Source organism: Monodelphis domestica, chromosome 6 (genome assembly GCF_027887165.1).
Source record: "Monodelphis domestica isolate mMonDom1 chromosome 6, mMonDom1.pri, whole genome shotgun sequence".
Taxonomy (NCBI): domain Eukaryota; kingdom Metazoa; phylum Chordata; class Mammalia; order Didelphimorphia; family Didelphidae; genus Monodelphis; species Monodelphis domestica.
Genome location: NC_077232.1, coordinates 302,140,361 through 302,212,449, shown reverse-complemented (window position 1 = coordinate 302,212,449; position 72,089 = coordinate 302,140,361). Strand labels below are relative to the sequence as shown.

The following is a 72,089-nucleotide window of genomic DNA, read 5'->3' as shown; positions in this document are numbered from 1 at the left end:
GGAAACATTTCCTTGCAATCAGTCAAAGTCTGACTCTAGTTTTGACCTATTGCTCCCCATTCCAAGATCAATGTTGGAGTTTGACTCTATTGTTTCACTGATAATACAGAAAGCTACCCACTACTTTATTTTTTTTTTGATTGGGCAATATAAAAAAGTTCAGAGCTAACCTAATCCAATTCCTGGTTTTGCAGAGGTACAAATGGCAGTTCTCTTTCTATTGATTTACTGACTTCATTAAAAGCAGCAAGATGTAATGCAGAAGGCACTGACGGAAGACCCAGATGGCATGACAGAAGAAATAGAACCCTACCCATGGATTCAGGAAGACTCCATGAATTAAAATCCTATCTGAGATACTAGCTTGTTTGACCTTTAGCAAGTCACTTAAATTCCATGATCCTCAGTTTCCCCATCTGTAAAATGAAGAATTTGGCTGTTATGGTTTCTAAGATCATTTCCATCACTAGAACTAGGTGCCTATGAAATTCAGGCCCTGTTGTTTTGCAGTTACATAACCCCAAGAAGATCCTTAGCTTTTTTGTGCCCAATTTTCCTCATCAGTATAAGGCTTACACCAGCCTGTGTTCAATACATCATTTCTCTTGTACCCCATGACACTGTCCCTCTAATACTCTGCAGTTCATTTGCTTCAAGTTCCTTTAGTTTGATGTGAAAATTGGCTTCATTTCCTTTCACCAAATGATACCCTCTGACTTTACAACCATCCCTACTGTGAACTTGAAAATTATCCCAGCCTACTTAGTCATACTTTAGGGGAAGATAAAGTTGTAATCTCCTAATTCAACAATGAAGGTACTTAGTTCTCACCTGATAGTGAAACTAGAACTTTAAGCTAAGTCTATTTTTAGGTCTAATACAAAAAGATGGTTAAGTACCTATAAAGGTTAAATTAATCACAAAAAATCAAGTAACTAACAAAAGGTGAACTTAACAAAGAAGTGTGAAGTAGAGAAGGTGAGAACTAAAGAGTGGACAGTCCTGGAGAAAATCTAACCAAAGAAGGTGAGAACTAAAGAATGGGCAGTCCTAGAGAAAAGCATCTGCTGTGATTGGTAGATATCAAAATTTAGAGGAGACACAAGAGTTAAAGGTCTATAAAAGGGGATGAAAAGTTCAGTTTGGGACATTAGGACATTCAGAGATATGGGCAGTTCGATCCTGGAACTCAGCCTGGAGGAGCTCACTCAGACAGATTCCTTGAGACAGTCTCTTTGTGAGTGATAAGACTGATTCCTTTTCCCTTAGGCTCAGGGAGGCCCCTTTGGCCAAGACCTTTAACTACTGCCAGGCTCGGCCTGAGCCAGAGCAGTTTAAATTAACTCTTTCCTCTCTCTCTCTCTTCTCCTTAATTCCTTCTCTCTATATTAATTAAAATCACCATAATTTCCAGCCGACTTGGCTATTTTATTATTTGGGATTTTCCCTGGTGACCAATTAATTTAGATTTTTAAGTCACAATGCTAAAATTATCCTTTACACTACCTCACCTTGCCAAGGCCATGATATTGAACTAATTCTTGAAACTCTCCCAAAAAAACAAAGGCTTAATCACCTGGTTCACTGGGGATATGATTGGGGATGTAGCCTCTAAATAACTACCCTATTGCAAATACTAATAATATGGAAATAGATCTTGATCAATGACACTTGTTAATCCCAGTGGAATTGCTCGTTGACTATGGGAGCAGGGTGGGAGGAAGGGAGGGAAAGAACACAAATCATGGAAAAAATATTCTAAATCATTAGTTAAATAAAATTTTTCAAATAAAAAAATGAATAACTAAAAAAAAAGAAACTCTCCCAAACTAATCAGAAGAGAATATCACTACTACTTCCTGATTAAATCCAATTATTAGTTTATACACAGTTTATGACATTAAAATCTCCTTGAAAGCAAGCATTGTGTTATTTTTCATCTTTGTATTCTCAGTGTCTAGCATAGCATCTTGAACATGCTGTTCAGTTGTTCTGTGTGCCCCACTCTTCATTACCCCATAGAGCATAGCAACCTAGGCCCTTCTATCCTCCACTATCTCTTTGAATCTGTCAGAGTTCATGTTCAATGCTACCATGACATTATCTATCCATCTCATCCTCTGTCATTCCCTTCTCCTTTTGCCTTCCATCTTTCCCAACTTCAGAGTCTTTTCTGGTGAGTCTTGTCTTCTCATTATGTGGCCAAAGTATTTAAACTTTAGCTTTGGTATTTATTCTTCCAGTAAATAATCTGAACTAATTTCTGAGAGGGAAAGATTAAAACATTGACATCTTGAGTGTCAGAGAACTTAAATGGATGGGAGTGGATGGATTTAATACAAGTAATTACTAGATATACCACTGTGAGCAAGAATCCTAAATATAATAGTTTAATAAAGATTTATAGCATTGACTTGATGAGCTCCTTTGCTTACACATGTAACATAAGTACCTCTTCTGTGCTGCTCAACAGACAAGGAGCAGCCTCAGAGGCAAGAAAAATTGTATTTTAATCATATATGTTGGTTGTCAAATCACCTTTTGGGTTGTAAGACCCTGCGCAAGTCACTTAATTTCTAGGCAGCTCTCTATGATTTTAAGTTGCAGGGAAGGTGCTGACCTATACTGGTAGATAGAGTTTCTTCATCTGTGGATTTTCTATGTCAATGAAATCAAAGGTCCAGTTCCTATTCCCATTAATATATATGAGAAGCAGTATGGTTTTCTGGATACAAAGGTTTTAAAAGACCTGAATTCAAATCCCTTCTCTAACATATACTAGCTATGGGACTGGGCAAATCATTTCAATTTTCAGTGCTCTAATCACTCTCTATGAGACTATAAAGGCCAGTGAAGACTGAATTTCATTGTTAGGGAAAGCTTCTTACCATGAGCTTACTGTGTCAATTAAATTGCATTTGGTTTTTAAAAATTAGACATATATGTGTATATCTAGTAGGAAATGGTAAAACAGTCCTAGTCTAAACAGTTCAAGTCAACAAATATTCAGCTCCTATAATGTATTACTTAGTGGTGGGTACTCAAGGATGAAAGATAGCACTTCCCTTGATCCCCCGGTGTTTACAGTTTGTTCTGGTACCTTATTTTGTCTAGTTGTGCTCCTGTCACTTGTATCATTTATCCCTCACTCTTTGCCCTTCTTCCACCCCACCTCCCATCTCTGCTCTCCTGGTCAAGTAAATTCCTTGAAAGTTGGCCCCAAGCCTTCTTCTCTTTTTAAGAAGTCATATTAACCAATTGTTCATTTATTTTGTTGTTTTTTCATGAATCAACTCTTAATTTTATTTATTAACTCAATGGATTTCTTACATTCAGTTTTGTTCATCTCATCTTTGATTTTTAGGATTTTCAACATGGTATTTAACTTGAGATTTGTTCTTTTTTCCCCTTTCTAACTGCTTACCCAAATCACCTCTGCCTTCGCTTCCTTGTCCTCCTCTTGCATCTCCTTTTTTCTGCCTCTCCATGATTCCCAGATCCTGGCATTAACCATCGTCTCTCCTCACCTTTTCTCCCTATATCCTGGGCCCGGAATCCTTGATCCGCCATATACCCTTCTTGTGGTCTTCACTCCTTCCTTTTTCCTCCCTCCTATTCACCCCAGAACCTAGTTCCCTCTTCAAACTCCTCCAGCACCTCTCTGTCTACCCCCTAGCTTCTCGCTTCTGCACAAGACTGGCTGATCTCCGCCGTTGCTCTTTCACAGTGACCAAAGTGGTGGCGGTGGGAGGGGGTGTGCGTGTTATCCTGAATTCAGATAACCCTGTTTGTTTTCTCTGCTTTTTGCCAATGGAGAATGTAATCAGCTGAAAAGGCTAGACGACATGGATGGACAGAGATTTTTTTGATCGCTAGATGGCACTCTGGCCTCCTATGAGGAGTCTCTTCCATGACTCCTCACTAGTTTTGCACTCTCCAGAGCCTTCTAGTGACTAAATATTTGGCCCTTCGTTCTGTGGAGTTCTAATGGCATGAATGAATGAATGAATGAATGAATGAATGAATGAATGAATGAATGAATGAATGAATGAATAAGCGGAAGAAAGAAACATTTGTGATCACTTACTATATGCAAAACAGTGTGCTAAGCGCTAGCTATACAAATGAAAAGCCAGTCAGTGGCTGCTCTCAAGGAGCTCCCTTTCTGCAGGAGGGGACTGCATTCTTGGAAGATTTTGGCTGCGAATCACAAGTAAGGTTCCTATCTCCTAAGACACATGGTAAGGCCGCTGCTTTAATGTTATTGAAATGGATCAAATCACACCAGCTTCCAGTGTTGTGACTGCGCCAAGTGCTTTGGTAGAAGAACATTTCTTTCTGAGTGTGACTGTAACATCTGTAGGAAGAATTGCTAGGCTGGTCTCTAGAGGCTGCTTCCCAGGATGCTAGTTGAGGGCTTGGAGTTTAAAATGTGACATATGATATGATATAGAATATGATTCCATGTTATGATATGCACACGATATATGGTATGCTGTGATATAGTAGATATGCTATATATCAGATGGTCTAGTGTATTTTATATGATAATATGATTTGGAATATATCCAAACCAAATATTCAACCTGTTGAGACTTGATTGCCAATGGGCTAGATTCACTCTCTCAGGCATGACATTCCCCCCCCCCCAACCTCAGGATCCAATCATTTACTAGTAAAGGCTATATGATTTATGAAGAAGAATCAGCCTAAGAAACTCAAGCCAAAAGTAAAAGAAGGCTTTCAAATAGTGAGTTTCCAGAACTGAGCATCTTGGGAGTAGTTGCTCTTTTCTTTCACCCCTCTTCTCACTTAGGCTGGGAGCTGGATATAATGGAGAAGGATTAGATTGTAAACTCTACAGGGGGCTTCCTCCACAAGCTCTAAGGAAACAGGGGAGAAAGAAAGTCTAATCAAGGCAACATGCATTTATCAAATGCTTACTATGTGCCAGGCACTGTACTAAGTGCTAGGAATACAAACGCAAGCAAAAAGAACAGCCCTTTCCTATAAGGAGCTTATACCCTAATGGGAGGGGAACAATGGATTAAAGGGAGCTAAAAAGCTGGGGAGGAATGGGCAGAGAAAGAGTAGGGATGGCTGGTCTAGTCACTTGTTCAAATTGGTGGTCCCAGGAGGAATTCAGCAATGGTAGATGCCAAAAGAGCAAAGAAAACTTACTGGGTGAGAAGGCAGCTAAAGGAATGGTGGCAAAGTCCAAAGAATCAGTGGCCAAGTCAGGAAAGGAGGGCCTGAATTCCATTTGCTCCCAGAGTGAGGGGAGTTGCTCAATTTACTATGATCTAATCTGTACCTCATGGGCAGTTAGATGGCCCAGTGGATAGAGTGGGAGCCCTGGAGTTGAGAGGATCTGAGTTCAAATATGACCTCAGATGCTTTACTAGCTGTAAGAACTAGACAAGTAACTTACCCTTTTTGCCTCAGCTTCCCCATCTGTAAAAAAGGGAGCTCTAGAAAAAAAAGGCAAATAACTAGTATCTTTGACAAGAAATCCCCAAATACGATCATGAAGAGTCAGATACAACTGAAACTACTAAACAATGAAATCTGGACCTTCTCTCCAGGCTCTTTCTATTTCTGTTTCCTCTATTCTGCTTTGAGTCCATGTATATCTTTTTATTGTGATTTTACTCCTTGATGACTTTCTTCATCTGAGGGAAGGATAGTGACACACAGGACCTTCTCCCTGCTTCCAGCCTATTGGCACGAAGAAATCCAAAAGTAAATTCAGACATTACACTTTTCTATCAGTCTTCTTTGTCCATGTCTGTGAAGAAAAGCCTAGCCAGAGGTAATTCCAAAAGAAAAGGAAATAAAGACCTATCATTTCTGGAAAATAGATGCCTGTACAGATGAAGAACCCCTTACTATTTGTTCCTAGCTTACTCCCTTTACGCAGTTATTTCCAATAGGTTGTAGGCAGCTGGATTGTTACATCACATATCCATCACATCTTGTCCCTTGTGTTTTCTACCCTTCATCCTAATTAAACTGCATCCTCCTTGAGGAACTCCTTGGTATCTTCAAAGCAGCTAGCAGAGCAGTTGTTTTCTAAAACAAACAAAATGATCAATTCTGAATCCCTGAAGATATAACTAAGTCCATCAAGACTTTTTCAGCAGAAAAAAAGTTATATGTACAAAAGTAGCAGCTACAACACAGAGTGAGCAGTGGTTAAGAATCAGTTCCTTAGCAATAACAGAGCTTTTTATTATACTTATTTCTAGGCATAAATTTTGATGACAGCCTTTTTTCATTTCTTTATTCAGTTTGGAGGCCAGATGTCATTAGAATCATTTAATCTTTTATATATGGTAGACAACCACTTAATAATTGATGCTTAATGGGGATACTTCTTCCCTTCCCCCTTTACAGCTCCCTTTTATAGGTTGTCTGTCCCCATTAGAATGTAAGCTCCTTCAGGGCAGGGAATACTTTGGCATAATAATGACTTCATAAATGCTTGCTGGTCAGTTGACTCTCTAAGGAAATGCCAACTATCTCTAAGTATTCGATGGGCTGTCACTTGGGGGATAAATAGATTTTTCCATTTGGCCCTGAGGGAAGAATTAAAAATAGTGCATAAAAATTGCAGGAGGAAGATTCAAACTTAATATAAGGAACAGCTAATTTCCTAGGCATTAGTGCTATCCAGAAATAAGATAGACTAATTCCTAATATAGTAAGCTCCTCATTACTGAAAGTCATCAAGCCAAGACTGGCTAGCTGTTTATTTTATTTATTTTTTAAACCCTTAACTTCTGTGTTGGGACAATGCTGTGTATTGGTTCCACCGAAGAAGAGTGGTAAGGGCCAGGCAATGGGGGTTAAGTGACTTGCCCAGGGTCACACAGCTAGGAAGTGTCTGAGATTAGATTTGAACCTAGGACCTCCCATCTCTAGTCCTGACTCTCAATCCACTGAGCCACCCAGTTGCCCCCTGGCTAGCTGTTTATACAGGATATTATAAGGACATTCCTTTTCAGGTAAAGGTTGACCTTGATAGCCTCTGGGTCTCCTTACAGCCCCAAGATTCCATTATTCTGTGATTGATTAACTCTTATCATATTTCCTTCTTATTCAAATACTCTACACTGTTTCTCTAGTAGTCCCTTGAGCAATGATTTTTCTTTCTGTCTCTGATCCTTCCCTACTCCCTTCTCATATGAAGGTTTGGGCTAGTGTTCAATGTGTGTTCATGTATGCATAGTATATCTAGCTACACATTTTATTTCTCAGAGATAAAATATGTAATTGTTTTGAATTCATAGTAGGTATTTATTTAATGTTTCATCTTTTGGATGCCCATCCTCAATATTGTCTAGTTTGGTTTCTTAAATTATATATTCCAAGATTGCATAATGGAGCCATTGAATTGATTTGATCTTCAGGAATTGAATTCCTGAAGAAGAATGTGCAAATAAAAACATAATTAATGCACATTTTTGGTGGAAGTGATGAAGAAAGCAGGTCATTTTTTTTGCTTTTGACTAGAGGTCTTTTTTTAAGGGACAGGAGTGCTCCTAGTTTCTGCTTAGTTTAGCTCATAGGGTTCTAAAATAGGTTTTAGAACTAGAAGGGACCTTAACTGGAATTTAGTTCAGACTTCTTGTTTTACCGTTAGGGGAAATGACATCTAAGACAAAGACGTGACTTGCCATATATAGTCAGAAGAATAAACCCATGAAATAATAGCTATATTCAGTTGAACCCTCCTTGAGAAGTAGAGAGTTCTCCTATCACTGAACACCTTCAAGCAGAGGCTGGATTACCTCTTGTCGGGAATTTTTTAGAAGAGATTTCTTTTCAGGAGTATGTGGGGTTAGATCACCTCGAATGCCCTTTCCACTTAGATTCTTCAGGGTTCCTTTATATGCATGACCTGGACCAAGCAAGATGTTAGTCAACAACATTATATCTTTCTACATTTTCTTCTGAATTTTCATGGTTTTTTTTTCAGGGTTTCCTTATATATCTGACCTTGAGTGAGGAAGCCTTTGGTCAGACATCACATATTGTTTACAAATAATGAGCACTGAACACAGTGATTTGCATATAGTACGTACTCCATTATTCCTATGAATGAATGAATTAATTAATAGCTAATATTACAGAATCACTGCCAGGCCCAGGAAGATAGGACACAGTCCACTTTTTCCTAAAGAGACCTTCTGCTCTGCACATATACATTCAGTGTTGACAATTTAATCCAAGAAGAAACTAGCTTCTAAGGCAGGAGCTAAGCTTCCTTTTCTTACATTTTTTGGCTTGTCACATCTCTTATCTCAACAGTCCATGGATAAATTATTTAAACCTCTTGTTTTGGCATTTTTATAGGGTTTCTCCAAAGTGGGAGATTTTTTTAAAAAAACATTTAGTACATAATATGAAACCAGGTAATGGACAGATATGTATTTCTTACACACAAAAGAAATACTAAAAGATAAAAAAGTAACAACTGTCAGAATATTGAAAAAGTGACTTAAAATAACCTTTAACTAGTATAAAATTCTCTAGCATGTGAATACTGAAACCATATCCATATAAGAAATAGTTGGTAGGATTGCCAATTGGTCACTTTATATTTCATACGGAATCTGCATTGTCTTTTACAATATCAATGTATTCTTGGCATTCCAGGCCATTACACTGGGCTCCTTTTGGTGGTGGTTATCTTAATCCTTTTGAGAAATTTCCATTTCTACCTGTTAATTCTCCCCCATGGACCCAGTACGCTTTCAGATCTCTCAAATTTGCAAGGTTACCTCCAACACTTGGCATATTCATCTTAAGGCTGATGATCAACCATCTACAAAGGAAAGGAAGCACAAAATGGAAAAGGTAGTCATAGCTTAGCCCAGGCTCACCTACTGGGGGGACACATTTATATGTAGAGTAGAGAAAGAAAGTGGTCTCTCTCCCTTCATAAGAAGTTCAGGGACAGAGAGCACTGTTGGACAATTAGAAGAATATAAGCAACAGAGTGAACGGTATTTCTCTCCTTTAATGGTCCAGCAATTCATCAGTTCCATTGACTTAATACCCAAAGAGGATCACCTCATCTTAAGGTGCCCATGTCCTTCAGTATTGAGTCAAGTGAATGGTCATTCAAGTGTTGAGCCAGCCCCCAGCAGAAAGAGCAACTCTGATAATGGGACGGACCTCATAAAGGAGTGGAATTTTCTGTTCTTATTAAGGTCTTTTAAATGATCTCTTCCTTATTCCATGTGAACTGGAACGACTTTCAGGAACTGATGCAGAGTGAATGGAGCAAAACCAAGAGAATATTATACACAGAGACAGATACACTGTGGCACAATCAAATGTAATGGACTTCTCTACTAGCAGCAATGCAATGATCCAGGACAATTCTGAGGGACTTATGAGAAAGGATGATATCCACATTCAGAGGAAGAACTTCGGGAGTGGAAACACAGAAGAAAAACAACTGCTTGATCACATGGATTGATGGGGATATGATTGGGGATGTAGACTCTAAACGATCACCCTAATGCAAATATAAATAATAGGGAAATAAATCTTGATCAATGGTACATGTAAAACCCAGTGGAATTGTGTATCGGCTATGGGGGTGGGAGGGCTGGGGGAGAAGGAGAGGGAAAGAACGTGAATCATGTAACCATGGAAAAATATTCTAAATTAATTACTTAAATAACATTTTTCAATTAAATGATCTCCTCCTTCAAAATTAGAATGAATTTTTCAGGTGCTGACAGATGTACAAAGGTGATTTTTGTACGGGTGGAATAGGGGAGGGTACAGTGACTATTTATTGGTCCCTTAGTTACATGGTATATCTATCTATCTATCTATCTATCTATCTATCTATCTATCTATCTATCTGTCTGTCTGTCTGTCTGTCTGTCTATCTTTAACAAGACACCAGTATTTTTTCATATCCACTGTGTCTTTTTCATATTCTAAACTGAGAAATAAAAATTTCAAATTTGTAGTCATGTGCACCTAGAATTCCTATAGATTTTAATAGGGATGGCAAAGTAGAAAGTGTCTGGATAGCAGATAGTCATTGTATCGAATCATAAAGGGCCATAGATTTAGAGCCACGAGGCAATCTAGAAGTCACCTCTTATTTTATGGCACAGAGAGTATAAGTGATTTGTCTGGCATCTCACAACTGGTTAAGTATCTTAGACAAGATTTGATCCTAGGTCTACATGCTTCCAAATCCAGCACTCTATCCACTGTACTCTCAATAATAACATTAGAAACTATATATAGGTTAAGAATAAATGTAAAGAGTTACTAATAAAGAAATTAGGAAGGTAAAAGGAAAGAAAATAAGAGTACCCTTGACATCTTTTGGGGGGACTTCCATTATAGGTAGAAAAAAATCTTAAACCAAGAATTAGCAAGAAAAAATAAACCTCAACTTGTGTTCATTTAAAAACTAATCCTTCATAATCTCAAAAAATTTTCAGTGACCCACTATGGCCAGTAGGATCAAATGTCAAATCCTCATTGTGGTGTTTGAGTACTTCTACAAACCTACAGACCTTTCCAATCTTAATTCACCTCATTCTTCATGCACATTCCTTCCAACTGAACTAGCTGGGAATAGAATCTGTCACTCCATCTTCCAGTTCTATGAAATCACCGGAGCTGACTTCTATAATTAAGAAACAGTCTTTCCTCATATTTACTTTTCTTCACAATTCACCTCAGGTGCCATTTGCTTCATGACACATTCCCAATGTTCTCCAAATCCTAATGCTTTCTTCCTCTCCAAATATATTACATTTGCTCATATAAGTTATTTCCTATTCCTATAGTAGAAAGGGATATTAGCTTTGGAGAACAAGGACTGCTGATTTTGTTTGTTTCTTCTGCATCCAAGAATTCAAGATGCCAAGAACGCATCAATTTACAAGGTTGAGGGAGTTCCCTCTACTAATCTCAGGTCTAACACATTCTGTTACACACAGTAAGTGCTTAATAAATGTTTGCCAAAGAAGAGAGGAAAAATATAGAAACAAATCCTTTCACCTTTAATGCATTAAGCAGTCACCCACTCAGGGGAGACTCTATTTCATTGGGCTCTAATTCTCCAAAATCATTTCAGTGTTTCCATCATAATTTATTATCCAGAAAATGGTTTAACCTTTTTAAATGACCCAAAATAATGTGATTCTTCTTTTCTCCACAGACATAATGAGAGCTGAGCCGTTGTGCTTGGAAAGCAGAAAGGCCCCTGTTTCTCATTACCCTACACATGCAGATTTGGGATTTTACAGTAAAGCAATTTGTCTTTGATCTGCTTTTATGATATAATCAGGGTTGTCACATTGGAGTAAATACTAACACATTGTCTTTTCCTCCACCCTTCCAAAACAATGTTTAAAAGCAAAGATATGACTCAGTCACATCAACCCAATCCAATTTAGTGCATTATTACAATGGTTGGGACTTGATAACACCACTGGCAGAGTTGCTAGCTGAAAATATACAATCTATCAAAAGAAGACTTTTCTCAATTATATTTCATGGGGAAATACTTCAGATAGAAGACTGGTAAAAAAGATTAAATGGATGGGAAATTCAATAAGGATTTATTGAGATCACACTATGTACCAAGCATAGGTTTGTTGGGTCTGGAGATAGAAAGAACAATGTCAAATCATTCCTGGAGGAGCTTCCATTCAATCAGGGGCAGGGAGGAAAGGTATGTACAATTAATTCAATATGGCTCATTGGTATTATTTGCATGATTTTGAAGAAAAATCAACACCTGGGGGTAAAAATACAGATATATTAAATAGTTCTTGTCTTCAGGGAAGAAGTTCTTGAAACATCATCTTATTTGGTCCCTTTTCTCTGGGAAAGATGGCACTAGAAAGATGACATCTCAGGAAAATCCGTTAGCACTATTTCTTAAGAATCTATAGAACTGTGGGAACAGAAACACAGAAGAAAAACAACTGCTTGATCACATGGGTTGATGAGAATATAACTGGGGATATTGACTCTAAATGATCATCCAAGTACAAGCATAACAATATGGAAATAGGTTTTGATCAAGGACACCTGTAAAACCCAGTGGAATTGCGTATGGGCTATGGGAGGGGTTGGAGGGAGGAGAGGGAAAACCAAGGGAAAATATTCTAAATTGACTAAATAGAATTTTTTTTAATTAAAAAAAAGAATCTAGAGAGGACTAAAATAAATAATTAATTGATTGATTACATTTTAAAAATAATCTATAGAGGAGGGGACCACTAGTTGACTTAGTGGACAGAGTCCCATTCCTAGAAATGGGAGGTCTTGGATTCAAATGTGATCTCAGACATTTCCAAGCAGTGTGACCTTGGGCAAGTTACTCAACCCCTAGCCCTAACCATTCTTTTGTCTTACAACCAATACACATTATTGATACTGAGACAGAAGGAAAAAGTTTAAAATTTTTAAAAAGAATCTATGGAAGATAAGCCTTAGATAATCATTTCCACAATTGTTCCTTTTCTTAAGCCAGTAGCTAGTAAAGAAAATGGAAATAGTTTCTATCCAAAATATGGGTATTAATTCCTTTATTTTCCCCCCAACTTTTATGTTCAGGAAAGGATCATCACAGCTTAGGGTTTTATAGCTTACCTAAATCATTGCTCTCTACAAGACATGTTCTGGGCTTATTGGTTAACAGGGGGTTATGATTGCTTGTGTCAACATGTTTGAAATGAAAAAAAAAATCATGAAACTAGAACCAGTAGCACAATAAGCTTTGAACTCTTTTTCCAACACTAAGTTTCTAAAAACTTCTTCAATATAATGCCTTTTTCCAGGTCTTGATATATTAACAAAAGTGTAACAACTGAGCTGACTTTTTTTTTTCTTTTGGAAACCAGAACCTTTAAAAATCATTCAAATGTTAAACAATTGACTAAATCCATTGACTCCACTGCCACTAAAAATGGTGGATTCAGGCTTGTAAAAGCTATTTTTCCTCCTCTCCCTGGTTTCTAATATCCCTGGCTAGTGGCTAGTCCTGATTAATTCGTTGTAAGTCAACAAATATTAAGACCCTACTGAAATTGGATAGCTAGATGCAAAATCAAATTAAAAAAAAGCCTCTGCCCTTGAGAAGCTACATGCCACCTGAGGGTTTGCTTATTTGGAAAAAAAGACTTAGCCTAAGCAGTGGATATGCACATAACTTAAATATAATCTTAGGCTGCCATTATAGAAAGTTAACAAAGAATATATTTTGGTTAAAAACTTTTCTGTCTTGAAGGAAAGAAGGAAGGAAGGAAGGAAGGAAGGAAGGAAAGAAGGAGGGAGGGAAAAGAGGTGTGAAAAAACATACTGCAGCATGTAGTATAAATATTTACTTAGATGTACCTACTGAGCTTATAAGCCTGACTAATAACTTTATCTTTGAGGATAAGTGTAAACAGATAGACATCCAAAATTATTGGAAACAGGGCTCTAATTTGCAAGGTGGAGAGGTTATTTAATTTGCAAAAGGATTCATCTCAAGGTTTCCTTTGTGGCTGTTGTTCAGTCATTCAGTCATGTCTGAATTTGTAAGCCTGTAGCTGCCCATGGAGTTTCCTCAGCAAAGATACTGAAGTGGTTCGTCATTTCCTTCTCCAGTGGATCCTTTTGTCAGACTATCAGAGGTGAAGTGATTGCCCAAGGTCTCACAGCTAGAAAGTTCCTGAGACTGGATCTGGACTCAGGTCTTCCTGACTGCACAATGCTCTTAACTTCTTAGCCAAAACTGAGGTTTCCTTTAGAACCTTGCAAATGGGTCTAGTGAAGGCAGTAGATAGAGAGCTGGAGAGGAAAGGTCTTATGTTCCAATATGGCCTCAGATACTTCCCAGCTGTGTGACCCTGGGCAAGTCACTTAACCCCCATTGCCTAGTCCTTACCACTCTTCTTCCGTGGAACCAATACATAATACTGATTTTAAGACAGGAGGTAAAAGAGAATTGCAGAAACTCCTCTGTACGTGTGAACATTTGGAATGAACTTACCTGACTATAAGCAGAGAAAAAAAAATTAAGACAGGAGGTAAGAGTTTGGAAAGCAACAACAAGAAATGAGTCTAATTCTGGATCTGATTTAAAAAAAAAATCTCTGTGTTGGTTTGTATTTACTCCTAGACTTGGGAGTCAGAAGACCTGGGTTTGAATTGCTTCAGATCTGCTGGTGTGACTTTCTGAGCCTCAGCCTTTCTCACCCATCAAACAGAGGGAAGATGTTCACTTCATCACTGAGCCCAACGTGATCAAAGGAATCAAAAGAAGTACAGGAAGGACTTTCTAGATTGGGAAGTTAAATCATAAACTCATAGATTCAAAGACTTTTAAAGGTCCATTAGGCCAATGTCCTCTTCACAGAGGAGGCAATACTATTTTCAAGGTCATACCCAGGGGAGAAAGTTGGGAATGGATCCTATGTTCTCATTCTCAATCCACTGCTCCTTTGAATGTACCAAAACATATTTTGATGGTTATTTTCACCCCTAGAAATTCTGGGACCCTTACAGATATCCTACAAATTCAAACACAGTGATAATATAAAGCCCGGAGACCCCACAATGGAATTCCTCCCTTAACAAGGCTTGAGGTCAGGAAAGGCTTGCTGATGATGTAGTGGAGATAAATTAAAAGTCTTTATCTCCTTTACTTTCAACATTTCACTTCCAAGGTTGAAAAGCTTCATGTTAACAAATGTGTACTAGCATGGAAGGGAATTTCCCGACCCAGTCCAGCATGCTTCTGTCTCCTGCCTAAAGAGAGACTGAGACAGAGGGGGAGAGACTGAGGCAACTAGGTATATATTGAGTAGAGTGCTAGGCCTAGGGTCAGGAAGACTTGAGTCCAAATCTGAGCTCAGACAGGTACTAGCTGTATGGCCCTGGGCAAATCACTTAACCTCTGTCTCTATTTCCTCATCTATAAAATCAGGATAATAACAGCACATTCCTTAAAGGATCTTGTAAGACATTTAAAACAATGCCTGTAGTAGGTATTATATAAATGCTACCCCCACCCCAATAAAAATACTAGGCACTTTTTACTACTGCTCTGACCTTGAACATTTACATAACTTCCAAAAGAGGATGTAGGGGGTGGAAAGTGAACTAATCAGCTTTTAGAACCCTCTCATACTCTGTTGCTTGACTAGTTTGGTCCAAGGTACTGCTTTCTCATTCCTAGAATAGCTATTGGTGGAGTTCTCCCTCCTTTCTCTGTCTCTTGTGGCTCTTTCTGTTTTCCTCTTTCTGACTGGGACTCTATTATTCTAGTTGTCCTCCTCTGTATTTCTGGGTCTTTCTGTTAACCTCTCCACTTCTCTTCCCCTGACTGTTTCTTTTTTCTCTTTTTCTGTCGGTCTCTCATTCTGAACTTTGAGATGAATGGCAATTCTCTTAGGTTATTAACCTATTCTACTCACTCCCGACTCAAGTTAAAACATAATTATCTTTCTCTCCTGTCCACACCCTTAGTTGTCTGTCTCTCATTCACTTTTAGTTGTCTTAAGGAGAGATCTGGGAGCTAAAGAAGGTATTAGCTCGAGCTTCTCCTGGGTATGCTAAAAAACAACCTCAGAAAATCAATGAGAGACAGAAAGAGAAGAGAGAGAGAGAGAGAGAGAGAGAGAGAGAGAGAGAGAGAGAGAGAGAGAGAGAGAGAGAGAGAGAGAGAGAGAGAGAGAGAGAGAGACGAGAGAGAGACGAGAGAGAGAGAGAGAGAGAGAGAGAGAGAAGTGTGCGCGCGCGCTCTCGGCCAACAGGAGGGACAGCTTTGGGGGGTGGGAGGTGGGGAGGAGGCAGTCAAGGCAGAGGAGGGGGAGGGAGGGCGCCTCTGAGCTTCACTGGTGAGTGACACTTGGAGCGCACACACTAGCGCTCGGCACCAAGACGCCCAGGGGAAGAGGAGAGGGAGCACGGAGTCCCTCAGCTGCTGGTGCTGCAGGGCATCAGAGTGGCAAGTGGCTTGTGTTCGGCTGGGCCAGCGGCAGTCTGTTTGTGAGTGTGCGGTAAGCTTCCGAGCATCTGTCCGGAGGCGCGGGAGCCCAAGCTGCAGACGCCGTCGCTGCCTCTGCCTCTCCTGCCGCGGCCGCGGCCGCCTCCCCTCGGCTGCCCCGGACTCCTCGCCGCCTGCCTCCTCCCCTGGGGCTCCACAGCCCCATTCTCCGGCTCACTAGCTCGCTCGCTCCGTGCTCCCTGGAGTCCTGGGTAGCCCGTGGCGAAGAGCAGCCCACAGCCGATACCGCTGCCGCTGCCTCTGCAGCTCCAGCCCCATCCAGTCCAAAGGCTTAGACTCGACGCTCCGCGGGGGCTCGGAACGGCCCAGGAGTGGCTCCAAGACATGTAAAGGGCCCCGCAACTGCCCGGGGAACTTGCTCTGGGAAGCCAGCAGCCTCCGCCGCGGCTGCAGGAGTGGTGTCCTCCTTCCTGGGGCCAGCCGGGAGCCCCGGCCCAGACGCGGTGGAAGTTTGCAGCGAGCGTCCTCAGCAAAGTTGGGACACTGCTTCTAGGCTGCTGCTCCTGCTGCTGTTGCCACTGCCACAGCCCAGCCCAGCCCAGCCCCTTTGGCAGGCACCCTAGGGGTCTTCCTGGACACAGGAGTCTGTCATCTGTGCCGCACCGGGGGAACCTTCACTATTTCCCAAAGAAGCACCTTACTTGGAGAGAAATTTGTTTCCTGTTGTCTCAGGGCAAAAAAGCCTAGATATTGGGAGGTAAGTAAGACTCCGAGGGAAGCCCGCCGCGTCCGTGCCCAAGCCCGTAAAACGCCGCTAACGGACAGAGCAGACCAGACGCACAGACTCTTTGCTTCTTCCCTCCGGAGTTTGCAACTGCAAAGGGGTTCTTCGGAGCGGCTGGGGTCAGTCCCGTAGGTGGTGGGGTCAGCTAAGTGATTTACTAGAGTGGGGTCGGTGTGCTTGGGGCCCATAGTTCTCCCCCCTGGCTGGGCCCAAAGAGAGGCTGAGGAAAGGAAGAGCACTTGGGCACTCAAGGTGCGGTAAAAGGCACAAGGGAGCCCCTGGGTGACTGAGGGACACGGCGCTCTTAACCGAGTTGTGGGCTGGATTTGTTCGCCGGGAGGCGCAATCCCTGCCTACGAAACCTGGGAAGATTAGCTTTGTGAACCTCAGAGTTCGGAGAGAAGAACGCTCCTCCTGGGATTCTGCGGAGAGAGGGGGTGCTGGTACCTGCTGCAAAGGGCACAGGCTGGGCGGTTCGGGAAGGTGAAAGGCCACTTTTCTCCTCTTGTTTAAAGGGTACTGCGGAGATGGAGCAGAGCGCAGTTTGGGGGCCGGAAAGACACAAACCAGACCTTGTCTTTTCTTCAGGAGCTCCCACCCTTCTTTCCTCCAAAGTTGTGGAGAAGTTGGCGGGCAGGGATCAAATCTACCTTGAAGTTAGGGAAGAAAAAGTCATAGATTTAGAGCTGCAAAGGACTCTAGCTGTTAATGGGTCCAAATTCCTCATTTTTAAGAGGAGGAAACTGAAGCTTAGAGATAGTTTAGTGCCGTTCTCTGGGCCAGACAACTAGTAGGTGTCTGCGGTAGGAGATGGGGGCTTGTCGCTATTGGTGAGCCTCCGGAGGATAGGCGTATGCTACCTAGAGAGTCTTTTCTAAGGTGCCCGAGGCACATGGGTGATCCCGGAAGAGAGTACCTTTGAAGGTATTCCCTTTTCCTGCTCACGATCCTTTTTTCCCTTCTGATGCCAGCTTATTCAGGGCAGGGACGCTGGCAGGAACTGCCAGAGGACAGGATCCAAAGAAGGTAGGGGAAAGTGTGGACTCCTCCTTTGCATATTGCCGGAGCAGGGCAGGGCAGCAGGGAGGGCAGAGCCAGGCCAAGGACCTTGCCACCATAATCCGGGACCCTACTGGAAAGGAGCTCCCAAAGTAGGGTGTTTTGCTAGTCAGACTCTGGTCCTGCCCCTTCCTTTGCCTCCCAGCTCTGGCTTTCGCTGCCCTTTATGGTTTCAAGTCCCCAGGCATCCCGGCCATCCGCTATTTAGCGCTCACAGACCCCAGCTGAGCTCCAAAGGGACGCCCTGGGCCGAAGGCTGCTATAGCCTATTCTCCTGAAGCTGGATTTGAAAGTGTGCCCCGCGGTGGTTCCCGCCCCCCACCAGGATGAAGAGGAGGAGGAGGAGAGGGCGGCGGCAGCGGCTAGAGAGGGGACCAGGAATCAGACAGCCTCCTGCCTCCTCCCTCTCCCCCTTCCGTCCCCCAACCCCGCAACTGCCCTGACTTCCTCCTCCTCCTCCTCCCAGCCTGGGCGACCGGAGGGCGCTCAGTCACCATCCCTGCCGTGTATGAATCGCTGGGGGGCATCTTGCCTAGTTTACATTTCTTTTCTCGGTACTCTGGCAACTTCGTGGGGCTCCTGGATGGCGTTACTTTTTCCTCTTCAGTTTGCTGGAGGTCACTGGGAAGGAGCTCTTTTCCCTCTCACCTCTCCGGAGACTTTCCTGCAAGTCCCTCTTTGGAGTTGTCTTCCTCGCCTTTCTCTTCTTTTCCTCTCCCCACCCCCCTCCTCTCCCATCCAGCGTCTCAGAGAAAGCCTGAGAGGTTTCAGTGAAAAGACTTCTTGATTCCTCCCCCCACACCCTCCCGAATCTGGTAAAGACGCTGTTGAAGCGCTGATCCCAGGTGCACTTAGTGAGGATGGAATTTAAGAGAGGGAGGGAGGAAGGAGGGTGACTGAGAGAGACAGACACACAGAGGGACAGGAAGAGAGGAAGAAACCGAAGCTGAGAGAATCTGTATTCGGGGACTCCCAGCATTTATTATTGATTATTAAAAGTGATCATCGGACCTGTAAGGGGACTACAGATTCTATATACTCAGTTGGTCGGTCTGTCGCAGTTTTCCAAGCGTGATTTCTGCGAAAATACCAGGAAGATATTCCTTTCTGACATCCATCCTTCATATGGGATTCATCAGTTTCTAGGGAAAATATTATCTTTTTTGCCAAAGTCAAAATTCACATGATTTTGAATTCCAAGTTAGGTTTGCACTTGTATAAACTGCCCTAATTTGCCTCAGTACTCCTCCTTTTAAAATTTTAAAATTGGGAAACTAATTAATTAGGGTCCCAATTCCCCTTTTTAATCTAAATATGTTTGGAATTAACTTAAAACGTCCCTTGACTTAACCTTCAGTCGTGTTTTTCTCCTAGCTTTTGGGGGGCAAGGGGGTGGAGGAATTAGCCAGAAGTGATTCAGAAACTAGACAAATAAATTCTAAGTCACATTTTTTCTCAAAATAAATTACTTTCTATATTCATAGAAAGAAAAAAAGTGCCTATATATAAACTGGCTTCCACCCTTCAGTGCTCCTAACTTCAATGCCTGTCCTTAATCTATACCACACATTTAAACATAACAATTTACATGCAGGCTGGTCTAGAATATTGTTTTCATTTTTCTGTCAGGTCTTTTTATTTACTAAACCTGGATGTCAAAGCATCAGGCTAAGCATTGCAATAACACTCCATTTTAATTAGTAACTATCATTAAAAAGAAGAAGCAGCTAGAAGCTGCAATAGGCCCAAATTGCTTAGAATTTTGTGTGGTTTAAATTATGCCTTTATTTCAGCAAAAATAAGTCCATGAATATAAAACATCTTTTAATCACTTGCAGATACAGCTTTTATCTCTAAAGACAGTAACAAAATATTTAATTGAAAAATCGCTTTCAGTCTTAGAATGGTGTGGGGGTGGGAGAGCCCCCAGTTTATTTATCCTGGACCTATTTAACATTCATGTGGGAAAGTATGGTGTTTCCCAAAGCTGGGTAGTTTATTGTTACAGGGAATGTAACTTTCTGGATAGCCACAGTGGGTCAGCCATTCTTAGGAGAGAGCTGGAACTTCATCAGCTGGGTTGAGGAACCTGGTGATTCAGCTTTTAGTTCCTTTCCTGCCCAGATTCCTTTTGTGAGTTGGGATGAGAGGGGGAGGAGGAGTAAAGGGGAGGAGAATGGAGGAGGGCAGTGGGGTAGTGCTATTTTTAAAACTTTAATCAAGTAATGTTTGAAGGGGGGTAGGGGGATATAGGGTGGATTTCTCTTCTTCCATATGTTCAGAGATTTACATCATTAACAGTTTCATGTCTAGAGAGCTAAATCTAACTTTAAACAAATCTCCTCTGTGTGTGTCTGCCTGTCTGTCTGTCTCTCCCTCTCCCTCTCTCCTTCCCCCCATCTCTTTCACATAAACACACTTATAAAATAAATAAGAGAAAAACTCTGACTACCATGTAGTTGTGTGACTTCACAATTTTTAGAGGGGCACCAGGATTCCATCATACTCTCCCAAGCTAGAAATACAGATGAATTTGAGAAGGTTAATTCTCTTACTAATTTTCCTTGAAAACTCACTAGGGGGTACCAGGGGACAAGATGTGGGCCCTCCACCATTAGGAGCTCCAACATCTTCCCTTCCCCCTTGTCAAGTTTTCTTGTAAGCAGCAGGCACTCTCCCTGGCAGCAGGTGAAAGTGTGAACTTTGCCAGAAGTGGATTGCCATCTGCTAGCTGCTAGGAAGAGGAGAGGAACGAGTGTTATTGGCCAATACTGTGACAGAATTGAGAAATATTATCACCCCAACAATTTATATGGACTTGGGGCAGGGCCTGGAATACTCATTTTGGAATGTGTGTGGGTTTTTTTTTTAATCTTACTTTTTCTTCATCCCAGAGTCTATCATCTTTTTTTTTCTTTCTAAAGAAGCAGGGGTCACCACAAATTATAACTAAATGAAATCTTGATGGACTCTACAAAAATCTTTGCTTTGAAAACTAATGTTCAACATTCTATCCTCCCTCCCCCATTAACTAAATTTCCAAGAATAGCCTTCTTCAGAATTCCTCTTTTTAAAGTTAAAGTTCTACTTTTCTACTGCCCAGTATTACCATGCCCAGAATGATAACCAGGATTCCTTGTATTAATTGCCAATTAAAAAGAAAACACCAAGTCCTTCCCTCCTTCTCTTTGAAAAGTAATGGATGCATCTCATGCCGTGATTCACAGGAGAGTACAACTGTTCTCATAATTTTGGAGTGGCTGAAGCAGTTTGTGGGATGAGATCCATGAATTTAGTTATGTTTCAATTTAACAAAGACTGCCCTGGGTACATTTAGGCCTCCAAGAGCATACCTAGCATCTGCTGCAACGCAATCCAGGCAGTTCAATGCCAGGAGCAGCCAAAACATCCATTGGCCTTTAGTTCCCAAATGTACACCAAAAAGAAGATATGACTGCCATTTTTCTTTCCTTCGTCTTAGTGTGAACAAAATAATTTACCGAAGTTCTAGCCTAGAAATCACAGAGGAATTTGTTCCAGATGACATCTGCAAAACATGATGGAGGGAGTATATGTTTTAATTTTGCCAAACAAAACCCACAGCTTGTTTTAACATCTTAAAATATTAAAAGCAAAAAATCTGAAAATGGGATAAAAAATGAGACAGTACAATGTTTGAGTAAGGGAGTGTGTACATTTCCTTGATGAACAAGGCGATTTCAACCAAAGAACAGCTGGGTTCTGGGTTCTGTTACAAGGTAGATATCTTTTCAATTCCACATTTCATTTGGGATTCCCATCTGAGTCTTTCAGCCTTATAAGTGTGAATCTATTTGGGCAAACCTTCAATCCTTTCCTAAACCCTTTCTGAAGTTGCTTTTAATACTTCTTTGAATAAAGATTGGATTAAATTTCTCAGCTTTCAATTAAAGTAGATATTTATGATGTTGACATTGGGCACCATAGTGACTTTGTAATTTTTTTTCAGGGTCCAAATCTTTATCTCTATTTCCTGAAATTAACATTTTCTTAAAGAAAAAAAAAAAGAGCAGAATACCTATAGTTAAATAATTGAAATCCTTGTAGATCTTATCTTTAAAAAATCTAATCATTTGCTACTTTGTAGCTGTATTTACATTTTGTATGTTTGCAAGCAGAAAAACATTTTTTTAATGATAGGATGCCATGGTATTGGGAGAAACCTTAGCAAAAGACAAGTTACAAACAGACATATCGTAGCAATTCTTTCAGGGGTCTTTCTTTCCAAGTTAGAAGAGAAGTTAAGCTTATTGATGTCATTGCAAAATGAGGGAGATAAAGTTCCCGCACACACTGCATTCATTACCTGATTCAAATAATTTTTTCTAGCACTCATATCAGCAAAAGTGGGATCTGAGGATTTAAAGGGTGAAAGAATGGAGCAAGTTTTTCTCCTTGATTTTGTCATTTTTTTGTTTAAGAGGAAATTGAGACTAGTGTTCATTCACCTCTGCCAGCTATTGCCAAAGAACACATCTGCCATAATCTTCTGCTCTATAAAGATGTCATAAAAGAAAGGGAGCCAATACAAATGTGTTTTTCATAATTACTTCAAATAAACATTTTTAAAAGTAATTTTTATGCTTCTGAGGGCAAAAAAAGCTTAAGGACACAATCTGAGGGGTCAAATTGGCCAGTTTCTAAAATTCAGAGTAAAGGAAAGCTGAGGTTAAAAAATTGCAGAGGAAGAGCTCTCTGGTCTATGGAAATTGCCACCACATGAATTAGTGAGAGATTTGGAGCCTTTTTTGCCCATAGTGATGAATGACCTGGGATTTAAAATGAACAGATTCAAAGAAGAGCAATACTGCATCTTTGATGGAGGAAGCATAATGTGGGTGGAGGGGTCTGGTCATGATTCAGAAATGTACCTCCAAAAGCAAGGAGGTGAATGAAAGTATAAGGGATCTGGTGGGGTTAGGATCTCACTCTCTGTGGACACTAGCAATGCTAATGTTTTGTACAGGCTTGTAAAGAGCAAGTTGAAGACATAATTCATGAGAATGCAAGTGATGGCACAGCTGGGGTTGCTCCCCTGCCCAGCTTAGACTCTGACCATGCCTAATAGTGTCACCACATTATGCTCTTAATTCTGATATCAAAAATCTTTTCCAATTAGACTAATAGAATTAGAGAATTCTGTACCCCTCTCACATATGCCAAAGTGGGAAGAAAATAAAGATTTGGTCACATTTTAATAATTTTATTGGATAGTCTTTGAAAGATAAAAATTGCTTTACCATTTTGAAACCTGGGTACTCAAGCATTCATAGCAATGTGATACATTTGAAAGTGATTGAATAGAATCAGAGGACCTTGCTTCAAATCCCAGCTCTGACACTTCTTATCTATGTGGCCTTGGGAATGTCACTTAAATCCTCCCTGCCTCAGTTTCTTCATCTGTAAAATGGGGGAGGGTTATCAGATGACTCTTGGGTCCCTTGCATCTGGAGAGCTCTGATCCTATTTCCTCTATGTCCCAAGTTACTTTTGTGTTCAACTATCTACCTATGTTTGTATGTACATACATGTTACATTTCTATATTGTCCATATGTTGATAGCACTTATTCAGAGTTCAGGTTTTATATTTTAAATTAATGGATGCTCCTTCCCTTAGTGATAAGAACAGTGGACATGGTTTGCACAATTCTTCACAAACTGTCTCATTTTATGATCAGATTTTCTCCAAATTAAGTTGTTTGAAGGATAAATAGATATGATAATTGGGGAGATAACTGTTTTCAGAATCAGTGACTGACCAAGGGCAAGACTCCCCTACAAAGCCAAAGCACCTTGGAGCACTGATTTAGCTTATTTAGCACATAGTAGGAAGCTCAATTAGCACTTCTCCCTCTCCTCCTTCACACCTCCCCCCTAAACTAAGCCCTGTCCCAAACTGGAAGGACCTTAAAAAATCTGTTCTAAGGGCAAGCCATTGAAATGCGGTATGTTAACCATAAATAATAGTCCTTAGCTAGATAAAAAGCTTTAGTCTATGTAATTAACATTTTCAGACTAAAGTTTTTTACCTGAGATCCACTGACTTTGAGAGAGGGCAATTGGCTATGAATCTGAATGGAAAATATTTTTTCTTCATTTCAAAATAATTGGTTTCCTTTGTAATCCTAGATATATTTATTTTTTTGCATTTAACACAGACTTCATCAGACTGCTGAAGGGGTCCATGACACACAGAAAAGGATTAAGAAGCACTTAACAATAACATTTTTGCTGGACTTGAGGCTGATCCAAGGGGGTGGAATTTGAGAGGCCCCTCCAATTCTCTTTTCCCACTTTACCATCAGTGCCTGAAGTGCATCCCATCCCCCAACCTCTTTAGAATTTCATTCCTTTGACTTGATAAAAATTTCCAGACCTCAAGAGTTGACTTTTAAAATACAACTGAAAGGGAGGACTAGTTGGTAGAGTCTCGTCGTGCTTCAAAAAAATCCAGGATGAAGACTAGACCTGGACAAAATAATGAATCAGGAGATACTTGTCTTTGGTACCCCAGGCTCCCCTGTGAGGAAGCTTTCCCCACCCTCCACCATAGTATCAAATTCCCACCCACCCCCTTCAGTGGCCGTTTGCTCCCTCTCCTTTTATCAAAACCAGCTCCCTGGCCTTTATGCCCTCGTGTCAGCTACTCCTTAATGTGCATCGAAGTCCCTGTGTTAGCTCTCCCAGGGGTATCTCCATTTTATGCCTTATCTCTAATTGTGGAGCAAAAGGCTTATCCCTTGTGAAGGAATGTCTGGCCTCCTTAATTAATACTGCATAAGCAAGCTCTCCTTGGGACTGGCATGGAGGGGGCCCGGGGCACCCAGCAGGACCAGAATAGCAGTGAAAAGGAAAGTCCAGGACAAATTTGACCTATTGTGTAACTTATACAAGGGCCTTGTCCATTTATTGGGTTAAAAAAAAATCACAGTGAGAGCCAGAGCTTAGTGTGGTGAAAAAAGCTCTTGGCGAAGTCAGTTCACCTAGTTTCAGTCTCCTCAGCATAAAAACACTTAGCCTCAGTTACTCTATCTGTAAAAGAGGGCTGGCACCATTTGCGTTATCTATTTCAATCCATCAATATCATTTTGTCTGTGATTACTATGACCACTAAGCACTGTATCCAGTTCTCAAAAGTGAGACAATCCTTGTGCTCAAGGAGCTTCTAGTCTGTAGTCAACTCCATTGAGGGTTATTGTGAAGAAAGAGTCTTAGAATCCCCAGGTTCTGTATATATCCTAATGAATTATGTTTGATAAACTAGGGGCGTGATGTTTTTAAAAAATCTAATTTTTTAACTGTAACTGATTCGTATTTTTCTACATCTGTATTCCAAAAAGTTGAATCAATAATCCAAGAAAGAACCTTGTTTTTTAAAAAAATGATTCTGCCTTGTCAATAGAATACATGATATTTGTGTAAGTTTCCAAGAGTGGAATGTCAAGGCATTTAAAAAAATAATCGCATGGGCAAAAATCTAGAAATGCAATTTTAGGGATGTGAAGTTCACTCTAAACATTCCATTTGGACTCTGGCATTTCAGATTTGTCTGTATGGGATTCTGTGAATCTGATAACTGCACTGACAACACAAGTCAACCCTTTTGTAGCCGACTAATTTGGAAATAGGAAAGTAAGGCCCCTGAGCTATGTAAGATGGGAATATTGATTTACAAAAGTGGTGATGATTTGGTTATTGAGGCTAGATTCCCAACTGACTAAAGCTCAGTTCTGGGCTTATGAGGAACAAAGAAAGAATGGGGGGAAGAAAAATTAAGTCAGATCAATTATAAGTATTTCTAAGGGAAAATAAGGCTGTCCTGAGATTTATTGCATGAGTTTCCCTGTGCTGAGATAGTTTCTTTTGGAACTGACTTTTTCAGAGAGATGAAATATAGGTCACATATAGGATCACATTAAGTCTTTGTGTGAAAAATAAAAAAGGCATCCAGATGTTCCCAGATATCTAGATTCTAGGCATTTTTTGGACAAAACATAGGTGATTAGTTGGAGTTCTCATTTTTTATATTGACATTTGACACTGTTAAAAAAAAAGTCTTATTTTGGAGGAAGGAATATATTGGGAATTCGGGTTATTCCTTAAAACAGGAAGAAAACTTGCCCCAAAGATTAAATTGTTTGTTTGCCTTTTGAGATATCAGAAAGACAAATTTAATCTCAATCTTCTCATGATTGGGCTGTTGATAAACCCTTTTGCAAATAGGATTCCCTTTCCATTCTCTCTAGGTTTGTAGAAGTTAAGCTCTGGGAATTTCACATTCCCAAATCATTACATCTCAATCTTCCTTTAAGGTACAGTTTATATACCACTTCCTATGGAATACCTTTTCTGGTACCCTGTTAGCATAAGAGTGTTAATGAGAGACTCAATGAAAGATTCGCCAAATAATTTTCTCTCTATTTGTCTGTTGTATTTTTTTTTTTTGGTCTCCCCCAATAGAATATAAACTTTGAGATGTCTGGAACCTTTTGTCTTGTGTTTTCATTTTTTCTCTCCTTGTCACCAGTATCAAGCAATACTATAACAGATCTCTTCTTGATTTCTTTTCTAGAACAGAGGTTTTGGGTAGTAGATACTTTAGTCTATTTTTTTAGTATTGTGAAAGTATGAGAAGTAGCTGTTTGCACAGTGGTTAGGGCTTAGCCTGGAATCTGGAATTCTATGTTCAGATTTGGCCTCTGACACTAGGTGTGATTGATGCTGGGCAAGTCACTTAGCCTCTGTTGCTTAGTTTCCTCAACTGTAAAATGGGGATAATGATAGTGTCTACCTCTCAGGGTTGTTGTGAGAACAGATGAGATAATATTGTAATAATAAGAATTTAGCACACTGCTTGGTCCCCAGAAGGTGCCGTATAAATATTCAGTCCCTTTCTTTTCTCTGTTCTAATATTACTTTTTTGTCCCATTGCATCTCTTACTTATATCTATAACGTTCTATTTTCTTTTTTCATAGTCTACCCACCTTATGTTCTAAGCTATTATCCTCATTTTCTCTCTCTCTCTTTTTTTTTTTGCTTAAGTGTTTTAATTTTATTTTCTCTTGCTTCTTTTCTTCCATCATCTCTTGGAGTCCTTATAGCCGTGACATTCTCTTTTTCTGAAGACCTACTTGTACTTATTGTCAAATTATTTCCTTCTGGGTTTACCCGTTGGTGTTATTGTGACCCATAGGATTTCTTCATTGTATTTGAGCTTTCATATTTCTTTTCTTTGTTTTGCTTTCATTTTCTCTTTTTATTATAAAGATATTTTATTTTGCCAACTACATGTAATAATATGTTTCCATGTAAGCTTTTCAACCACTTTCTAAGCTTAGTTTTTGCAATGAGACGCTGTTCCAGTACCAAGTTCCTCCTGTTATTGAATGCTAGGTTGCAGTGAGCAGTCCTATTCCCTCTGCAATACAGAAATTGCTGCCACTGCAGCTGTGAATGGGGTAGCTAGAACCAGGTTCTACTCTCTGCTAAAAGCTTTGACTTCTGTATTGCACCTCCTGCTGGCTCAGAATGGGTTCTGCCTTTGACCTTATCTCTGGCTCTTTTCCCTTGTACAGTAACCAACTGGGAGATGCCCAGAGAACAAAGATGGCCGTCATCTTCTGTTGTGGCCTAGATCTTGGATATCATGCTGGTTTCAGGCTTCCTGGTGAGCATTATGCTCTATATGTTGTCCTGATGTTGGATGGCCCCGTCTCCTGCTGTGTCTCTAACAAAATGACTACTTTCTGTGCTCTTGTATAGCCCTGGCACGTATTATCTGGTTCCATAGCCCTTCCAAGTGATGTCTTCAAAGTTGGCTCCAAACCCTCTACTAGTTCCACCAGGCTTGTGCTCAGATCCATCTGACTTCAGGCCCCATTAACCAGAGATTGGGATGGTCCCCCCACACACACACCCCCACCAGTGCCTTCCTCATTCACAATAGCCATAAACATCAGCCCTCATTTATCAGAGAACAAGATGACTTCACATCTTCCACTCCCCTCCCTCAATATACACAAGTATATAGACCCACTTAAAGTGTCCACGGGTTTCTGGCTATCATGTGCAGTTCTGAACTGAATGGAAGAATTTATCATTGTTACTTTCTTGTTTTATTGTGTTTTTTTAATCTGGAACTCTTTTAAATGATCATTGGAGTGAATGTCAGGGGATCTATGGCCCTCTAGGTCTTATACCATCTCCCTCTTAGCCACCGGGTCCCCAGCACACCTTCCATTCAGAACTCTCTGCTGCTAGCCTTTACAACCTTGTTGGAAATAATACCTTGTCATAGTGTATCTTCTCTCCTACTTATGATCCTTTACTTGTAAAAATGATCATTGGTAAATATTGGGGAAATAGTGTTGCTGTAAATTCCACTTGCAATTTGTAAAGAACAATTCCAAAATTATTACCACTTTTTGACCACATTTAGAAGTCTCTTCTGGGTGCAATCTGAGTCAACCCCTTAATCTTATAATCGTTGAAATAACTGACTTTCATTGTTCTAGTGTGTTGGAAACAATGGTGTAAAAATGCATGGACAATCCCAGTTCTGAGATACTCACTCCATTCCATCTGGTCCTGGTGTTCTTCTCTACGAAGTTTAGCTACAACTTCTAATCTTTCATTTCTGCAACTGAGACAAATGGGCACTTCAATGATTGAACACAGTGATGTTCTTGATCTTAAATTCTATGGCAATATTTAGGCTCTTACATTAAAAAAAAGTTTTTCTTCATTTAGTTCCCTAGTTTCTGAATAAAGAAGTGGAACCAATGGGACCATTAAAAGTTGTTGTTGTTTTTTTCTTCTACAATGCCCCTTTTCTTTCTAAAATAGTGTGCTGTTATTTTTGTAGTCTACAATTAAAAAAAAAACACCTCTTTTCCCAGTAATAGACTGAATAATTGCATTTGAGTTGACGTATTTACCTGTAAGATAATAATAGATGAAATCTGAAACAAAATTGTAAGAAACATTTCACCGGGATATTTTGGTTTTTGCCAAGAGTAATGGTGAGGAACTCCATGAATCTTATATTACATGGAAGATGAGTGTTTACATTATGCCTTTTTTAAAGGTCAAATGTAAAAGGCAGGTAGTTGTCAGATTAATGGTTTTTAAAAAAAGGATGTTATATGAAGCTTTTCCTTCCGTACTTGGGATAGACAGTGAATCTGAATAACTGAGACCCTCCTGCTCAAAAATAAGTTACAAACAATTATGCAGAGCAAGCTTAAAAGTTGTGTCTTGGTAGTTTTTTGTTTGTTTTGTTTTTAATAATAAGATTACAGACCTAGACTTGGGAGGGACCCTAGATGCCATATTATCTACCTCTCTCTGAGTCACAGTCGGACAATAAAAATTAAGTCCCTACTATATGCCTGGCACTGGTGCTAAGTTCTGGGAATACAAAGAAAGTCCCAATACAGGCAGTCCCTGCACTCCAGGAGCTCATAAGGAAGGAGGAAGACAACCCAGCCAAAGATGCTGGGGCTGACAATTACTCATAAAGAGAGGGGGCATGATATGCTCAAAATTAACTTCATCTTGCAGGATGCTGAGTTTCTGGAGATTATAAAGCCTAGGAAAGCTGGCAGGTGGGAAATGAAGAGAGTTACCTGCATGTTCTTCTTAATCTGGGAGGAACCTCTGGATGGCCACCACCCTCTCCAATCAGAGGGAAAGAGGGGCCCCAAGGGCAGGGGAGATTAAGAGAGGATGAGTTTCAGAATTGATTTCATCTTGCAGAATAATGATTTTCTGGAAATAAGTCAGTCCAGAGAAGTAACCTGGTGGGAAATGATAAAGAGAATTCTGAATGCATCTTTAAATAAAGATAGCTGGGTGACAAAATGGATAGAGAGTAAGGAATATGATTCCTCTTCCTGAGTTCAAATCTGGCCTCAGACATTTACTAGTTTTGTGACTCTAGGCAAGTCCCCTCACCCTATTTGCCCCAGTTTCCTCATCTGTAAAACGAACTAAAGAAAGAAAAGTCTCTTTGCCAAGAAAACCCCCAAAAGGGTCACAAAGAGTCAGACATGACTAAAAAACAACATTCTTTAAATAGTGGAAGAATTGGAAGGAGATCTCCAATGTCTATCTTACACCCTTGCCAATCAGAGGGGCCCCTCTGGTAGCTGGAGTTTCAGAATTGATTTCGTATTGCAGATTGATGAGTTTCTGAGATAATGAAGTCCAGGAAAGCTGCCATGTGGGAAATATTTAGAGGAGGGAATTGAGGCAAAGAAAGATTATGACCTTCTTAAAGACAGAGGTAATAAGTAAAGTACTATTTGAACCTGAGCCTTCTGTCCATTCAAGTCCACTCAATTCAGTGCCTACTGTGTTCCCAGCTCAGTGCTAAATGCTGGGAATACAAAGAAAAGTTAAAAAAAAATCTCAAGGAGTTTACAATCTAATAGGGAAGCCAAAAACAAACAAAGTAGAGATAGGATAAATTGGGGGTGATAGCACTAAAAGATAAGGCCCTGAGTCTAAGGAGGATCAGGAAAAGAAAAAAAAAAGATTGTTGCAGACATGTGACGTTAGCTGAGATTTTGAGGGAAGCCAGTTTACTTGAAATTGAAAATAAACTCCATTAAATTATTGTTGTTGTTTTGAAACCAATAGTGATGGGCATGATTTACATTTTTAGACCTCCTATCAAAATAAGCTTGTTTTAGGTAATCTTCCAAAACAAATCAATGATCAAAAAACCTGGTGTAGATGGTATAGCTGAAATCATCATGGTTCTGCTGATCTTTTGAAGTCCAACAGAAACATAAAGTGCTTTCCATTCAGAATACTTAACACTCACTGAAATAAAAATGTCCACAGCTGGACTTGTGATTACTGTTCGCTAAGGGAGAATAAAACGAAATCTACTTAGCCAGTTTGCTGGGATGAGAAAGCACGAAGTTCATGATTCTTCAGTATCATTTTAATTTTTATATTTTTATGCTTTAGTATTATTTTTATTTTATTGGTGCAATATGTCTGCATTTTTGTACATTCACTAGAATCAAATCCCCCTGAAACATGGGGTCTGTTTGGGTCACCAAAGGCATTATCTCTCATATGTTGTATGGACATTTCCAAGTTCTCTGATTCTTATTGGTCTGTTTTGATTGGACATTTCATAAGAGACAGACCAAATCCTTGGAGCACACTCAGTGCCGCTGAGTACACACAGATTGAGATTATGTCATTCTCCCCCAAATCTGGCTTGGCAACCCTGATCACATCAAAGCTGCTTGCCATATAACTTATCGATAATTATTTGTTCCAAACCTTCCCTTCATTAGAGTGCTAGAATCCTAGTGTGTGATTCCCATTAATATCAGGAATCATCATGTCTTCTCTCATGATGGCATTGATGAGGTCAGTTTCCATCTAAATTTCATTTATCTCTCTAAGATTAAACTCAAGTATTCTCAACAAAATTTCTACTTTGTATAAGAAAATATATCATTGAATTCTGAAAAAAATTTGAAACTAGTTAAGAAAATTTCAACTCAATTAGAGGGCTGTGAATGTTTTAAAATCACCTGAATCCATTTGGAAATAGACACAAAATGGATTTGTTCGACTTTTATTTAGTTAAGTAATAGGAGTGTCTGTAAAGGGTTTGTGCATGTATTTTAGGCAGAAGTTGCAAACATAACAGACAGCTTTCCAGGTTTCAGGAACACTCTGCCTTCCCAAGTAATAGCAAACAGGCAATTTTCACATAATTGTTTTCTCCTTGGAAGACTGTGTATTGTGTAATGACCAGAGCAACTTTCTTTTGACCTGAACATTGACCAGCTGCAGCCTTTCCTTCTCCCTCTCTGCCCCGCCTTCTCCTCCTCCTGTTTACTTGTTGGTTTCTTTAAAACTCAATTTATCTTTTCCTCCTTTTGGAAGGAGGACTGGGAAAGCCCAGAACGGAATCCTTCCCTCCATGGACTGATAAGAATTTGTGACTTTGTAACTTCCCCATTTGCTGCTTCTGTGCCTGCATAATTTTATCCTGTTTATCCTTGAGCTATTCACTGAAAAGGACAATAAGGATTCCTACATCTTCCAACTTTAAAAGGTGAAATTCCCTCACTGCAAACTTCAATCATATTTCTCTTTATAAAAAAAAGTGATCACAAATTAGCAAGGGATGATCATTGTAACTACCGCAAGTTGCTAAACAAACCCTTATATCTAAATTAATGAATTCCAGTGCACAAAAGATCATAGTATTTTCTCCCTATAAACCCCACTAAGTCCTCATTAAAATTCTTTGATCATTCATTCTTATTCAGATTTCCTTTTATGGTTGTGAATAGTGAGTAATCTTTTCTTCTGCTTTTCCCATAACCTTGCATTATTTCATAAAGGTCTTTTCAGATTTCTTTGTGTACTTCATGCCTCTCAGGCTTAATGGTATTATAGTACATTTCATTATTGTATTGTAAATTGTTTAACTTTTGTACAAGTATTTGACATTTGCTATTAAGACAGATTTTATCTCTTTTATCTCTCATATGTAACAGTGCTATACAAACCTCTGCACATATGCTTATGCATATATTTATAATTAATTTTCCCCTGAGGGACTTTTTTTGGGGAAAATATTTTAATAATACTATCATGAGGTCAAGTCGCAGGAAGCCTGAGAGTAAAACCCTTCCTTTTATAAATGGGAAAACTGAGCCCAAGTATAAGTTACTTACCTAGGTCATGAACGTAGTATTTTGGGGAATGCTCCCCTCAATGGAAATCTTTTTCTTTTTCTGTATACTGCCAGATTTCTTCCCAAAAGATTTGCATTTGGGAGAAGAAGATGATGATGATAATTAACAAATATTAGAGCCATTTTTTGTTGGTCAAAGGCTTTAAACTTAGAATTTCAGTTTATCCCCAAAAGACCCTTTATCTCAGGGGCTCCTTTATCCCCATTTTTGAGAGGACTGTTGAGTTAGTCATCGTTTTTTTCAGGCTAATCTGACAACGCAGTGAAGGCACCCTCGGATTTTGTTGCTTTTCACTCTATTTACTTCTTTGCTGAGTGGTCTGTGGTACATCTAGGTTGTTTCATTTGGCATTGTTTTTTACCTCTTATTAAGGTTCTGCATTTTAAAAGTGATTTTCCCCAATTTCTTTTGCCACGTTTCTGAATCATTCCTTAATCCAGAAACAATCCTAGGGACTGAGCCAGTTCTCCCTCTCCTTTATCTCCACACATTCATTTGACTTGTGAGAAACTGGAGGGTGGAGTGGAGAGAGCATGGGACCTGGAGTCAGAAAGACTTCAGGTTGACTCTTGCCTCAGATGCTTACCAGCTGTGTGACCTTGGACAAATTTCTCAACATCTCTGGGCCTCGGATTCCTCAGCTGCCTAATAAGGTGGTGGGGCTCAATGATCTATAGGGGTTATTTCAGTCCAAGATCTGGGATACAGTGATCCTTTAATCCCTAACCAGAAGCCCTAAATGTGGAAATCCTAAAACATTAGCCAATTCAAAAGCAACTTGGTCTGTTAGAGGATGCGAGTGACCTTAGATGGATCAAATCAAGGTTCGAATAGACAGGAGGAAGAGTTCTAAGGACCTGACATCTCCTGGGATGTATCGCTGCTGGTTTTATTCAACCTCTAATCTAATAGGGACCTAACCTTTCACCTGTTCTGCTGGGCAAATAAACACCAAATCTCCAGCAGGACACAACTGAAATCTATCCCTCAGACAACCTGACTCTGTCTTGCTCCCCTTCTACCATCTTTCCATTCCTCTTTAACCAGTGCCACTTGGAAAAGCCCTTCTAACCAGTGTGTTCCCAGCAGAGGCCATTCTGCTGTGTCTTCACAACTTGCTCTTCAAGGATACCTAGAGTTTAGAATGATCAAAAAGAGAGAGAGAAGGGAGGGAGGGAGAGGAAACTTCAGGTAGCACTCAATGATGGCAGTACCAGTTGAAATGCCTTAGAAGAAACTTGCTAACTTGATCTCATCACAGCTTAACACATCTTCATGTCATAGGAAGAGGACTTTCCAGACAACCTTTTCCCTGGAGATCTTGTTTCTTCAAATAGCACATGCCCAGATGGCACTTTGAACTTGGAACCTTTTGTCCTCTGGCTCTGGGAAAGCAGGACATTCTGCCTTTACACTTTTAGAATGTGGTTCCATACTGCCTTAAGTTCAGAGAGAAAAGTCCCTTTGACTCAGAGATAAGGTGAAATGGGTTCCCTTTATTTTAATTTTTTGCCAACTTAAGTGTGCATACAGAGTAGAATTCCATGTCTGAAGCTGGCATCATACATGTCTAAATCACACTCAAGTCCAGTCCAGCAAGCATTTAGGCACAAAACATTAGGCTGAGTGCTGAGGAAATCAACAAGTCAATCGTTAACCTCAAGGCTCTGACATTCTACTTCCAGTAAGGGGAGAAATACAACTTGTAAATACATAAAAGTAAATCCACCTTAAGCGGAGCAGGAAGCAAGGACTAATGACTCCAAGGTGGAGGAACAGGTCTTAGGAGAAGGGAGAACAGAAAATAGGTCTTGAATGATGCTGCAGAGTTAAAGAGAAAGAGCAGGGCATGTAGGGCAGAATAAGCCAATATTTATAGGTAGGAGATGGCATAGTGAATTCAGAGAATTTCAAAGTGGGTCAGTTAAATGGGAATAAAGAGTGTTTGGTCAGGAAAGGAAAGGAAAGGAAAGGAAAGGAAAGGAAAGGAAAGGAAAGGAAAGGAAAGGAAAGGAAAGGAAAGGAAAGGAAAGGAAAGGAAAGGAAAGGAAAGGAAAGGAAAGGAAAGGAAAGGAAAGGTCAGTTGGAGCCTTACTTATCAGGAAGAATTTAGATGGCAAGCTGAGGAGTTTGATATTATATCCTAGAGATAATTGGGAGCCGCAGAAGGTTATTAGACAGTAGAATTATGTGATTAGACCTGGGTATTAGGAAGATTATTTTGTCAGCTAGGTGGATGGTGGATTAAAGAGGGGAAGCAGTGGAAGCTGGAAGTCCACCAGAGAGGTTGTCGCAAGAGTCCAAGGGGCTTTTGGTGATTTATATCAGTTTAATATGAAAGTAACAACTGTTGACAGTGTTTGAAGACTCACAGAACATTGCAAAGTGAGTAGTGCACTTATTTATTAATTGCATTTTCCAGATGAGGAAACTGAAGTCTAGGTAGGTTGTGACGTGCCTATGAAACTACAATTTAAACCAAAGATTCATCATCCAATGACTTACCACCAAGACTGTCCTCCTGAAATGAAATGACAGCTGGGTTTAACATGAGAAGACTGGGGCTAGACTCTTAGCTCTTCCACTTACTATCTTGGTCCTGTGACTTAAAGGTGGATTACCTTCCCTGAACTTGTATTCTCAAAATGGGAATAATAGAAGTTTTGCTTATGTTCAATCACTGGGCTCTGATAAGGACAAAATTGCTTTGTAGGTTATGGAAGGGGGAAAGGTTACCATGATTTATTATACTCCAGAAGAATCCAACATCTTTAACAGAAATAGCTAGTAGTAGTGTATCACATTAGAGTAGTTAGGTAGCACATTGGATAGGGTGCTAGACTTGGAGTGTTTAAATCTAACCTCAGACACTTTTTAGCCCTGTGACCCTTCAGCAACTCACTTAAACCTGTTTGACTTAGTTTCCTTATCTGCAAAATGATGTGAAAAAGAAATGACCAATCACTCCAGCTGGTGTCTCTGTCAAAAAAATCCTAAATGGGGTCATGAAGAAACAGATGTGATTAAAATGACTCAACAACAACAACAACAATAAAATCATATGAGATTCCTCATGGAGAAGAAAAGAAAGGATAACTGAGTCACTGAATGGAAAGAATGCAAAAATAGTCAGATCTTAGGACTTAAAGTGAGGGAGTAGCTCAGAGATCATTGCATATAACCAGCCTCTGGACAGTAATTCAGTGTTAAGCAGTGCTACAAAGCTTTCTGATCCCAACATTAGGGCTCTTATCTTTGTTTTCCCACTATAATGTTCTTTTGATTCTTAATATTTCCTAGGTGGAGGATGGGACAGAGGCTGTCAGATAATGGCCACCTTAATTAACATTCTACAAAAATGATGTAGAGGGTAGGTGGTCTTTGACCAAATGATTCATGGTGATATTGTTAGCCAGGTGAAAATGGGCTACATCCCTGAGAGTCAGCTATGAGTCCTTTCAGGAAGATGCTTTCTTGTTTAGCTTTAGGGAGCTCCATCAGTGAACTGCTCTGGGTCTGAACTCTCCAACTTCCTTGCTTAGCATTACTTTTGATCTTTTTCTTTCCCTCTCTCAGACCACTCAGCCAGCTGGTTGCCAGATCTTGGCTTTCTTACTCTCACATTTCTTGTATCATCTTCCCTTACTCTATCGACTAAAACTGTAGTACCTAAAATCGATTGTCCTGTATCAAATCTCACCAACTTTAATCCATTGTCTACTGTCCTACTCAAGTGATTTTTCTGAACTGCAAGTCTAACCAACTCACTCCCTCTTTTAATTGCCAACTCAGATATGTCTTGTACTCCTAGTTATGAACTATAATGAAATTAGATACATATGGACCATGTAACAATGAATAAAAGTAGGCTTGTTCAGCTATAGCTGAGAAAGGATATTTAGCAAGGATGTATTCATTCAAGGATAACATTCATTTGGTGAGATGTTCTTTTACTTGTCCAAAAAATAAACTGTTTCAAGGTTCAAGGGGTTTCACTAATTTTTAGAATTTGAATTTTAGGATTATGTCTTGAATAATCAGAAGAGATCCTCCTGCTATGCCCTTTCCTTCAGCTCAAAAGGAATGTAGCTAACAATGATGGTCATTAGGTATGGTTCCGAATTTCCAAGAAGACTAACCCTTGATTTGATGGTGGTTTCACTCTGTCAGGCACCATTTTTTCTTCCTTTTCTTTTGGATTCCCCTATAGAATATTCAGTAGACAGCAAATTTGTTTTATCTTATTTACAAGATTTTTACAAGAATGAACACTACTCATTTAAAACAAAAGACATGAGAAAAAAACAATTTTCTCTTATTATAGAAAGGCTATATAAAATAGTTGATGAGACTTGTATTCAAGTAAGATTTGTACTCAGGTAGATCTGTGTACAAATCCTTCATGAGATCCTTTATGATCTCATGTCACTTAACTCTTTCATCTGTTAAATGAATGAGTTGGATTTGAAGTCCTCTAAGGTCCCTTCTAGCTCAAAATCTAGCTCCTACAAGATGAGGGACTGGTGATATGGGGAGCTTAACAACCAAAGGTGGCTAACTGGAGTATCTGAATTATTAGAGGGAAAGGAGGAAGGCTTCCACCATGTTAACAGGACTCCCTGAGGAGAAATTTTGGAAGAAATGAACAAGTCACAAGGAATGAGCAGACATGGATGTCTGTGACATTGAGACAGAACTCCCAAATGAAAGAGATCACAAATTCATTTAGGCATTTGACTTATGATCATATGGTATCTTTGTGAGCACGGTTTCCACTATTTTCTATTGATCCCTAGGATTTAGGGTTGAAAGAGACCTTAGACATGGTTTAGTCACTTTGTTCTTTAGAAGAAGAAAAGGCTTGTCTAAGATAACACAGGTTAATTCTTGGCCTCTCACTTCACATTGAGACCTTTTTACTACTCCATGATGCTAAGCATTATACAGTACTGTGTCCAGTGGGTAGTAAGTGCTTAATAAGTGGTTTATTTATCATTTCCCTAGATGTCTATCTTTCTACCCATCCCTCTCTCTGTCATCTATCAACTTATTGCTTTTGCTTTTTTTTTTTAATCTGGATACTATTTGATGCCTTCCTTAGAAAATTATACTCCCTCTAAATTGCTCCTTGGCTAGTTAGGTGGTTCAGTGGATAAAACCACCACCCTGGAGTCAGCTGAAAAGGGAGATAGGAAAAGGGAAATTGGAAAAGTGCAAACGAGTTGCATGGGAAGGTCTTTCAGTCTGTGGATTATTGGCATGGGGAATCCTAAAAGCCTGAAAGCAGATATGTCCATTGGATTTAGAGAGGCTAGGCATAGAGATGCACACTGGTAATCCCTGCTAATAGGGGAAGCTGAAGTTAGGGGGTCTCTTTAGCTTGGGAGTTCTGAGCTGCAATAGGGTTAAAATTGATGGAAGGTCCATATGAAATCTGAACACCAATAGAGCAAACTCCTGGGACTGGAAGGCCAACATGTTTGCTATAGAGGAGTGAATGAATCTATGTCAGAACAAATGGAGCCAATTAAAGCATTTGTGCAGATCATTATTGGTATTATGAAGATTAATTTGGGGATCAGCCTAGGAGTGACTACTGAACTTGTGACTTGGACAAGATAGAAAGACCCAGTCCCTCAAAATAAATAAAAATAAGCACATATACTCATACCTGTTTGGAAGTGGCAAGCGGTAGTTTGCTATCTCAATAGTGCATTATTTATCCACTGTTACCTGCCAAACTTTCTGTCTTTCCCAAGAGCCTAGTGGAAGAGGGTATACGCTGTATGTGCACCAGACATGCTGATTGGTTTTCCTTTATTTTCTTTTCAACTTCAGAAAAGCATGAGAAATTCCATCTCCAAATTTCATGTTAAGGGGAAGTCATTTGGGAAGTTAGTCACATTAATGAATATTTTCAATTTTGTTTGTTTCCAAAACACCAAACACTAAAAATTAATTCCGTAGAATTGATATTTTGGAATTAACACTTAAATATATTTATTATTGTTATTTTTCAAACCCATACCTTCTTAGTATCAATTCTAAGACAGAAGAGTGAAAAGGGCTAATTTCATACAGCTACGAAGGATCTGAGGCCACATTTGAACCCAGATTCCTCCCCAATTCTAGGCCTGGATCTTTAACTACTGTGCTGCCTGGTTCAGGCAAATTTTTAAAAGCTAAATGTATGTTATTAAATCTGGAATGAAAGCAGAGCATTTTACATGAATCCGATCTTCAGAATAACATGATATATTATCATCCTCATGTTACCAATGAAAGAACTGAGTCTTAAAGAGGGTAAGTGAATTGCCTGAGGTTACATAACCAAGGAAACTGTGGCTCAGTGAGTTTTAGGGTGTCATAGATCCTAAGCACCTGATGTAGGATTTATATGAAGTTTCCTCTCTCCTAGTCTATGGTTTATCCAATATATCTTATTATCTTTCATCAGTGCAGAGAGGACTAAGATGGTGAAATTCTTAGCCTTTCACTTGTCAGAATTGTATCTACCCTGAGCCTGAATACACAAGAGCTCCTTTCATAAGGAAATGATGTATTTGATCAATTGTAACAGATTTCTTACCAGATCTGGAATGGGCAATTCAAAGTAAAAGAAATAGCCCTGAAGCTTAAAAATCGAAATTGAAGAATTAAGTAGTTGTAGGGATGCTCCAAAAAAGATAAAAGCACTCTATAGCACAGCAGTCTCTGTGACAGGCCAGTCCTTGGAGTCAGCCTCAGTGAATTATAGGCAGGCATTTGCTGCTCCCTGTAATTAAATGTTCAATTTTATTTATTCCAGATGGATTTGCTTCAAATAAATTCCAATTCCTCTGCCCTGCTTTGGTTTTTTGATTTCCTCTCTAAGGGCCAGGAGTGGGTTATATCAAGTTAAATCAAGTGAATGAACATTTATTAAGTGCCCACTATGTGCTAGGTCCTGTGCATTTTAGCTCAATTTCTAATCCTTGGAAACTGCAAATTGTTGCATAAGAAACTTGCATGCTTTCTGAAGATCAATCATTGAGTGCTTACACAATTAATGTTACTTGCATTTAAAATGTGCTTGTCAAACTTTTCCAGGAAGACCAGAGGCTCCTAGATTTAGACCTGGGAGATACATGAGAAATCATCTAACCCAAACCCCTCCTTTTATAGATGAGGAAACCAAGAATCATGAGCTTAAGTGATTTTCCCAAAGTCACACAAGTAGTAATGAACACACAAAGCAGAAATGAAACCTCTTCCCTTTTTTTCATTTTGCAAAAGAAAATTCCTTCATGGAATTTGTTGCCATTTTTACATATGTCATTTATATATGACATTTTTATATTTATGCTTCTTTAAGGAATTAGCATGGTTTTAGTTTGAAGAGGAAAAAAAAACTGAGGATTTGTTTTTTACAAGCTTACCTTGATGTCATTATTCATAGGATGAAATAGTCATGATCATCGGAGAGGAAAAATTGCATTAGTGTAAACAAATTGAGAATGCCAAGGAGAGTCACAATGCCTTACTGATAATATATGTCCCATGAATCTTTGCTCTGATATGTCAGCATTCTTTGGAGGTGGCCCTGAATACTCCAAGATGAAGCCAGTGGAAGGAAATTCTAGGCAACTCTCATAGAGGACTCTTATAGAGACTTATAGAGGATGTCAACCAAAGGGAAATATTCAGTTCCTACTTTCAAGAAGCTCACATTCTACTGGGGACATCTAACCTCTACATTTTTAGGACTTTGCTTGGCAAAGATACTGGAGTGGTTTGCCATTTCTTCTTCCAGCTCATTTTAAAGATGATAAAACTGAGGCAAACAGGGTTAAGTGGCTTGCCCATGGTCACACAGCTAGTAATTGTCTGAGGCCAGATTTGAACCCAGGGAGCGGAGTGTTTCCAATTCCAAGCCCAGTGCTCTATCCATTGTGCCACTGTGGGTAGAGTTGCCCATGTGGATCACAAGCATTATCAATTTCTAACTTGAAGGAACTATAATGGTTAAATTGGAATTTTGACTAAATAAGAGAGTTATAAAAAGTTGACGCCAATTATTATCCCTTAAGTCAGGAAAAATTTAGCAGCTTTTAACAATTTTGTTTAATTGGAATATTAGTAAAAAAAGGAGGGAAATATGGAAGGAAAAGAGGTAAGGAGACTGTCTAGCCAACCCTAAATACTTATCCAGTGAAATGAAGTTCACTCCTGACAGAGTTCCAATCTCCACTTGAGAATCCAATTCACTCACCAGCAAGTTGGGCAGGATCCAGGCAAGGTCCCAATGCAGAAAAACCCTTTTGAGCTAAGCTCAACAAAACAGCAGTGAACCCAACAAGAAAGTCCCTGACTCCAAGAAGCTCCAAAGTCCAAAGTTGAAGTCCCCAAGCCAAAAACTCCACTTGAAAAGCCCAAAGCTCCAAGTCAAAGTTGAAGTCCAAAAGCCCCAATGAGCCATCCTCCAAAAAAAAAGAAGTCCAAAGGAGAAGATTCCAAGGAGCAATGACTCCAAAGAAGAATACCCAAGGAGAAGCTTAAGGAGAAGGCCCAAGACGAAGTCCCTTGGACAGGAAGTTCAGGCCTTTTTATAGTCCTTTTTTCCATGTCACTTCCTTTCTCTTCCCCACTTTACAGGAACCAATCAAAATCTTTCAATTTGCCTAGCATTGCCTGAGGTGGGGCAGTGACCTCTGGATTTGTCACTCACTCTAGCAAGTAACTTGTGAACTCTCATACTTAGTGACTGGTAAAGTGCTAAGTAGGGGTATTTAAGATTTTGATTGATTAACTTAAAAGTTGCTAATTGATAGACAAGGAGAGTTTGATTCATTCTTCACAATCCCCCCTATGATTCCTTGAAAGACTGGTCTCCCTAGTGAATCATTTAATATAACCAGCTTATACCTCTATTGATCTTCTAGCTAAAGGTGCACACAATATTGCACTTTCTAAGAGGAAATTACACTAGTTGGAGATAAGAGGGAAATAAAAGAGAGAGCAAAACCAATGTTTGCTAGACCTATTGACAAAAAGCCAATTAGAGGGCAGTCCCCTTTGGTATAAGAGTTTACATTCAGAATAAATGTGTTCAACCTTCAGTTCAATCAATTACATCCTAAAGTTCATTCTGGATTTTCTGATGCAGTGTAGGTTTCTTTATGGTACTTTCTCCAAATAGTTCAGTTTCTTGATTCGAAGAGTTAGCAAGCTTCTTTTCCTGAAATTTTTCTCAAAAAATTTTAAGTCTTGGATTTTATGAAAATTATACAGAACTTTAGGTGCCGATGACTTCAGGTCTTTCATTTTACAAATGAGGAAACTGAGGCTGGGCCTCAAATATTAAATTACTTTCTCAAAATCACAATGAGCTTGGACAGATCTTGAATTCAGGCTTTTCTGACCTCACACCCAATGTCTTATTCACTATCATAGTTTGTTTCTGAGATCTTTTTGGAAGGAGAGGCTATATCACATGGTGGATAGGGTCCTAGACTTGCAGTCAGATATATCTAAGTTCAAATCCTGCCTTGGATATTTACTCAGTGTGAACCTGAAGAAGTCATGACTTCTCTGAGTCTCAGTTTCCTCCTCTGTCAAATGAATGGTCAAACTCAGTGACCTCCAAGTTCTCTTTCCATTCTAAATCTATGATCTCAGAATGGTCCAGTTATTGAGGTTATTGCAATTTCTTGTTTATACTGTAAATAAAACATCACTTTTCTTTTCTGCTTTTATGTACATTTTAATTTTTATGATCAACTTTAACATCAACACAACATTCTATCTCCCATATTTGTGTCTTTGCCTTGGCTGTGTGCCTCTCCTGGTCTTTAACCTCCAGTTCTTTTAATCCCTGACTTCTGGCAAAGTTTAATATAAACAACACCTCCTACTTGAAGCATTCCCAGGATTGCTTCTCCTAGCCCAACTCTCCTCACCCTTCCCCACCTCTTTGTCCCAGGAAAGTGATTTTCCCAGCGTCACAGATACTAAAAGAATAGGATTTAAGCCTCTAACCCCAAATTCAGGCCTCTTCTACTGTGCCCACAATTTCTTTAATTTGAGGTATTTTGAAAAAAAACAACTCTCCATTTTAAAAAATTGAATTAGATTTTAGAATAATAAGTTGAAGCAGAAATATACAAGAGTCAGCCTCAGATATAGGGATAGCATGGCTTCCTCTTACAGATACTAACTGTATTTCCTAGCAAGTTACTGAACCTGAGCCCAGACTGAGTTTGTTACCCTCTTACCATATTGTGATTGGTCAACTTTCCTTCTTGCTCACGCATCTCTATGATGATGTCCTTTATGTTCTTTCTTGGGTGTAATTCTTTATTGGTGATGTGTCATGACCTCTTCATGCCCAGTACCTGGCCTTTTCTATTGCCCTTTGATATTGCTATTCATTTGTTTCAGTTGTGTGTAAGTCTTTGTGATCCCATTTAGAGGGTTTTTTTTTTTTTGGCAAAGATACTGTAGTGCTTCTCCATTTCTTTCTCTAGCTCATTTAACAGATAAGGAAACTGAGAAAATCAGAGATTAAGTGACTTGCCCAGGGTTACACAGCTAGAGAGTCTGAGGTAAGACTTGAACTCATGTCTTCTTTCCTCTAGGTCCAGTATGCTATCCACTATGCCACCAAGCTTGCCTTTAGCATGCCCTATTTTAAAACCTTTTCTTGTTGGTGTGCCAATATCTCTCACAGCTGTTGAGGATCAATAGGTATAAAGAGGGAGTGGATGTTTGGGCTATTATATTTCAAAGATTTATTTTTCTCGACTCCTTTTTTTGGAGTAGAGATATTATACAGTGAATTACCCTTGTTTTGTAGCCCCTGAGGTCTTGAATAACATGGAAGAAATCCAGATTTATCTAAATACTTTATGTAGTCAGTATAACTTTGGCTAAAACCAATGGTAACCAAGATGATTGTTAACACAAAGCTAGCATCTATTCTAAGATTCTATTCAGTAAGCCATAGCCTGTTGTCTTTACTTCACCATAACAACAATAGGCTTAGCTCCTCTTTCTCCCTTTCCCAAATATCCTTGAAATTTAGTCTTTTCTTCTGTTTTGTTTATCCTCTGATGTATTGGTGGGCATTAACATAATTCAAAACATCCTCAGTCTGAGTTTAATCCAACTCAATGGCAATTAGGTGGAGCAAAGGATAGAATACTGAGCCTGGAATTAGGAAGACAAGTCCAAATCTGGCTTTAGATGCTTATTATCTGTAGGACCCTGAGCAAGTGACTTAACCTCTCTGTGAATCATTTCCTTCATCTGTAAAATGGGGATGATGACAGCACCTATCTCCCAGGATTGTTGTGATGATCAAGAGATAGTACTTATAAAGCACAATACTGTTCCTGGCACATTGTAGATTGTTAAATAAATGCTTGTTTCCTTTTCTTCTTCAGGGAACATTTATGTGTCAGGCACTGTGCTAGGTGTGAGAGATAGAAAGACGAGAATGAAATAGACTTACCTTTAAGGAGTTTTCCTTTTTATTAAGTTGGTGAGGAGGTGGTTTGGGGAAGAGGGACAATGAATGCATGAATTAATTAAATACAATGTCTATTTGAAGCAAATACAAAATAATTTCAAAAATTCTTGACAGAGAAGTGAAGAGCACCTCCATCTGAGATGTAGAAGCACATTATCTTGGTAAGAGCCTGACTGCATGTGCATTTACATGACTCAGTTCATCTTTGGGTACCATGACCTTGGCTCGATTGATACTTTATTCCTCGCATTTGCCTGTCCATCTCTTCTTCCTGTCTCTGGTTTATTCTAATGTGTTAGCTTCAAAGAGCAAGGACCCTTAGTCTTTCTCACCTGTCTCTCCAGTACCCTGAGCTGACAGGCTGACAGGCTGACAGCAGCATATTCATGAAAGAAAGCTGACAAAATTATTGTCAACACCAGTAAGCCGAGGGTCCTTCCCACATCACTTCCTTGGACTTGAGCTGGCCTCTGCTCACAGCCTTTGAGGCCCAGGCTTTAGCCCATTTGACTCCTTGGCTGACAAATTGGATCAGGTGATATTTTAGTATTGGTAAGGAGTAAAGTTATTTAAGCTGATATGATACTTATGGCATAGGTGAGCTGTCCCTTTTTGTTTGTGTGCCAATGTTGGACTTTTCTGCGACGAAGTGGACTGATGAATGACTCAGTCAAACTTTGGAAGTTTTAGTTTTGCTAGGATCTGGATGTAATTCCCCAAAAGAAGACAAGACTTTTTAATGTCATAGAAGGACATAGGACTTCAGCCCAACTGGAGGCTAGTCTATTCTTTTCTTAATTTTCAGTCTAACCAGTTCACCAGAGACTGTGTTACTAGCCATCAGATGATGGTGAGAAACACTTGTGGCACTTTATCGCATCTCCTTGGAAATTGACCTGGGCTAGTCAGCTCAACCAGGAGTTACTCTATGGAACAAAAGTTCTGCAGCTTCTACTCAGTGGGCAAAAAAAGAGCTTGAGTTCATCACTGGCTGGATTTCTCAGTTTGCTCTCTGTACTCACAGAAAAATGAACCAAACTCCAGTTCTGATTTTTTCTTGGGTAACCAAGGAAAATTGAAAAGCAGAAGGAGGAAAGGATATACCATTAGAGGGCACTTTTGTAATCCTAGAGAAGAGGATTTTACATTTTGCTTTGGATTGTTCTTAAGAAGAAATGTTTTTAGATGGTTATTTTGAAGTGTCCAAAACCTACATTTAGTGACTGACAGCAGAAAAACAATTTTATTTTGTAGGAAGAAATGATTTAATTAAATATTTGGATCTGTTTCAAGTAAGGTTTAATTTTGAATAAAAGATATATAAACAATAGTCTCTGAGACGGAGTGTTTACAGTTTCACAGATATGTTTTATAAAAATGACACATCAGCTTTTGACCTAATTGGCTAATTATCCAATACTGTAGATGGGTGAAAACAGTAAGTTTTCTCAATAAAATGTGAATTTCAAAAGACCATCTTTTTATATTTTTAAAATTGTTACATGACACTAAAAATTACTTTTAGAATGGAAGAAGGAAGGAAGGAAGGAAGGAAGGAAGGAAGGAAGGAAGGAAGGAAGGAAGAAAGGAAGGAAGGAAAGGATTGTATTTTTAGAGACTACTAATATAGAATACCTTTTGAAATTAGTATTAAGTGTGTAAAATGTCAAAATCAGCTATCAGATTAGATAGGGAAAGACAGTGACAAGATACAGTTCAATTTCAATTGTTCTAACCATATCTTTTTAAGCAATCTATTGATTTAAAAAAAAATTAGGAACAGAGAAAGACAAAAACACACATAGAATATCACCATGTCTCATGAAAGCTTAATTGATATAAAAAAATTAAAAGATTATTCTGATGCTAGAATGAATGTTAAAAATAATCTCATTTTATACATGAGAAAAGCTCAGAGAGGTTTGTTTCAATGATTATTGCCTATGTCCATAGAGAGTGTATGTCCAAGGTAGGTTCTCAATTCAAATCTTCCTTACTGTTGGTCTAGCATTCTCTCCACTGATCTCTATTGCTTTCAAGTCTTGTTGGGTTCTGGGGATATCTCGAGCTGGGTATCCTTAGGGATAAGATACCAATTCTCTCCCTACACAACCTTGGGCAAGGGTCAATTTCTGTGATCATGTCTGTAAAGTAATGAAATTGGACAAGGGGGATAGACTTGAGGGGGTCTGTGACTTAAAAAAATGATAACTACTGATTAATTGCTTTCTTTGGCAATATTTTTGTATTTTATTTTATATATTTTGTGACATTATTCTGAAAAAGGGTCTCCATGCTTTTTCTGAGTGCCTAAGGGTCCAGAACACAGCAAAAGGTAAAGAATCCCAGTGCTAGGACATTTCTATAGTCACACTATAAACATTCTCTTCTTTTCTGCTGTATAAAAACAAACAAAAAGCAACTTGCTCTTTAGCACAAAAGTAAAATTCTTCAAATATCACATAAAAGAATATTATAGGATTTATCTAAAAAATAGCCGATATCTGTTTGTTTGGGTTTTTTCTTTTTTACTTCTGGTGTTATTCTGACTGAATGGCTCAGTAAAGTTTGGGTACCTCTCCATTCCTGTCAAAAGGCAGCAAGTTATAGGAGTCATTTGGTCTAATCCCTTAATTTTACAAATTGAGCAACAGAGGTCTGGAAAAGTGAAGTGACCCTTATTTTGAAGTGGTTACATAGGCAAAAAATAGCAGGGCTGGAATGTGGAGTCAGGCTCTCTGATGCCAGATCTATTGTCTGTTTTCCATGTCTTGTTGGTTACGGAGTGAAATGGTCATGAAGTGAGCAGAGGAATCCAAATCAAGAGACACTGGGGGCACCAATGAGCTATATGGTCATAGTCCAATCACACTGATTTCTTCAACTGTAAAATGAGATTCTTAGTAATGCTTGAACTTATTTCACAGAGGTCTTAGGAGGTCCATCTGTTCATGGTTTTTATTGCTTTAATGATAACCATAAAGTCAATGCAATGACTGACCAGGATTCCAGAGAATTTGCTACTCAACTCTGGACAGAGGTGGTGGATTCTGAATGGGGGCAAGTTGAGGCATTTGGGGGTTGGGGTTAGGGACACATGACCAGTTTGAGAATTTGGCTTAACTGACCACATGTTTATGCTTTCTCTCTCTCTCTCTCTTTTTAAATGGAGATGGCAGAAGAGCTGGGAAAGGAGAAGGGATTTTCATTGAAAAAATTAATTAAAATAATTATTATAGAGCTTAAATCTTTATCTAAGTTTTTATTTGAATTTATTTAAAAATAAAATTGACTATGTTAATCAATTACATGCACCTTTGGGCAATATCCTCAGTAGAAAAATCCCTACAATTATAATATAAACTTTTATCATCTTGAATGAGAATATCCAGCAATGTGTTTAAGAAAATGTTCATTCCCCTGATGGATTCATGAAGAGAACTTGGAGTCAGGAAGAACTGGGTTCAAATACTGCCTCAGATCCTTACTAGCAGGGTGACCTTGGAGAAGGTGTGTAACCAAATACCTGCTTCAGTTTCTTAATCTGTAAAACTGAAGATGAATGATCTCAAAAGAACCTCCCAGCTCTGAATCCATGATCCTATGAGATCTCATCTTGATGAAAGCCACATTTTATTAATAACTTGGAAAAGGCAGGGATAATGCATTAAATTAATAGAAGGCTCAAAACTAGGGGATATGTACATGCATTGTGACTGAATCAGGGCCCCCCTAGATATTTCAGAATGCTGAATGTTGGATGGTAGACCTGTTTGGTGAAAGAGATTCAGGTTCCCATAGGTATCTGTGTTGACAAAGGTTTGAGATCGATTACCTTTTTGAGCTCTGTGTGTAGTCATTTCACATGGAAGAGAAACCTAGGGGCTCAGTTCAAATCCTGGCATTTCAGGGACTGAATTTAGAAGGGCTCTGTCCCATCTTGGCCCTTTAGTGGTCAGGGTTTGCTCAGGGGTCCGTTCTGTTTCGGTCATTCAGACCTGTCATTGATTTCCCTTGGCAGGATGGTGCTGCTTTGCTGGGGGGTGCTCTGGCTGCTGCTCTCCCTCACCTCCTGGGCTCAGAAGCTACCAACTCGTGATGAAGAGCTGTTTCAGATGCAGATTCAGGATAAAGCTCAGTTTCATGATTCATCAGTGTTACCAGATGGAGCTGAGATCAGCAGCTATCTCTTTAGAGACACGTCGAAAAGGTATTGTCCCTGTGGTTCTCTCTGTATCTTAAATAAAGCCTCTATAGGATATGATGTTTGAGATTTTATTTAATGAGAATAATGAGAGCTATCAGTTGTGCTTTAAAGTTTGAGAACCCTTTAGCATGCTACCTCCTTTTATTTTTTCCAATGACTCTGAGAGGGAGGTGCTATCATAATCCCCATTTTACAGCTGAGGAAACTGAGGGGGGAAAATCAGGTGATGCTCAGGATCACATAACTAGTCTATGTCTGAAGAAGGATTTGAACTCTGATCTTCTTGACTCTAGGCCCAGTGCCCTATCAACTGTGCTACCTGGATGCATTAGGTCTAATGGATATGGCCTTCTTTGTATCATCAGAGCTTAGCACAGTACCTGGCATATAGTAAGCACTTAATAAAAATGACAGCTCTTTCATCTAGCTGCTTCTCATTCTATTTCTTCTATCAATAACTATATCATCAATATCTATCACCTATCAATCTGTCCATTCATCATCTGCCTACTTACTCACCTATCTATAATTTATGGATATATTTTTATCTACAATTATATCTATTTGTATCTATAATTTTTCATTTAGCTTACTTGTTGACTGAACGATTGAGGTAGCACAGTGGATAGGGCACTTGGAGTCCAGAAGACTTGAATTCAAATCCAGCCTCAGGTTCTTGCCAACTAGTGTGAGGCTAGGCAAATCACCCCTTTCTCTGTCTCAATTTTTTCATCTGTAAAATGGGAATAATAATAAGACTTACCTCCTAGAATTGTTGTGAGGGTCAAATGAGATATTTGAAACAGTCTTTTGCAAATCTAAAACTTATGTAATATTAGCTATTATGATCATTGACATATGATGCCTATGCCAATTAGCCTCTATTAAAAAAGAAAAATGGCTCTTTCTTAGGAGATCTAGAATCACAGATAATGATATGTTTGAATTGATATGGTGATATGAGCTTGGACAACAAGTTGTAAGTGTTCTTTACCGCACAGAAAGAATTAATGAGAGTCCTGCTACAGGGTCCCACTGAGAAAAAATAGCTAAGTGGATTACATTTTCACCATTCCTCACTCTTTTTTTTACCTAAAGCTCATCATGGATAAACTAGATGGTTGGGAGGACTGAGAGTCATAGCAATTTCTTATTGACCGAATATATACCTTCGTTCTACCAAGGCCTATCTTCTGAAATCCTTGTAGCTACTTCCCCAATGTTTTAACAGGGTGTAGATTTGACCTTGAGATCTCAAAGATCATTCCAGAGTTGCTCAGCTTCTGAGAGGTTCTACCAACATACAAGGGCTCTGAGTGAAGGAGGGAAGGTCAATGCTAACTCCATTTAACTAGTTCCTCTGTTAAATTATCTTCTAGGCTGCAAGAAAAAAAAAAACTCTCCCATTGCTACCAGCTAGAGAATGTGTTTTCATAGAGTTGTCAGGCTATGGAGCTGAAGGGCTATATATTCTATTTCCCTTTCTATGGAACTGGCATAAAATAAGGCTAGAATTGAAAGCTCTTTTTCCTTAGTTTCACCATCTGAGAACTGGGCATAAGAATACAACACTCAGTATATAGTCTTTATTTCCTATTTTAAAATGTGATTGTTTTCAATTAATATGCATGTTTTCTCTCCCTCCAGTCCTTCCCCAATTATAAAAAGAAAAACAAAATTCATGTAATAAATATGTAGAATCATAGACCAATTGAAAAAAAGAATTAAATTCTTTGCTATTGAGAGAACAGTTTTATATTTTATATTTTAAATATATAATTTCTATTTTAAAATTATAAATATACCATATATTTTAAAAGGTTCCATTGATAAGCTCTGACATATTACTCTGATGCCTCAGAAGAGCAGGGAATATAGGAGTCCATATGGAAGATTAGCAGGAACTTATAGGTCATGGCATCCAATATTTTGCAGATGTGTGGAAACTGAGGTACAAGCACTTGAAGTTTAAGGTCACACAGTTGAGATCTGAGGTGAAATAAAACCCTAGAAATTAGAATCTTCTCAGCTGCAAGTTCAACACTGCTTTCATTACCCCATACTGCCCTGACTATGACTTTGAAAAAAAGTCACATTTCACCTCCAGGGGATTAGGCTCTTCATCTCTAAAATGATGGGATTGGACTCTAGATAAGATCCTTTCTAACTCTAAATATCTGTGATTTAGGTTGCAGAAAGAATGCTGTCAGCATCAGTAGAGGGAGTTTCCATACTGAGAAAATCACTCATCCTTTAAATATTAAAACTAACAACAACAACCCTCAAAACATCATTAACATATAAGATATTTCTTTTACCTTTTGCTAAAAGCAGTCATTAATTTGAGAATTACATTGTTACAATACACTATTTTCCAGTTGGGCAGCCATAAAAATTTTGAGTGGCAGCATTCTCTTGGAATACCTTCTAACCACACCACCGTCATGGAGCCTAATAAAATAACAAGCTGATGCCTGGATAGAATTTTAAGGTTGGCAAAGCTCTTTCCATCTATCACCTCAATTTCATCCTTTAAAGTAAGAACTAACATACCCATCTGACACATGAGTCAACTGAGGATACGGGAACTTGTGATGTATCCATTATCCCACAACCCCCCAAACTCAGATCCAGTGATGTCTCCACTGCACCATGCTGTCTCTGCTGAGCAGTGCCTGTGATAAGGATTACTGGCCCTGACTGAGTTCTTAGCACAGGGTCACTTTGCAAATACAAGAGCTACTTTTTCCAATTCACCAGCCACTTAGACAGAGCTGAGCTTCTCACCGTATCTGTTTTAGCTCCCAGAATTGAAAGTCAGCCTGTTGGCAGAAGCCAGGCAGGTTACATCTAGGTTGAAGTCATTAGTGTCATATTCAATGGGTCTATAATTCTGTCCAAGTGGTTACAACCTTCAGTGAGGCAGATTGCAGCCCATACGTGCCTGAGCATCCTTGGGAGACTCTCCTCCATGACCTGTTATAAATTTGCTGATGGGCTCACCTGGTGTGCTGGGGCCCCTCCTCTTTCTCTTGATATTGAAGGGATGCCATTGGAGATTGTGGGTTGACTAACATTGGCTTCCACTTTCAACCTATGGCTGAGTCAAGCTGCATGCATCCTTCCTTTCATATTGATTAAATGTTTTCCTTATGATTGTTAGTAAGTTACTTATGTCGGTTCCTTGCAAATAGGAATGGTTTCACTCATTGTACTGGTATATAGTACCTGTCTAATAGCAGGTGCTTAATAAATGCTTATTCCTCTTATTTATTTCTCTCCCCTCCTTTACAGGTATTTCTTTGTGGTTGAAGAAGACAATACCCCTCTCTCTGTTACAGTAACTCCATGCGATGCTCCTTTGGAATGGAAACTGAGCCTGCAAGAGCTGCCTGAGGAAGCCAGTGGAGAAAGCTCAGGTGAGGAAGAAGTGACTTCTTCCTCCCCTGGAGGGACTTTGGGCCTCCAACAAACCACTGAGAGGAAGACCATGCAACATGCCTTGCTAGTGAAGCATCAGGGAATACTGGATTTGGAGAATTCTGGGCAGCACTCCAGTGATAAGGAGGGACCTTCCGCTCTTTCTTAAACACACACACATGAATATATGCATATAAACACATATAGGTATAGTCATATGCATCAAACCTACAGATACATATATGTATATGCCATATATATATTTTTGCACATTCATGTGTATAGCTTTATCTATATACATATATATTGCTTTCATTTCCACATATCTCACCCACCTACCCAGAGAACCATCCCTTAAAACAAAGAACACAAAAGAAGAGGAAAAAGCCGTTGATCAAAACTAACTCACATGTTGCCTAGTTTGACAGCTTTCTCAGTGTTCCAAGCCAATGGCCCCACCCACTGTGTAAAGCATGTAGGGATAGTCATGATAGGGGTAAACCTGGTAATTCTCATGACGACATTTTGTTTCCTCTATTCTTGTTTTCTTTCATTTGTGTTGTGTCTTGTTTTCTGATTCTGCTTATTTCAAACTTTGCTATTTCATAGACATCTTTCCCTGCTTCTCTGAATTTGAAAGCTAACAGAACTATTTCTTTAGCCTTTTTCTTTGCTTTCATCATATTCTTTTACAAATCAATTTCATATTATTTTTTTCAATGAATGAAATTCTCTTTTCCATGCTACCTCCTTTCCCCCTCCCTGCTTTGTTTCAGAAGGTAAACAAGAAAATAAGTCCCTTAAAACAATATCCTAAAGTGGGCAATTAGGTCATGGTCCAAAATGTATGTTTCATTCATATTGAATCCCCCTCTTTTGTCAGAAAGTAGGTAACATTCTTCATCCCTAGTCCTGTGGAATCAAGTTTGGTCATGGCATTGACTAAGACCAGAGTGTCTGTGAGATGTCCATCTTTGCATGCCCAATAGAGCCCAGCACCAAGTAGATCATTCAGAGACATTTCTTGAAACTGAAAAAGATTGGAATAGAATGGATGGAGAAACCCAGGGACAAAATATGAGGTGCCCTTCATTTATCTGGAGGCAGTTGTACTCTCTCTTTCTTAAGGTCAGTCGAGTCTACATTATTTGAGTACTTAGTAGTACCAACCAAGCATGCATACCACCACATTTTGTCCTCCTCCATGGATGTAGACAGGATGTTGATGCTTATGCATGTGCTGGTGAGCAGCCCTTATTTTAGAATCCTTAGAACTTCTACATCACATCTATCCAAGCAGAAACAGTGCTTCTATCCCTTGAAGCCCAGGAGCATCCTTGGCCTCAAGGAGCTCAGCCTTTTCCTCAAAGTCACCTGCCCCTGTTTTGGCTGTGACGTTGACTTCTGACTCATGTGTCTCTCTCTCTTCTTCCTTGGCTATATTGCTGCATTTCCTTGAGGTCACTCAGGTTTCTGTGAGTATTTAAAGCTCCCTGCAGTTGGCAAGAGTTTGTTCTGTTTTCCTCATTTCTTATAGCATTCACATACCATGCTTTGTTTAGACATTATCCAATCTAGGAACATCTATCTTATTTTAGTTCTTTGTCACTACAAAAAGTGATCCTATGAATATTTGGGTATATATTGCTCTCCTTGAGGCATTAGCTGTGAAATGATTTCCTATTTTATTCACTGCCTAATTTCAAATGATGGTACAGAATGTTTGGACCAATTCACAGCTCTAGCAGGATATTATCATGTCTACCTTCCTGAAAGAGAAATCTTTTTCAATTGGTCATTTTTCTTATCACCTTGATCATTATTCATCGCACTTTATTAAATATTCTCTGAAGACAGGCCAGTCCAGTTGAGAAATCCAGAAGTGGTGAATGATAAATTTTAATTGGGAAGTGAACCTAGGAGCCACCTAGAAAAGTCTCCTTTTTCTGCAGATTAAGTAACTAAGGCCCAGTGAAATTAGGGGATTTTTTCAAGATGAAATGAAATGGCAAAACCAGGATTTAAAACAAAAATAAAAAACTTTTAACCCCAAATCCACCTTTTTTAATCCACCTTTTTTTCTTATGAAGTTAATATTATCAAACATGATTTTGTTATGTGAGAGGAATAGAAAAGAGAATTTTATGTAGATCTGAAATACATTTCATATTTTTAAATGCATATAAATTCAATGTGATAGTAGCAGAACTGACTTGCTTATCTGTAGCTGCTTTGTAACTACTTTATTTTTCAAAATTTTAGTGTTGCCCCATGTCTTTCCATAGATATACTCATAAGGATCCTTCCCACACACTGGAACCTGTAATTTTTTTGGTATGTTTCATAGATAGTAGTACAGTACTAGAGGGCTTTGTTTCTTGCTCTTACTATGTGACTGACATCCACTTTTTCCAGTCAAATATGTCCCACACAAGTCATTTTTGGCCAGTTGTTGCCCATTGTGAAGCTTTAGGTTGACTTCTGAATCCCCTGAAAAGCGGATTCCTTGGAAATTGTTGTGGTCCATGATTTATAACCCTATAATATCACCAAGAAAATATTGGTGTTGAAAGATAGACCTTGGTAACATATCGAAGCTTGGAATCAGTTTGTTCTGAAGAGTTCCCTAAACGTTTCTTTTCCTATCTCTTCTTCCTCTTCTAAATTGAGATCATTGTCCATCTGCATTGTAGTCCAAGATATATATCCTCTTATACAAACAGATGTGGAAGATGGGTTGACAAAAACTGACCTGTAAAGGTCTTTAACTTGTTTAATTTCAAAATCCTTTTTTTAATGAGAGTCCCAAGGATGCTAAGTCTAAGAGGCATGCTTATATTAACTCAGCAATGATCCATAGAACTTGTTATAAATCATTCTCACAGGGGGAAGCTGGGTAGCTCAGTGGATTGAGAGCCAGGTCTAGAGATGGGAGGCCCTAGGTTCAAATCTGGCCTCAGAGACTTCCCAACTGTGTGACCCTGGGCAAGTCACTTAACCCTCATTGCCTAACCCTTACCACTCTTCTACCTTGGAGCCAATACACACTATTGATTCCAAGACAGAAGGTAAGGGTTTATAAAAAATAAAATAAAAATAAAGTAAATCATTCTCACAGACCAATAGTACATCAGTTCTAATTAATATTTTTAATGATATGGAAGAATAGTTAATGGTTAACGAACTCACTTCAGAACCAGAAGGACCTACTATTGCTTTTGACACGAGTAACTATGTGACTCTTGCTATATCCTGAGTTTCTCATTGTTCTCTTCTATTTTTGAAAAAAAAATGTTGCAGAATTGGAGCCAATTGCCATTAGTAGAAGGCATTCCTTCACCTGAGAATTACCAATGTCATTGGAACCCCAGGTCCAGGCCCTATTCCGCCTTTCTTTATTAATTCAGTAAATCACTTTATTAATTATATAAGCTTATTGTGATAAGTCCTAAGAATTAAAACAAAAAACTCTTAGAATCCAGTTCTCCATGCGCCATGGTGGGGAGTAAGTCTCCACAAAGCCACTTCACACAGATGAAAGAGATTAGGTCATTTCCTTTTCCAACCATGCAGCTCTGCTGCTTTTGACTGACAAGAATGAGTTTTTTGTTCATGTGAATGTGTGTGTGTGTATGCTGACTGAGTCACCTACAAATTTATGTTTTCTAATCTCAACTGAACCCTTAGTAAAACAACGCAACTTTTCCTTTCTTTCCTAATTGAGATACTCGCCCCTGCCCTTCTCCACTACAGTGGCTGTCCTAAACGCTCTTATTTTTCTTCAGTTTCCTGTGATACATCTCCTATCATCCTCATAGGTAAGGACCACACTCCCTACTTCCTGTACAACCTGAGGCCATTCTGCAAGAACTCTCCTTCTCCCTGAATCCTCTTGTCACATCACTCAGATAGTTTGCTCCATTTCTCCTTTACACCTGCTTCTCATGTAAGCCACCACTTTGCTCCTTACAGAGCCAAATACTTCTATGTCCACAAGTGATTCTATTCTCTCATGTTCTACAGTATATCTCCCTTTCTTTCACTGCTCACTCCTTCCTGCCTGCACACACACCCAGATCTACCCTATCCTTAAAAACAAAACAAAACTGTCACTTAATCCAGTTCTCTATAAGAGGGTCTTTCTCCTTGAGAAAGCTTGTTTTCACTTTCTTCCCAGTCCCTACTAAACTCTTTGGAGTCTTGGCTTCTAAACTTTACTGTTGGACAGAAACTATTTACTAACTTCAAGGTGACCAGGGATCTCTTCATTGCCAAATCCAATAGCTTTTTCACAATCCTCAGCCTTCTTGACTTCTCTGGGGTATTTGACACTGTTTGTCCTCTTCTAGATATTATCTCCATTCTGATTTTTTATGACCCTTCTTTCTTTTGGTTCTCCTTCTTCCTGTCTAATGTTTTCTTGCCCATCTGGTTTATTGGCATATCGTCAGCATCATACCCCCTAACTGTGGGAGGAAAGGCTAATTCATGAACAAGCTTGACAAGCTGGCTTCTCAGCTCCTGTAGAAATCAGAGATTTTGTCATCTGGATTTTGTCTCCAAATCTAAGTTACAGAAGTTTCTCTGACTAAATAGTTGCTTAATAAAAAGTATTCATACAGTATTTTAAGGTTTACAAAGTACTATGCAAATTGTATTTTATTTGATCCTTAAAATAACCAGGTGAGTTAGGTGCTATCATTGCCACATTTTATAGATGAGGAAATTGAGGGTGAGAGGTTAAATGACTTGCCAAGAGTCACACAACTAATAAAGTATTGGAGTCAGGCAGAATTCCAACTCAGGTTTTCTTGACTCCACGTCCAGTGCTGTATTTACTGTGCCACCTAGATGTTGCCTCATCTTTCTTGCGATCTCTCTCCCCTTCTCCCTCTCTCTCATTTATCTTTCAACTATCTTGATGAATAAACCTATTTTCAATAGAAAAAGACATGACCAAAGCATGGCTGCAAGCCTTTGTTTCTTTCCTTCATTAATTCTTAGAGTCTTTCCTACAGAAACTGATGCATTCATTAGGTGTCAGTGCAAAAACTATTCTTAACTCAGGGGTCATCTGAAAAAAATGCTATGGGCCTGATTTAACTTGCTGGTCATAGTTTGCCAACCAGTGCCATAAATAATTAGAATTTAAAATAGGAAATGGGTGGTAAGGATCATTTTGTTCAACTCCCTTCATTTTGAAGAGCAAGAAACTGAGTTGAATAAAACTCAAGTGACTTGGTAAATGTTGCCTAGACCTTAAGTGCCAGAGCTAAGAGCCATTGTGCTCACAGTCTCTAGCTATATTTTTCATATGTTCGTCTTTTTATTACTGCCAAAGATGGAGAATTTATCATGCCCTATAAGAGGCATGAGACAACTTGCTGTTAAAATGTGTCCCTGCTTGTCTTTTCTAGGTGAACCAGAGCCACTGGAACAGCAGAAGCAGCAGATAATTAGTGAAGATGGCACTGAGTTATTCTCTTACAAAGGCAATGATGTGGAATCTTTTGTGTCTTCAAGTTCTCCATCTGGCTTGTACCAGTTGGAGCTTCTCTCCACTGAGAAGGATACCCATTTTAAAGTCTATGCCACCACAACTCCAGAGTCTGACCAGCCCTACCCTGAGTTGCCCTATGACCCACGAGTGGATGTAACCTCTCTGGGCCACACTACGGTGACCTTAGTGTGGAAACCCAGCCCTACAGCCTCACTGCTAAAACAACCCATTCAGTATTGTGTGGTGATCAACAGAGAACATAACTTCAAGAGCCTCTGTGCTGTTGAGGCCAAGATGACTGCTGATGATGCCTTCATGATGGCTCCCAAGCCTGGCCTGGATTTTAGCCCATTTGACTTTGCCCATTTTGGTTTTCCTTCAGAAAACAGTCCTGGCAGAGAGCGGGGCTTCTCAGGCAAGTCACCTCTCAAGCTGGGGCGGCATATCTACTCCAAGGCCAAGGTGGACATTCAAAAGGTCTGCATTGGGAATAAAAATATCTATACAGTGTCTGATCTGAAACCCGACATGCAGTATTATTTTGATGTATTTGTGGTCAAAATCCCCAGTAATACAAGCACTGCTTACATTGGCACCTTTGCCAGAACGAAAGAAGAAGCCAAGCAGAAGACAGTGGACCTCAAAGATGGAAAAGTCACTGATGTATTCATCAAGAGAAAAGGCACCAAATTTCTCCGGTTTGCTCCTGTCTCATCCCATCAAAAAGTCACCTTCTTTGTCCACTCCTGCCTGGACATTATTCAGATCCAAGTTAGGCGAGATGGGAAACTTCTTTTGTCCCAGAATGTGGAAGGTGTCCATCAGTTTCAGCTTAGGGGGAAGCCTAAAGCCAAGTATCTCATTAGGCTGAAAGGAAACAAGAAGGGGGCCTCTATGCTGAAAATACTGGCGACCACACGGCTCAATAAACAGTCATTTCCCTCCCTCCCCGAAGACACAAGAATCAAAGCCTTCGACAAGCTCCGGACATGTTCTTCAGCCACAGTGGCCTGGCTAGGCACTCAGGAAAGGAACAAGTTTTGCATCTATAGAAAGGAAGTGGATGATAACTACAATGAAAACCAAAAGAAAAGGGAACAGAACCAGTGCCTAGGACCAGAAACAAGAAAGAAATCGGAGAAGGTTCTCTGTAAGTATTTCCACAGCCAAAACTTACAGAAGGCAGTGACCACTGAAACAATTAAAGGCCTCCAACCTGGCCGATCTTACCTTATTGATGTTTATGTCATTGGGCATGGAGGGCACTCAGTGAAATATGTGAGTAAAGTTGTGAAAACAAGGAAATTCTGCTAGTGTCTTTGTATCAAGAAATAAACTTTGGGGAATTCAAGGTGAACAGTATCCTACTTTCTGTGTAAACAATTGACTCTTCACACAGCTGAGGGAAGTTGTGGCCTGTATTTGTACTGTGTAAGAAAAGATATCAACTTGTATATTTATGTTTACCTATGCCGTTGTCAAATGGGACTGGACCAGGAGCTTGTGGATGGCATCTGGAAGGTGTATTACTGGGTGGTCGAGCCCCCAACTGGACTCTTGGTCTATGTTAACAGCTGTAGGAATCATGGAAAGAATCTCTTGCCATCCTTTGCTCTCACATTGCATGAACTGCTTCTAAATTATCCTACTACTTCAAACTCTAAACGATGTCATTCATTACACGCATACACACAAACACACAAATGCAAATGCTCTCTTAGATCCTAGGTTGTCTGTAAATTATTTTATAAAGTCTTGTTTTAAATGTTGGTGTTTTATGGTTGTAAGCTATTAAATTCTTGCCATGCCTAAACGATAGACCGACCTAATATCAGCCTGTATTCTGGTTAACTTTCATCACAAATGCAATTTTCTGTCTCCTTGAGTTTGATGTTTAAATGCTCTACCATGTACAAAGCTGACATATATTCTATTCCTGTACATAAAATTAAAAATCTTAGATTATATATTCCTCCTTTTCTCATTGTATCCTAGACAAAAGAACCAGGCCTCTGATGGAGTGAAATTTCTACTCTGGCCCTCTTGGTAACGTGGCATCTAAAACAGCTTTTCCTCTTAGTTAAGAAGGCATGTTAAGTCTCCCTCAAGTTATGAATGCATTAGCGAAAGCTGTTAACATGTGTAATTTGACATTGAACAGAAGCCAACTGCTGTGGAAGTTGAGAACTCTTCCATATAATTGTTAAAAGGACTGGACCAGCCTGCCAGACAGACACTGCAAGAAATATTAAACAAATAATTCTAAGGACTCAAAATGGATCTCTTCCTAAATGTCTGTCTTTAAGGACAATACGTGGATGTTCAAAGGGGCTCTAATTTGCTTAAATAGTAACAGGATGGTTATTTTGATTTCTGGATAAAACAATTCAGGAACCTCTAATGGAGCCTGTGCTAAAAAGTGGAAAATTTCAGTAATCATTTTTTTTGCATTTTTGAATAGCATTTTATTATAGATAAATTCAATCAGGATTCAGGTAATATTCAGGCCATTACAACAAAGGAAGAAAATTCTAGGATCTCATAATAGAACCTCACATATAAGAAACCTTAAATAGCAAAGGAAAACAATCACTAGCCTGGGAGTTAATGGCTAGTATCAGTAGAGGACTTAAAGGATTGAAATGCACTTTGGAAATATTCACAACAACCCTGGGAAGCTGGGGCTATTATTATCTCCATTTTACACATGAAGAAACTGAAGCAGACAGGAAGGGACTAACCCAAGGTCAAACAGCTAAGAAATGCCAAGGCTGGATTCTAGTTCAATCTTTTTTTTTAAACCCTTACCTTCTGTCTTCATATCAATTCTAAAACAGAAGAATAGCAAGGGCTAGGCAATGGGGGTTAGTGACTTGCCCAGGGTCACATACCTAGGAAGTGTCTGAAGCTAGAGTTAAAACCCAGGTCTCCCAACTCTACAGCTGTCACTGTGCTACCTAGATGCCCCTCTAACTCAGTTCTCTCTAACTCTAGGTCTAGATGTGTCACTTCACTGCCTTGGTTCTAGCCTCAGGTCTGTCATTAGCTAGTTATGTGACCTTAAATAAGTCTCTCGCTCTCTAGGACTTGGGTTCCATCTCTGTATAATGAAGCAGTTATTCAAGACAACTTTTATGGTCTCTCGTAACTCTAATACTGTAAATTCTAAACAACGAATCATTGTCAACTCTGTGAATGATTATCGGCAATTGTGTGATCCCTCCCCATAGCCTGATGCTTTCCTTGCAGTAGAGTGTCTTACAGTATCTTCCAGGCTTGGGTGGTAGAGTGACTATCTTAGGATACCTTCAGGGACCATATTATATAGTAGATATATAGTACCTCCAGGTTTGTTTTCTAATCTGCAAACCCGTACAATGGAAAGATAGCAAATCAGAGACTGTTGACCTTTGGTGCATGCCCATGATAAAAGGATCATCATTAACTCCACTCATCACTTTCCTTCAAAGGCAGTAAAATAGTGTGAAGGAACTCAGCCTTCACAATCAGAAGTCTTGAATCTGAACTTTGCCATATGTTAGCTATGAAACTTGGATCACTTTAATTCGGCAATCAAACATCCATTAAAGTCCTAAGTGCAAAGTATTTTCCCTAGAGGTGAAGAAGTCCTTTTCCTCAAGGAGCTTCATGAAGAGTTGTGGGTTGCAGGACTGGGAGGGATAGAAATCTAAACATATGATTAAGTCCAAAGTGTAGAGGGGTAGCTAGGTGGCACAGAGGATAGAACTGAGCCTTGCATCAAGAGGATTATGAGTTCAAATCTAACCTCTGACACTTACCAACTGTGTGATTCTGGGCTAGTCATTTAACTTTGTTTGCCTCGATTTCTTCATCTGTAAATGAAGCTGGAGAAGGAAATGGCAAACCACTCTACTAGCTTTCCCAATGAGGTTACAGTGAGTCAGATGTGACTGAGCAATGATAGAGCACAAAGTAGTTCATGTAGAGGGAAAGAATGCTAATCTGGAGAGATGAAGAAATGTGTCGTGTTGGAGATGGTACTTGCACTTTATTTTGGAGGAAGAGCTACGAGGTGGAGATGAAGTATTCTCCAGACACAGGTTCAGAGCTGAGGAGGTAGAGTTTGGAATGTCATGTCTAAGAACAGTAAGTAGGCTAGTCAGACCGAAATGGAGGAAATGTGAAGAGTAGGAATATGATAAGATTTTAGTTTGGAGCCATTCATAAAGCAAGGTTTTAAATGTCAGGTCAAGGTTTTTTTATCTAATTTAATATTTTATCCTAATAGGAGAAATAAAAAACTTTTGAGTAAGGGAATGATGGAGTAAAACATTTCTTTTTATAATATCAATTTCTTCACTTTAGATTCCTCCACTATCATATAAGGGTAATAATAATGGAACCTTCTTAGTCTCACAAGCTTATTGTGAATTAAATACACATTTTTGTGTTGTTGTTTTTTATAAAGTGGATTATTAAGTTATTAAAAACTGTCTAAAAGAGTAGTGAATTTAGAGAAAATTTGTGGACAAATCTAAACATATTTCCTTAAAAGGAAATATAAAAAAAACAAATTTATAAAAAGACAGTTTGTTCTAGAGATTAGCTGCAGAAAAATGAAACAAGACAAAACAAATTTGTTATTTGATATATTTCATAAGGAAGGAGGACCTGAGTTCTCTGACCTTGACACTTACTACTTTTGTGATATTGGGCAAGTGCTTTAACTTCTGTGGGTCTCAGTTTCCTTATCTGTTAAAGGGAGATTGATTGGTTTGAAGATTAGAATCTCATAGGGTAGCTTCAACCATCTTACCCCATGAGTAAATGCTACCCTAGTGAAAAAACTAGATTTGGAGTCAAATGAGCTGTGTTTCCTGCTGCTCGCTTACTTCCTAGTGCTTTATTATAATGAATTTTCATTCTACTTCTTGAGCCTCATTTTCTTCATCTGTTAAATAACAGGTTTATTTCATCTCTAATGTCTCCTTCCGCACACCTCCCGCCCATCCTGTTTTCTTGATGCTGGGACATCATATAAAAGTTAAACTAAACTAATTGATACAGCTACCAAAATGGTCTTCAGATAATGCTTGATTATGCATCTCATTTTTAGAGGTACTTTTTGATTCCAAAAGCCTCTAATACTTCTGCCAATCTCAGACCTCAAGAGAATAAGAAAAAAACATGTCTGAAATTTCACTTTCAATGAGTTTTATTCTCATAATTTGGAGTATTGAATTTGGATTTATTGAATTGGAATGCTATTGGGGTAGAACCACCAAAATAGATAAATATAGAAGAAATTATTTGGGAAAGTATAATTTTAATGTCTTAACCCTTTCATTGTCTCCCAACCTAATAGGGTATTGTAATGGAAAAAGAATAGGTTTCAGAACCAGAAGGTACTGTTGTTCAGTCCTTTTCAATCATGTCTCATTCTTCATGACCCTTTTTGGGGAAAAGATAATGGAGTGGTTTTCAATTTCCTTCTCTAGTTTCTTTACAGATGAGGAAACTGGGGCAAATAGAGTTAAGCAACTTTCCCAGGGTCACAAACCTATAAAGTACCTGAAGTCAGATTTGAACTTGGATCTTACTGACTCAAAAGTTAGGCATTCTATCCACACTACCATATACCTGCCCTGGTATCAGAGTATCTGAACTCAAATCTATACTTTTAGAATTATGTGTACCTAAAGAAGTCATTTAATTTTTCTGAGCCTAATTTCCTTACTTGCAAAATGTGATACTTAGACTAGATGATCCCAGAGAATCCTTTCAGTTCTAGATTTATGATCGTATGCTCTGTTACCATGCCCTTTTTAGGAGCCTTTATAGGCATAATGAACTTTTTGAGACTAAGACCTCTTGCCCCCCCCATTTGAGATTTTGCTCCTATCATCTTCTGGGTATAGAATAACCTCTTGCCCTTGAATTGTAGCCCATGCTAAACAGTCCTGAGAAGCCCCAGAAGTGCAATAATAAGGCCAAGGTCTTTTTTCCCCTTTGAAAAATGAAGGAGTTGATCGTGATAATCACAATCCTTTCTAGTTCCCAAATTCTAGAATTCTATTTCCTAGAGTCATAAGATGCAGGAGACTTCCTTCTGACTAATCATTCTATCTTTCTACAGGTGATTTAGCTCTACAAATACTCTCAGAAACAAAACACTTTTCCATCAAAGTGAGATTCAGAATTCTAAAAAAGTTATCATATTGTAGTATAGACATACTTTGGTAATAACACTGATGGTGATAAAAGCTCATGTGTACAAAATCATTTAAGGTTTGCAAAACACTCTACATATATATATATCATTTGATCCTCATGTAAGCCTTAAGAAATTGATGTCATTTTTGGATGGATGGATGGATGGATGGATGGATGGCTGAAACAGCATTTATTAAGCATGTACTATGTTCAAAATACCATTCTAGGGGACAGCTGGGTAGCTCAGTGGATTGAAAGCGAGGCCCTAGAGATGGGAGGTCCTAGGTTCAAATCTGGCCTTAGAAACTTCCTAGCTGTGTGACCCTGGGCAAGTCATTTGACCCCCATTGCCTAGCCCTTACCACTCTTCTGCCTTAGAACCAATACACAGTATTGATTCTAAGATAGGTTTATTAAAAAACAACAACAATACAAACCCCCCCCCCCCATCATTCTAAGTGATTTAACTATGAAAGTAAAGAAGTATCTGCCTTTAAGGAGTTTACATTTTAATGGGACAGACAAGACCCAAAGAACAGTAATGTCCAGGAAAAAACATTTTGGTCTGAAAAGAGATAGTGAATGGGGCCATAGAGGAATAGGTTGGCATAGGAACAATGACAGGAACAATGGTTGATTATGGTTCAGGATTCTAGAACTGAGGGTGGGAGTACTAGGTACTAGGGTACTGGGGGGAAAAAAGCATTTAGAAGGAAGGAGGCAAAGGTCAGAGAGTCTTTGGTGGAAGGAAGTTAGGGCTTTCCTTGAAATAGTGATCCATCAATATCTCTTTTACAAATGAGGAAATTGAGGCTTAAAAAGTCTTAATTGACTTATTCAAGGCAATGAAGTTAATGAATGTCCAAGGGGAGAATTCAAATCCAGGTCTTCCAGTACTTTGAAATTTAGTGATTGTACACTTTCCCTTCACTCACAATTGTCATGACTCCTGTGTAACTTAGTAGGTGGTCTTCTAGTGTTGCTATGGCAAAAAACAAACAAAAAACATTATTCAGCCAAACTGTGGATGAACCTTTCCAAATGGGATCCATTGCTCCTTGGATAAATGGATATTTGGACTATACCTGGGCCTGAACTGGAGGCCTTTCCCATTGGGTTGGATTAGAGAAAATTTGACAGAGCTTTCAAGAACACAAGGGCACCTCCTAAGCATGGTTAAACACTAGAAAATTATTTACATGGAGATCTACAGACACAATATAGATAAACTCAAGTAGTTTTTCATGAATCCATTGACTCTTCTTTCATTCGTTCAAAATTAATAGCATGTTGATAAATGAAAAAAAAAGTGACAACAAGTCTATCTCTAATTCACTGAAATTTCAGGAACATTTTGGTCAGCTAGAGGAAAGCCAGAGAAGAAATTGGCACCCTAATTTTCCCTTAGTTTAGAGTCAAAATACAAGTGCTAGGCAGTAGAAAAGTGACAGCTGAGATAGATAAGGCCTTGAGATAAAGGACTTTAGAATCCCAAATTAACTCCTAGGAAGGAGGGTAATACAATTATTCATGGGGAAAGGGACTTCCTAGCTTTCCTTAAACATTTTTCTTTTTAACAACTCTAATGTAATTTAGGATTTTAAGCAAACATTTTAAAGTTTCTTTTATATTTCCATAGAAATATTCATTTTACTCATAAAACTAAAGCCTTGCAACTCAATGCTGGTTTCCGAAGCAAACAAAAATTAAAACATTAATTTTAGTAAGGTAGCAGGATTCAAAATAATTCCAAGAAATTCATTAATCTTTCTTTATATTATCAACAAAAACCAGAAGAGCTATGTATCAACTTCTTCTAGTAATTTGCTTGTTTCAAGTCTAAGGTAATATAAGCCCCTCATATTCACATGCTTTCCCTTTAAAAAGGCTTTAGGGAGTTTATTTTAGATTTAGAACTATGAGTTCACTCATCAAGGGCAGTGAGGGGGTGCAATGGATAGAGTAGTGAGTCTAGAATCAGGAAGGCCTTAATTCAAATTCTGTGTCAGATTCTTATTAGTTATATGACTTTGGACAAGTCATTTAATGCCTATGTGCCTCAGTTTACTCAATTATAAAATGGGGCTAATAATCATGCCTACTACCCAGGGTTGTTGTGAGGATCAAATGGTTCAATATTTGTAAACTACTTACCACAGGACAAGACACATAGTAGGCATTGTATAAAGACTTGTTATTCTTATTACTACTGAGTCCTCATTGTTAGGAAAATGCCCAATACATGGGAAGAAGTTGGGTTCAATTCCTTGTTATTGTTATTCAGTCATGTCTGACTGTTCATGACCTCATTTGGTGTTTTCTTGGCAAAAAGTACTTGAGTGATTTGCCATTTTCTTCTCTAGCTCATTTTACAGATAAGGAAACTGATGCAAATAGGGTTAAGTGATTTGCCTCAGGTTATGCAGCTTTTTAAGTGTCTGAGGCTGCATTTGAACTTGGGTCTTCCTAACTTCAGAGCTGGTACTGTGCCACTGTGCCACCTCACTGCTTTCCAACTAGACCATATACTGAATCATTTTACCTAGTAGTAAGGCGAAAGTAAGATCATGACATATTTGGGTAACAAAACAACATATTATATTATGACATATGAGACAGTCACCAGGAGGAGGCATTGGGGAAAGAACATATGTTTTTTTCAGGACTTCCTGCAGTTCTCTAGACTGTGGACTCACTGGTGGCATCTGTCTGAGTCTTCTGCTCTAAGAGGTCTAGATTTAATGTCTCCCTTGATATCTCTTCTCTTTTAATCTTGCCTTCTCTTTTTCCTTCCTCTGATTACTCCTGAGCTGCTGAATTTTTCTGGATCAATGTTACCCCCGTATAATATATTATCTCAATATAATGTGACTATATTATTATATTACTTTTCCTCTTAGCTTCCAGACACTCAGAATCTCCATCTAGTTCTGAAAGTGTGCACTCTCTCTCTCTGAGATCAAAATTACTTTGATCCATTTAAGAAGACATACAGGTCCTATTTACAATTTAATCAAGAAGTCTTTACTCTAAGTGGGGAGGTATAGTTAATGGAGTAACACTATACTAGAAAACAAAATAAATTTCTTTCAAAATTGCTATGAAATGTTTAAAATATCTAGGAATTCACTTAAAAAGATCTACAAAGGAATTACATAAACACAGCTACAAAAATGCTTTTCATGTAAACAAAGACAAATAATCGGAGAGGAATGAATTGTACTTGCCTTCTACCTCAGCTTCCAATAAAGGGGAAGCAATGCCTCTTATCTCATTAAAGAGAAAAGTCTCTTTCATTCTCCTTTTCTCACTAACCAGGCTAATTGGGATTGATGGGTGATTAGCTCTTTTCCTTACATCAGTGGAAAGAAATATACAGCCAATGAAAAGAAAGTGAGCAACTGAGAAAAGGAAATTTGGTGGAGAGTTGCTCACCCACAAAAGATAAAGAGAAAGGGAAGAATGGTGTGAAGTATTTGATATGTCTGACTAAGGAACCTTGTCCAAAATTCTCATCATATATCCTTTACATCTTTGCTGGTCTTTCTCCTCAGCTCCAGGACCCCCCCCCCTTCCATCCCTCCTGAGGCACAGGTATGGGTCATTACCCAGATTTCTGTTTCAACAATTGAGGATGAAGATCTGGCCCCAACATGGTTATGCAACTTCTTCCTTGTGTCATCTCCCAGTGCTAAGAGATTGCTTCTCTCTCCTTGTTACCTCTATAATGACAGGCTTAGTATCAGGGATCCTATGAAGTCTGGGCAAAAAAAATCCACTCAGCTCCCATAGTTAATTGTTATACTTCATGAACCCATGACAACCTTGTGAACTGGAATTATACAAATATCAACCATTATATCCTTTCCCTCCCCCTCCCCATTCCATGGTGAAAGCACAAATGTCACCTAAACATCCCAATGAGTTAATGGTACATTATGTACAGAAAATACTGCAAGATGGTTTTGGTACCAAAGCAAAGGAAATCATTATGCCTATCCCTCACCTTTCCACTCCAATTACCCTCTATTTATTTGGAATATTTATGTCCAAGTTACCTCCCACGTTCTGAGCAAATCAAGAAGTTCTGTTCTAAATGTTTCAGGAGGGGGCAGCTGGGTGCCTCAGTGGATTGAGAGCCAGACCTAGAGATGGGAGGTCCTAGGTTCAAATCTGGCTTCAGACACTTCCTAGCTGTGTGATCCTGGGCACTTAATCTCCATTGCCTAGCCCTTACTGCTCTTCTGCCTGGAACCAATACATAGTATTGAATCTAAGATGGAAGGTAAGTTTTTTTTTTTAAAGAAAAATAAGTAAATAAATGTTTCTGGAGAGTGATAAGATGCTCTGATATATTCTCCTTCATAAATTATTGGTTTTGAAAATCTTTTAGAAACTCTCCTATATTATTTTAAAATAGTTTATTATTATAATTTCTGAGTTATTAAGCATTTTAATTAACCTGTCCATTTTATTTCCCCATTGAGAAAATGTTTTAAAAGTCATCAGTGCATAGCTATGTATTTTATCAAAACAAATTTCCACATTAGTCATGTCCAAAAATGTATGTCTTTCTGGATTTTGAGTTTACCATGGCTGTATCATGAGTGGAATGTTTCATCTTCATTGGACTTGTGGTTTTTCATTACATTAGTTAAATTCCTTAAACTACACTACAATTATCCTTTACAGGTTTTGATTTGGGGATTTCTTCCAGGAGATGGAAGTTTTGTTTTTTTTTTTCAATTTCTGCTTTATTCTCTAGTTTAAGAGATCTAGGCAAGTTGTTTTATTTTGCTTTGTTAAGATTCCTTGAAATATAATGTCTAGGTAAGTGATGGCCAACCTTTTAGAAATAGAGTGCTGGGTCCTGCCCCCCTTCTCTCCCCCCCAGATTGAATGTCAAGCCCACCCTCCCCAGAGACCATGTGCCATACCCTGCCCCTTCCACCAAGTGCTGAGCATGCCCCAGTCCCCCTTTCCCCACATAGAGGAGGGAGAAAGTACTCCCATTGGGCTGTTGGGTGGAGGGGTGGGTGAAGTAAGGAATGTCCTCAGTGAGTGTAAAGAGGAGGGGAGTGACCTGAGCATTCATCTCCCCTCCAGGTCTGCCACCTATGAACCAAACACTTTACCACCTGTGCACTCCCATTGAGCTGCTAGGCAGAGGGATGGGTGATGTGAAAAAATGTCTTCAGGCACAACAGAGAGGGAGAAGGCATCAGTTCTACCCAAGTCCCTCTGTTTTTCTAGTAACAAACTTTGGGGGTGATGGGAAGGTCAGTATGTGTGTCCAGAAAGAGCACTCTGCATGCCATCTTTGGCACCTGTGCCATAGGTTTGCCATTACAGGTCTAGTCTTGTTTATTGTCATGTATTTCAGGTAGTCCAATTAAATTCTCTCTTCTCAACCTTTTTTTCCAGGTCTGTTGTCTTTATTTTGAGATACTTCATATTTTTTCTATTTTTTCAGTCATTTTATTTTAATATTTCTTGGCACTTCATGGAGTCATTAGCTTCTATTTAGATAATTCTAGCTCTCAAGAATTTTTTTTTCTTTTGGATAGGGTTTTATACCATTGTCCTATATCTCACATTTGTTTTCCCTTTTTTCCCTGTACCTTTTCTTTTTTTTACTTTAAAAATAATTTTTAGGTTCTTAAAAAATCTTAACTAATCTCTTCCAAGAATTATGATTCAACTTGTATCCTAGATGACTTTTTCTTTGATTCTTTGCTTATGAACATTTTTGAGGTTTTTTTTTTTCTTCTGGGTTTGTTTCTTGAGCTTCCCTGTCAGCTCTTATGGTGAGATTCTTTTTTGCTTGTGTTTGCTCAATTTTCAAGCTTATTTGCCATCTTTGGACTTAATGTTAGAGCTGGACTCTCAGCACTTCTGAAGTGGAGATGGGGTGAGGGAAGTCTTGGCTGAAGTTCTTTCCTTTTGTGTCCTCATGCAGTTTTCATAGCCAAGGCTCAGGACTTGCAAGCTTAGAGTGCTCCTGAATTGTGACCTGCGGCAAAACCTCATTTTGATGGCTCTGTCATCCTAGTCTGAGCTCTGCAAGTTTTTGAATAAAGTTTGAATTTTTTTACTTGTCCCTACTTGGAAGTTTCCAAAAGACTGCTACTGGATACAGCCAGTGGGAGGTTCTAATGTTCAGAGTAATTGAACTGCAGGCTCCCATTTGATCTAAACTTGCTTCTCTGGTTATTCCACTGCATGCTTTGGTCTATAAAGCTTGACTCTAGAACTGAGACTCTGTTCTGCTCCTGAGTTCAAAATTACACAAAATTTGCTTCTGAATTTGTTCCTCACTCAGTATACATCTTTAGCAGATGACTAGGTTTTCTCTGCCACAAAACAAAGCCACCTAATAACTAACATTTACATAGTGTTTAATATGTGCCAGGAACTGTGCTAAATGCTTTACACTTATTGTTTCTTTTGAACAAAAACCTTGGGAAGTAAGTACTATTGTTATCTTCATTTTACAAAGTAGGAAATAGAGGCAAATAGAAGGTAAATGACTTGTCCTGGGTCACATAGCTAGCTTTTGTCTGAGACTACATTTGAACTCAGGTCTTCCTGAATTTAGGACCACCACTATTCACTAAGGCACAAGAGTTGCCTCCTACACATTCCATGATCTTAGGGAGGATGTATTCTAATGGAGAGGGGGAGAGGAAGAGAGAATATTATCTCAGAGTAGCAAATTTGATTTCATACCATTTTTTTCTATTTAAAGTAGAATATAGAATCTAATAAACTATTAATCACCAAAAGCCTTAATGAAAGACTGAATTATAATTAATTAGCAATACTGTAGAGATTATTCCTTTCAGAGGTCTCTGTATATTATATATATACATATATATGGTAGAAGACCCAGTCCTTTACCACCCCTTACTCTAATATATATATATATGTAATTTCTTTTAGGAATTTTAAAAAATGTATAATTATTGTCAACATGGAACCTAGGAATCCCAAACTTGTGGCCTAGTGGGATCTGATGAACCCCAAGTTTCAGGAAAACCTTGCTATTTGAAAACAACAGCTTGAGGGAAAAAAGTGAAATTATAGCACTCAAATAACCAAGTTAATACCTAGAATAAAATGCATCTTATTACCAATATTATCTGCACTTGGTACAAAAGATTTCACACATTAACCATGCCACGTTGGGAAGAGAAAAACTAGGCCTTAAAGTTAAGAATTTCTGGACCTCCTTTTGTCTCCTGCTGGATATTCACTTATCCAGATCACCAGCTCCACTCTCACCTCTTCAACTTTTGGGAGGAATTAATTGTTAACACAACTTTCAGACGTTATTTGCTAACCTTTAAATCACAAGCATTTGAGGTCATTAGCAGTCTCCACCTAAGAAATCCATTAGATATACAATATAAGCAAAAAACCCCAGAAAATTGATAAGAAATCCAGAACTTAAGTTCTTCAGCTTCTATGAGAAGCTCTTTCACAAAACTTTATAACCATTTAAACCGTAAGCCATGGAATTTCAATTCATGAAGAAACTTTCTCTATTTTAATCAACTTTTTAGTTGTTACCCAGTTACCTAGAACCTCAATTGAATACTCCTGGTCTCACACTCCAACTCAAGTTTCCCATTAAAAGCTTTCAGCCAACTATTCATGCCTCAGAACTGCTCTCCTTGCCCTCACCTCTAATATAGACGCTGCTGTGCTCACACAGGCACCAACACACACCCAAAATCTAGTTAAGCTCCATGATTGTAGCCAGGTTAAACTAGACTCCATGTTGTCCAATATGCATTGGGGCCAGGCTCTGCCATCGCCTGCCATTTTCTCATATTCTCTAAACCTTTGCCTACATCAGTCCCAAACTTTAAAAATGACCATATCATTTGGTGGTTCCTTGGGCTGCTGGCTGTCCCCACCTCAATTTTTGGGATCACAGACATGCTGTTACCCATGTCCAGAAGCACCCAGGTAGCTCTGGGCTATGCAGCTCTCTGTGTACCCCAAAGACTCCCGCTTAACAATCACTTAATTAAAGAGCGAGTCACTCCCAAATACATGAGCCACGAGTCCTACCTCCAAGAGCCACTTACCTGGCCCCTTTGCTAACCAAATTCCTGACTCAACCCCAAACAGGTTGTGTGGGTACCTCAGCTCTTGGGGTCCTTGTTAGCAGGGAGACTCAGGCAGCTGGGACTTTGAATCTTGGTGGGACCTCCAAAATGTTAACTGGAAAAAAACACATAACTATTAAATAGTCAAAATCACTCTTTAATTAAGAGCAAAAAGGGGTTTAGTGCTACTAGGCCTCTACAACAAAGCTGCACGCCACACACAACTGCACAGAGTCTGAGGATTGAACTCTGGCTGCTCTGGACACTGACCCCTGGAAGTGGCACCACACTAGATGACAAATCCAAGCAACAAAAGAATTTGGGAAACCTCTATACCATTTGGGGAATCCAGGGGCAGGGAAAGATGATTGATATTACCATAGCTACAAAGGAAATGGGAGTGTTCAAACTACACAGACAGGATACAATCAAGCTTGGGAAAGGAATCATAGCTAGAGGCTAGGGTATAAGAGAAGGGACTGCTTACAATGGATACTAAAGGATGGTTCCTGCCCAAGTGTGGACCTT

The 72,089-nt window shown here is 39.1% G+C and overlaps 1 protein-coding gene across 2 annotated transcripts; it reads left to right on the top strand.

The window, feature by feature from the left end:
• Window positions 1–16,612: 16,612 nt before the first annotated feature.
• Window positions 16,613–59,214, top strand: NDNF (neuron derived neurotrophic factor). Of its 2 annotated transcripts, XM_007495541.3 has the most exons (5): window positions 16,613–16,748; window positions 27,451–27,542; window positions 48,144–48,332; window positions 51,624–51,748; window positions 57,167–59,214. In XM_007495541.3, exons 3-5 carry the CDS (start codon window positions 48,145–48,147, stop codon window positions 58,561–58,563), a joined length of 1,710 nt encoding a protein of 569 aa, XP_007495603.2. In that variant the 5' UTR covers window positions 16,613–16,748; window positions 27,451–27,542; window position 48,144; the 3' UTR covers window positions 58,564–59,214. The 2 variants fall into 2 exon arrangements, with proteins under 2 accessions (XP_007495603.2, XP_007495602.2); XM_007495540.3 differs by lacking the exon at window positions 27,451–27,542 and having other exon boundaries at window positions 16,617–16,748.
• Window positions 59,215–72,089: the final 12,875 nt, after the last annotated feature.

Excerpts from the sequence above, each read along its gene's own strand:
- NDNF (XM_007495541.3), top strand. The coding sequence starts at position 48,145 with ATGGTGCTGCTTTGCTGGGGGGTGCTCTGGCTGCTGCTCTCCCTCACC. Across the intron at positions 48,333-51,623 it reads TTTAGAGACACGTCGAAAAG|GTATTTCTTTGTGGTTGAAG; the intron begins GTATTGTCCCTG and ends CCTCCTTTACAG. Across the intron at positions 51,749-57,166 it reads AGCCAGTGGAGAAAGCTCAG|GTGAACCAGAGCCACTGGAA; the intron begins GTGAGGAAGAAG and ends TGTCTTTTCTAG.